Source organism: Phalangium opilio, unplaced genomic scaffold (genome assembly GCF_054372755.1).
Source record: "Phalangium opilio isolate 3A_F unplaced genomic scaffold, DU_Popi_V2 ptg000013l_1, whole genome shotgun sequence".
Classification (NCBI taxonomy): Eukaryota; Metazoa; Arthropoda; class Arachnida; order Opiliones; family Phalangiidae; genus Phalangium; species Phalangium opilio.
In genome coordinates this window covers 8449794-8521882 of record NW_028324148.1, presented here as the reverse complement: position 1 = coordinate 8521882, position 72089 = coordinate 8449794, and the positions used below count along the sequence as shown (strand labels likewise).

Below are 72089 nucleotides of genomic sequence, written 5' to 3'. Positions count from 1 at the left end.
AATTACATTAGAAAGATGAAAAGGGGCTTAAAATATGCGCAAAGGTTCGATCTACAAGTCTACAAACACAAATAATATCTGCAATTGCCAAAAATACGCTATATTATGTAATTTTAAAAAAGTGTTCTGAATTGGACGTCTATTAGATTGGAAAATAGTAAATTTAATGTATCTCCAAATGACAGGAGCGAAGTATGGAACGCCGTTTCGGCCAAAATTATGTACTTGCCAGGTTGTTATATAGTACGAGGCAAGTTGTTATATAGTACGAGGCAAGTTGTTATATAGTACGAGGCAAGTTGTTATATAGTACGAGGCAAGTTGTTATATAGTACGAGGCAAGTTGTTATATAGTACGAGGCAAGTTGTTATATAGTACGAGGCAAGTTGTTATATAGTACGAGGCAAGTTGTTATATAGTACGAGGCAAGTTGTTATATAGTACGAGGCAAGTTGTTATATAGTACGAGGCAAGTTGTTATATACGACGAGGCAAGTGGTTATATACGACGAGGCAAGTTGTTATATACGACGAGGCAAGTTGTTATATACGACGAGGCAAGTTGTTATATACGACGAGGCAAGTTGTTATATAGTACGAGGCAAGTTGTTATATAGTACGAGGCAAGTTGTTATATAGTACGAGGCAAGTTGTTATATAGCACGAGGCAAGTTGTTATATAGCACGAGGCAAGTTGTTATATAGCACGAGGCAAGTTGTTATATACGACGAGGCAAGTTGTTATATACGACGAGGCAAGTTGTTATATAGTACGAGGCAAGTTGTTATATAGTACGAGGCAAGTTGTTATATAGTACGAGGCAAGTTGTTATATAGCACGAGGCAAGTTGTTATATAGTACGAGGCAAGTTGTTATATAGCACGAGGCAAGTTGTTATATAGTACGAGGCAAGTTGTTATATAGTACGAGGCAAGTTGTTATATAGTACGAGGCAAGTTGTTATATAGTACGAGGCAAGTTGTTATATAGTACGAGGCAAGTTGTTATATAGTACGAGGCAAGTTGTTATATAGTACGAGGCAAGTTGTTATATACGTGGACTTAGATTTATTTTTTCGAATAATTGGGAGAGGTGAAGACAGTAATGGCATCACTATATATATGAAAATAGCTACGGTAAGGAAAGAAATGTCATTTCCCTCGTGAGCTTGGAGGGGGCGAAAAAGCAGGTTTTAGGGGACGAGAAGCAGCAGAATATATTGGTGAAATTTCAGGGGTATTGTAGCAATGTAACTCATTTCAGCCATGGAAATAACACAGGTTTACAGGTCCAAAACCACTTTATTAATTACTTAGACTAGTTTTTTTATTCAAAAACTGAGGGTCACGAGTCCTAGGGACTTGTTTATTAATTCTAATTTTTGATAAATATTGAAAGGGGACCAGTTTATTAATTCAAGGTTTTCGTCAAATTTCGACTCCTTTCTCATTGCAAGGAGTCTTAATCTTATTTCCTAATTATCTCTACTCCTAGTCGTAGTGTCAGCCTCAGGTTAGTAGTAATCAGTACAGCGTTGCCAGACGTACGATAATTATAGTACAATGCGATAATTTTAAGAGTTTTTTCGAAGCTTACGATAATTATGACGCTGTACTAGTACGCTAAATTCGATAATTCGGCTTCGGCGTACGATAATTGTACCATAATTTAGTGGGAAATCTAACTAATCTGGGCACAAAAGGCTCGCTAGAGGAAGAAAAATGTGAAATAGGATGAAATTATTCATGTTTTAAGTCCGAAGGCAGGATGAGAGAAACAGTTTGGAGACGTTATTTGTCCATCTCGGTACATGAGAGCTTCCGGCCCGTTTAATTTTGCTTAGCGGAAGTCGCCCTGTACCAGGAAAAAAGGGGCAACAAGTTGAGGCATTCCTTCCACTCCTTGGGGTTTATAGTCTCTATGGTAAAACTAAGTTCAACAGAAAACCACTCAATGGAAGGGGGCGGTACAATACCCCTGAAATTTCACCAATATATACTGCTGCTTCTCGTCCCCTAAAACCGGCTTCGCTCGTTTTTCGCCCCCTCCAAGCTCACGAGGGAAATGACATTTCTTTCCTTACCGTAGCTATTTTCATATATATAGTGATGCCATTACTGTCTTCACCTCTCCCAATTATTCGAAAAAATAAATCTAAGTCCACGTATATAACAACTTGCCTCGTACTATATAACAACTTGCCTCGTACTATATAACAACTTGCCTCGTACTATATAACAACTTGCCTCGTACTATATAACAACTTGCCTCGTACTATATAACAACTTGCCTCGTACTATATAACAACTTGCCTCGTACTATATAACAACTTGCCTCGTACTATATAACAACTTGCCTCGTACTATATAACAACTTGCCTCGTACTATATAACAACTTGCCTCGTACTATATAACAACTTGCCTCGTACTATATAACAACTTGCCTCGTACTATATAACAACTTGCCTCGTACTATATAACAACTTGCCTCGTACTATATAACAACTTGCCTCGTACTATATAACAACTTGCCTCGTACTATATAACAACTTGCCTCGTACTATATAACAACTTGCCTCGTACTATATAACAACTTGCCTCGTACTATATAACAACTTGCCTCGTACTATATAACAACTTGCCTCGTACTATATAACAACTTGCCTCGTACTATATAACAACTTGCCTCGTACTATATAACAACTTGCCTCGTACTATATAACAACTTGCCTCGTACTATATAACAACTTGCCTCGTACTATATAACAACTTGCCTCGTACTATATAACAACTTGCCTCGTCGTATATAACAACTTGCCTCGTCGTATATAACAACTTGCCTCGTACTATATAACAACTTGCCTCGTACTATATAACAACTTGCCTCGTCCGTATACTATATAACAACTTGCCTCGTACTATATAACAACTTGCCTCGTACTATATAACAACTTGCCTCGTACTATATAACAACTTGCCTCGTACTATATAACAACCTGGCAAGTACATAATTTTGGCCGAAACGGCGTTCCATAGCGAAGGTAGTGCAGTGATGATCTTTTACGTTATTTCATCGAAAGTCACAAAGGGGAGTGGCAGTGGTTCCAAAAATTAATGCTTTTAAAAAAGAATTAAAAATATTAAAGTCTTGAAAACCTTCAATATATGCATATATACATTTCAAACCGTGAATTTGGGTTCAATCTGACTTTAAAACACGAAATATGCAAAGAAATTTCAATTTTACCTGTAATTACTTGGTAATTGCGTATTACTATAATTTTTTATCCTTGTGGTACTAATAGATTTCGGTTTGTCCACCATAGACAAATTAATAGTAAAAAATACTAAGATTTGTGGTCTTACTCATCGCTAGAGGGCTCTGCACTTGTACGTCACAAAAGTGAGAAGGCCTTCTTATTTGATAAAAAAGGGAAAAAATAAACCTACGGTATTTTTATGCATTCACTGTAATAGCGGTAAATATAAAACGATGGTTTTCGTAATAACAGCCGATTTGATTAATAATACTCCTTTTTGATTAAAAACATTTCTCCGATGAGAACGAACGATGAAATAGCAAGACCCATTAGCCACAAGAGAAAGGATCCACTGACAACTTTAATTGTCAAAGGTGACGTTTCCTCCGGAGGCCTTCTCCATCTTGACATCTCGAAAATAATTTTCTTCGGAATTGAGTCATAGTGGATAAAATTGTGCTCCATAATATTTAGGACCCTGCGGATTTACAAATGTAGAATATATTATGCGCTATTTATATGTCCTTTAATCCAAAAATATCAATGAAGATTAGCATTTCAAAAGAAGAAAATGTTTTTAGACCCCTTTACTATGAGCGCAGAGGAAACACATCGTTCAATGCAACACTCACGTGAAATTTTAAATGGCCGTAACACTCTTAAATCAAAAGGTGTGGTTTAAATCCTCTTGTCTTAACTGAGACGGGTTCAAAAACAACACCATTAATGTTGTTAAACAACGCCTCTAAAATTGTTTAACGGTCCATTTTTAACACTCTGCATCTTTAAAATATTACCCACCGATATATTATTGCACTTTAATATGCATTTTCTTAATAATTTTAACAAGGATGATAGGGGGTGGATGCGAATTCTGAGAGAAATACGCGCAGTAACCGCGGAAACGATTGGGTCTGGTGGGAGCCTGAGAATGGTGGAGGAATACTCGGGACGAAAGCCAGGTGGGCTACTTCAAAACTATACACTATTTAGCGCCATCGTGTTGGCTTAATTTTACTTAAATATGCCAAAGTTATTTTTAACTGTTTTTGCTCACATATGAAATTTGCAATTGAAACACTAAATTTTATCAAGAAGCAATTTATATAAGAAGACCTAAAATAACGCGCGAGTGATAGTCGACAATCCCCTCTTCATGGGTGGGGGAGGGTGGAAACGGAGGCGGGACTTAAACTTTTATCTTATTCTGTGTTTTCAACCGGGTGACTCCCATAATCCCCTGGACATAATCCCCCAAAAATTTCCCCCCGTCCAAATGGGCATAAGACAAAATCCCCCCATTTGCAGACAAAATCCCCCCAAAACTGGAGACAAAATCTCTCCCAAATTGGAGACAAAATCCCCCGCTTACGGAACGAAATCCCCACCTTGGAGACGAACCCTTCAGCGGTCATTCCTATTTTAGAGGTCGTTTTCCACAGTGGAAATTTTTTTAGTAGGATAGTAGTAAAAATAGTAGTATTCCCCCTACGAGGAAAAGCGAAACCAATGATGGAGAAAATAGTATGAATTGCCGACTAACCATAAATTTTCGCCTTTTCCAAAATATTGCTGACTAACCATAAATTTCCGCCTTTTCCAAAATATCGCTGACTAACCATAAATTTCCGCCTTTTCCAAAATATCGCTGACTAACTATAAATTTCCGCCTTTTCCAAAATATCGCTGACTAACCATAAATTTCCGTCTTTTCCAAAATATCGCTGACTAATTATAAATTTCCGCCTTTTCCAAAATATCGCTGACTAACCCTAAATTTCAGCCTTTTCCAAAATATCGCTGACTAACCATAAATTTCCCCCTTTTCCAAAATACTGCTGATAACCATAAATTTCCGCCTTTTCCAAAATATTGCCGACTAACCATAAATTTTCGCCTTTTCCAAAATATTGCTGACTAACCATAAATTTCCGCCTTTTCCAAAATATCGCTGACTAACCATAAATTTCCGCCTTTTCCAAAATATCGCTGACTAACCATAAATTTCCTTCTTTTCCAAAATATCGCTGACTAACCATAAATTTCCGCCTTTTCCAAAATACTGCTGATAACCATAAATTTCCGCCTTTTCCAAAATATTGCTGACTAACCATAAATTTCTGCCTTTTCCAAAATATCACTGACTAACCATAAATTTCCGCCTTTTCCAAAATACTGCTGATAACCATAAATTTCCGCCTTTTCCAAAATATTGCCGACTAACCATAAATTGCCGCCTTTTCCAAAATATTTTTGACTAACCACAAATTTCCGCCTTTTCCAAAATATCGCTGACTAACCATAAATTTCCCCCTTTTCCAAAATATTGCTGACTAACCATAAATTTCCGCCTTTTCCAAAATATCGCTGACTAACCATAAATTTCCGCCTTTTCCAAAATATTGCTGACTAACCATAAAATGCCGCCTTTTTCAAAATATTGGAATTTTGGAAATAAGTTAAAACAAAATCAGTAGTTTACTTCTTTTGGTTTAGGAACATTGTTTGCAATACCTTTCACTCTTGTGAATTATACTTTTGCATTATTATTAAAGATAATCTTTGGATTTGGGCTTCCGTTTACCTTTACTTCTAATTGCCTATTATCTGGGGGATTTTCAATAAAATGATCCTTTCGGTAGGATTTTGTTGAACAGTTTTCCTTTTGGGGGATTTTGTCCTGGACGTTTTCTCTGGGGGGATTTTGTACAAACACGTCTAAAATCGGGGGGAAAAAGTCTTGGCAAATCCAAAATAGGGGGATTTTGTCCGGGGGGATTATGTACGAGAAACGTTTTCAACCATCTATCTATTTTACATTTTTGTTAAGCCTTGGTTTGGTTTTGGAACTCACGAAATCATAAGTTGATTCGATTTAGAAAAAAATTATAGGACGGCCGATTTTCACGTAGAGACACGTATTCAAAATCTATCAAGTTAGGTTCAAAACCTTTAACTAACTTGTTAATGGCAATTAAAAACAACCGTCGTACCGTTTCAGCACCGCGGGCAGCCTCCATTTTCTGTTTTCTTTGCTAGAGGTTTGTTTTTTCTCTAGTCGGAATACGTCATTCGCGTCTGTATGACCTATCCCCACGGGATCCAATAGGAAAGCGCAGAGCAATGACGGGCGTGGGGCTTACTTCTCCACTAACACCGGCGTAAGAGTAGAAGCGTAAAAAATCGCGACTTAGGTCTTCTTAAATAAATCTCTTCTTGATTTTATATAGAGTTAATATTTAATAATTATTGTTTCGAAATTGTTGCTAAAATAACAGTGCACTTAGATGACGCTGCGATTGGGAAACGCAAGCTTGATTTTACGGACAACTTTTTAAAAACGTTTAATTTCATGATAGAATGTTTTCGGAAAATGGAATTGTTCTTGAAAAAGCGTAGATATGAATTTTTTGGAATAAATTTAGAGGGAATAAATAGATTCAACAGTAAAATCAGTTGATTGAATTTACGTGATGAAGGATTAAAGTAATAAATATAAAGAAAAATTGCAATATCTGCACTTCAGTCAATTGATAAACCTCACTTATATCGTTTGTTTTATTTTGTCCATGCGAAGACTTTTTTGTTAAAATTACGGTATATAACGGTTTTTGTCTTGTGCCCATTTTTATTCCCTATAAAAGGTTTTTTAGTTTAATGTCATTGTCACATGCGAAGCCCCGATTCTTGCCGACATATTGATTGAGATCTAACTCAATTTAACATAAAAGACATGTCAAAGATTGTCTTTCTATTAAACATGCTCAATTTTTTCCAGCAATTGCAAACTTGAATTATATACGAAATTTATTTGAGCCAAAAATATGAATATGATCCTAATTTAAAACAAGGGTGGAACAGATAACATGGAAAGTTTTCTTATTTGCCATTGACACAGTTCGTAAAAGCCTCCACTTATCGAATCTATATCAATATCATATTTATGATAGAAGAAAAGCGAGTAGTTATTACCACGTTCAACGACAAAGTATTTTAGGATGAGACAATTAAGCCTACTCTTGTTATCTTGAATTTTCCCTATACTGTTTTCACCGTTTTCTCTTCCTTGTGTCCCATTCGACCGAACGCGTTTCCCATTCAACCGAACGCGTTTCCCATTCAACCGAACGCGTTTCCCCTTCAACCGAAAACAGCCCAAATGTGCGGTTTTGGGAAAATACATATCAAAATTTAAAATGCAAACGTTTTCACTTTTTTTAGGGAATTTTTTTTTACAATACAGTTTTCATTGTACAGTGTGGAAAAGATCAGAGTGCCCACATTTTTCGGACAATTTATAACAAAAAAACCTCGAGATCAATGAGGAAATTAATTGTAGTACATTTTCCAGACTCATGGAAATTTAATTAAAGAATTCTCTGGCATCCACTAAACAAATCGTTCATGTAGTTTCAAATTATCACAAAAATGAGAATTTGTAAGAAATCAATACAATAATGTTAATGAAAAATTTGATTTTGTATGATATCATAAATTTTGCAAGATTAATCCTGTGCAAAATCGACAGAAATGTACGATGGCTAATGCCACACTCGTCTCGTACCGCTCTACTGCTGGTGTGAGGGTCTGCTTCGAACCTTGCCACAATGTCCATCTCTCCGAGTCCGGCTTTGTTTCCAACTATCCGGTCAACCCTACGTTGACGTTTTTTGAACCGTAAAGCTACCTTCTGCTCGTAGGTTAGCTTCTAGCTTACCAAAAGTCCTTCGAGCAGGTGGCCTTCGGTTCGGAAAGCGTTCGGTGTACAAAATAACTGCCAGGCGAGAATTTCCTCGGCATTCACCCATAACGTAAATCGTATCGAACTTTTCGCGATTAGTAAAACGCGCCATCATAACAAAGTACCACGCTAATTAATTTCGTAGGTGGGGCACACTTCCGAAGTAAACTACCGTGAGATAACCTCGTACTTACGGCCTAGAGACCACAAACCTAAAAAATAGCCCTTAATGCACATTGACCCTTGTTAACAGCCGCAATAGTTCTGCCTTCCATGGCAGTAGGTGTTTTTTGTTGTCGTTAGAAGGACATTAATTTCCTGTTTGTTGCAGGATTAATCTTGCAACATTTATGATAAAAAGCAAATTTTTCATTATCAGTATTGATTTATTAAAATTTCGCATTTTTGTGATTATTTGAAACTACATGAACGATTTGTTTAGTGGATGCCAGAGAATTCTTTAACCGATTCCATCCTTTTAGAAATCACCTACACCAAGCTTTAACAGGGGATGACAATCTAAGGACTTTTGTATGCAAATGCGGTTCCTCGATGAACAAATTCCAGGTTTCCTTAGCAAGGTTATGTTCTCTGACGAAGCTACATTCCATCAAGATGGAACAGTCAACCGACATAACCTTCACTATTGGTCGCAGCAAAATCCTCACTGGCTTCGGGAGCATTATTATCAGGTGCGTTTGAAAACCAATGTGTGGGTTGGCTTCATTGGCGACAGAATCATTGGGCCATACTGTTTTGACGAGAACATCACCGGGCAACGTTAATTGAAGTTTTTGCGTCAAGAATTTACTGATGCCATTAATAATTTACCCTTGGCAGTAGTGAGGGATATGTGGATTCAACAGGATGGCGCCACCGCACTTCGCCGTACCCGTAAGAGAGTGGCTGAATAACGAGTTCCCTAACCGATGGATTGGTAGGGGTGGACCTACGTCCTGGCCTCCAAGGTCTCCTGACCTAACTCCGTTAGATTTCTTCCTCAAGGGAAAGGTATACGCAACTGAACCAGATTCACCCGACGACCTTAAAGCCAGAATAAGAATCGCCATTGCCAACATCACCCCAGGAATGCTTCGCCACGCCCGCGAATCAATGGCCAGTAGACTTGAAGAATGTCTACATCAAGATGGTAGACACATCGAATATTTGCGCTAAAGGACATTAATTTCCTGTTTGTCACAGGATTAATCTTGCAAAATTTATGATATCATACAAAATCTAATTTTTCATTAACATTATTGTAATGATTTCTTAAAAATTCTCATTTTTGTGATAATTTGAAACTACATGAACGATTTGTTTAGTGGATGCCAGAGAATTCTTTAATTAAATTTCCATGAGTCTGGAAAATGTACTACAATTAATTTCCTCATTGATCTCGAGTGTTTTTTTATAAAATGTCCGAAAAATTTGGGCACTCTGATCTTTTCCACACTGTATATATACAGGGTGTTTCTGGAAAGTCTGGCACAAATTAACAGGCATGTTCCTTGGGTCAAAAGGAGTCCGAAAGGTCCTATGACGTTTTGGGGTAAAGCGCTCCGTTGCGACGTTATGGGCTCTCAAAAGTAGGCCGAAAAACTAGGAGATTTTGCAGAATTATAGCACTAGTATTGTGGTTTTGACCCAATTGTTTTCGATTATTGAGCATAAGGCAATGATCGCAATAAGTTCAAACCTAGTGGAAGACCGTGAAAGTGTTAAACGGCCAAAAGCGTTAATCGCTTTGTTTTCATTAATGATTGTAATTAAAGGTAAGGAAAGTAGCTCAGATATCGGTTACTTGTTTGTTCAGATGCACTGGTAACTGACCAGTCTTTTATTCTTTTTTTCAATTAGACACATTACTTTTACAATAATTCGAATGAACCCCTTAACCTTTACAATACTTCGAATGAACCCCTTAAATTTTACAATAAATCGAATCGAACCCATTAATTTTACAATAATTTGAATCGAACCCATTAATTTTACAATAAATCGAATTGAACCCATTACATTTACAATATTTCGAATTGAACCCATTACATTTACAATAATTCGAATGAACCCCGTTACATTTACAATAATTCGAATGAACCCCATTAAATTAACAATAATTTGAATGAACCCCATTACCAAATGGGGAGGCGTACTTGACCTTTCTGCGAGACAATTTACCGAAGCTTTTAGAGGACGTACCGTTACGACTGCGACAAATAATGTAAAGTAATGGGGTTCGATTCGAATTATTGTAAAAGTAATGGGGTTCATTCGAATTATTGTTAATTTAATGGGGTTCATTCGAATTATTGTAAATGTAATGGGTTCAATTCGAATTATTGTAAATGTAATGGGTTCGATTCAAATTATTGTAAAATTAATGGGTTCGATTCGATTTATTGTAAAATTTAAGGGGTTCATTCGAAGTATTGTAAAGGTTAAGGGGTTCATTCGAAGTATTGTAAAGGTTAAGGGGTTAATTCGAATTATTGTAAAAGTAATGTGTCTAATTGAAATAAAGAATAAAAGACTGGTCAGTTACCAGTACATCTGAACAAACAAGTAACCGATATCTGAGCTACTTTCCTTACCTTTAATTACAATCATTAATGAAAACAAAGGGATTAACGCTTTTGACCGTTTAACACGTTCACGGTCTTCCACTAGGTTTGAACTTATTTCAATCATTGCCTTATGCTCAATAATCGAAAACAATTGGGTCAAAACCACAATACTAGTGCTATAATTCTGCAAAATCTCCTTGTTTTTCGGCCTACTTTTGAGAGCCCATAACGTCGCAACGGAGCGCTTTACCCCAAAACGTCATAGGACCTTTCGGACTCCTTTTGACCCAAGGAACATGCCTGTTAATTTGTGCCAGACTTTCCAGAAACACCCTGTATATATTGATGTTTGAAATGCAAAATTTAATTTTAAGAGTGATTGATAATGGAGAGAATTGCATTGTTTTGGAAAAGGTGGCAGCTAACTATTAGGAGAATGTTTAGCAAAAGGTGGCAGCTAACTATTAGGAGAATGTTTAGCAAAAGGTGGCAGCTAACTATTAGGAGAATGTTTAGCAAAAGGTGGCAGCTAACTATTAGGAGAATATTTTGGAAAAGGTGGCAGCTAATTAGTAGGAGAATGTTTTGGAAAAGGTGGCAGCTAATTAATAGGAGAATATTTAGGAAAAGGTGGCAACTAATTAAAAGGAGAATATTTTGGAAAAGGTGGCAACGAATTATTGGAACCATTGTTTTGGAAAAGGTGGCAGCTAACTATTAGGAGAATATTTTGGAAATGGTAGCAGCTAATTAGTAGGAGAATGTTTAGGAAAAGGTGGCAGCGAACTATTAGGAGAATATTTTGAAAAAGGTGCCAGCTAACTATTAGGAGAATATTTTGAAAAAGGTGCCAGCTAACTATTAGGAGAACATTTTGGAAAGGTGGCAGCTAATTATTGGGAGAATATTTTGGAAAAGGTGGCAGCTAATTAGTAGGAGAATGTTTGTGAAAAGGTGGCAGCTAATTATTGGGAGAATATTTAGGAAAAGGTGGCAACTAATTAATAGGAGAATATTTTGGAAAAGGTGGCAACGAATTATTGGAACCATTGTTTTGGAAAAGGTGGCAGCTAACTATTAGGAGAATATTTTGGAAAAGGTGGCAGCTAACTATTAGGAGAATATTTTGGAAAAGGTAGCAGCTAATTAGTAGGAGAATGTTTAGGAAAAGGTGGCAGCGAACTATTAGGAGAATATTTTGAAAAAGGTGGCAGCTAATTATTAGGAGAATATTTTGGAAAGGTGGCAGCTAATTATTAGGAGCTCCGAGTAGCCAAGAACCGCACAAGAATTTCCATATGAAGTTTTTAGATACTGTACTGAAAGCTGAAATCAAATTTGTGATGTCAAGCAATGTTAAATCAAGAAAACAATTACGTTATTATTGAAATGTGTTGCATTACATTTTAAGAAAACAATCGAAATCACTTCCATAAGCAACAGAATTATATCCGAAATACGAGATATTCTTTCCATTTTGAACACAATCTTGTCCTTGGTCTTCCACAGTAAAATACAGAAAAGTAAAATTGCAGAGAGCAGAAGAAGGCTTGCCTGTTTTAATTAAATTTCATTTAATATAAATCTTGTGTGAAGAAACATGACACGACAGGGAAAAACAAGTTAGAAATTTAAAATAATACCACTCCAGTTCGAGAGAACTACCTACAAATTTATTTATTTATAGATATATACAATTATTTTAACTGCAACAAAAAGTTAGTGAACTATTCAAGCATTATGGTTGTCGTGCAAACACTATCCTCTCATTATAACTCAACATATTTCTTAGTTTCCCAGCATGACTATTAAATCTGCTCTTTATCTCTAAGCGATTTAAAAGAGGATGTCCTTGAAAAAGTTTATGATTAGACATTTAACAACCGTCATCTTGTTAGCGTTATGACACTTGGTTCTATTAAAGGACAAATTTTTTTCTCTTAAATTTGCTTACACTATGAGTTTAGTTAGCTAAGACGGTTAGGTAATAAGGTATGAAACATTAAAATGGAAAAAATGTTCAACCATGAAAAACATTCTCAGTACGATTTCAGAACATAAACATTGTCGTAATATGTGAAATGCATTTTTTTCCAGAGTGAAAACTGTTGGTGAAGCCGTAATTTTGGGACTTGAAGAAAATGCAACTGATGAAAAAATTCCTAGCCTTTCCAATTGTAATTAATAAGTATCTTCCATGCTTGATGCAAAATGTTCTTCAAGATAGTTTTTTATTCGGAAAGAAATTGAAACAAAATTCCTAGGTTATAGAATTTTGGGCTATTGGATTTTTTAACTTTGGTAATTCGACATTATATTATAACCTATAAATCATGAGAAATATTTTGCAAGAGTATAAAGTAATGCAAAGTTTCCTCAGTACACTAGGCGGCCCAACAAATATTGCATGAAGGTTGGGGTTTACAACAAATATTTTAATAGTAGGTAAATATTAAAGCTGAGATCACACTCTTTCCAAAAAAGGCCTAATTCCAGATTTTACACCTTTATTAACCAAGCTTTTTTCCGAAGGTAATGGTCACCTTAAAAACAAAAATATAACACCCTTTTTGCTATTCACATGAAAATATTAGGTTTTGTTATGTGTTTATGCGTGTTTTTAGTAAAATACAAACAGAAGACTTGAGTGAGTAGCTCCATGCAGTGCTAAAACTAATACCGGGAACGCATACCTTAACACTTAACAGTAGTACAGAAAATCTGAGTGATTAGATTCACGATGACCAACCATATTTGGTAAATAATTTCTGGATGCCGTACCCCAATGAGTGAATAGGGTTTAATAATGGTGCATTCAAACACCATATATGCTACTTTTCGATTCCAAAACGACACCATTTATGGTGCACTTTAACACCATTTTTGTGATCAATTGACGCCATTTACAAATATTATTTTCAAGTATTAAGGACATATTAGGCATTCATACATCATCAGTAATGCATACATTTTTTCTACTTGGAATCTTTAGCAGGGCATTTTCTGGGTCTTCTGCGGTCTGTAGAAATCGTCACCCCTGACGTCATCCATATTGTATTAGAACTTAGAAACCACGTGATATTCATATAGCTATCGACCTGCACCGCCATTTCCGCGACTTTTGAACGCGAAGCACCATATACCCTAAAACATTATGGTACCTAAATAGTGTTGCAGTGGTGTTAATTTTTCTGCACTATTTGTACACCTTGATACGTGTTTTGTGGTATGAAAATGGTGCGACATTTTATTAACACCATTAGCTAAGATGAATGGTGTAAAATAGGGTTCAAAAAACATCGTTCGATAAAAGGTGCTGAAATCATACCAAGATGGATTAAAATAACACCTTCGATTTTACCATTAAATGGTGTTAAAATAATATGAAAATGGGGCTTATTTTTAAAAACATTTACACTATTGCAAACCCCTATATACCCCATTTCAAGTCAATATTTACCCCATTTGAAACCCCAATTTACACAATTGCAGACCCCTATTTCAAATCCTTAATTACCTCTTTTCAAGGCTATATTTATTCCCATTTCAAGCCCCTATTTACATTATTTTAAACCTGTAATTACACCATTTTTCACACCCTTATTTTAACCCATTTCAAGACTCAATTCACCCAATTGCTAGTCTCTATTCACCCCATTTCAAGTCACTATTTACCCCGTTTCAAGTCACTTTTTACCCCATCTCACACCCTCTTCATCTCATATCAACCCTCCCTACCCCCATTTCAGTACCATATGCCTGATTTACAGGAATATTTTTAGTCATGTTCAGTAGGACTTCACTCCCTTCTCAATTGTGTATGTACACGTTGTTGGCTTTACTATTATATCAACACGACTAAAATTTAATTGTGTTAAAATTTTCTAAAAGAGCACGTTTTAGTTTTTAAAGCATCACTTAAAAACCATTCTGAGGTCTGTATGCACAATTTTAAAAAATATATTCAATACATCATCACTTAATAACCTAAGTCTAACCAAACGAACCGAATCCAACCCAACCCAACCTAACTAACCTAACCTGAACTGACCTAATACAATTTAGTCAAAATAATCAACTTTAACCTAATCAAATTATCCATATCTGACCTAGTTCTATTTGAGTTCATATAACCCAGCTTGGTTAATAATAATAAACAACTACTATGGTTTTTGCATATCTGTTTTTCCGCTCTTTAGAGAACTGCTGTAACGGTAGGCCACGTTTACGAGAACCGCTGTATCGGTAATTGCTGTAACGAGTAAACTGCCATTTCGGGAAACCGCCATTTAGGGAACTGCTGTTATGAGGACTGCTATTATGAAATCAGCTCATACGGGAACCGCTCATATGAGAGCTTCCCCGATCTAAGTTTCTCCGATTGTTGCAATATTTCTTTAGCATTGCAATGTCAATTTTTTGGGGTTGAAGATGTTCCACTTTTTGTGACATTTACAGGGCTTGTAGTAACAGGAAATTTGGTAATACTGTTTGTAAAGTCTCGGGTACAACTCTGTTCGGTACAACAGTTTCAAATTGGGAGGTATCCGGTGCCCGGTAAGATGCCCTTGGGTAGATATTTTGACTAGCTAGTGGCTGACCATTATTTGGACACGAGCCTCCTTGGTTTGAGACTTCTACAGGGCTTGTAGGAACAGGAAATTTGGTAATACTGTTTGTAATATCTATTGTAGTCTCAGATACAACTCTGTCCGCTACAGCATTTGCTTTCGAAGTTTTCTTGGGTATTAAATTCATTAGTTCGGCTTTAAAGCATAGCGCGGCTCCAGTGGATTCCCTACAAAGGGACTTTTCTCCTGAACTCCGGGTTTGGCTTGGCAAAGGCTAGTGGGCCGGATATATACATGCACGTATAAATCCCTCCCACAAATGCCTCTAGCTTTGCCAAGCCAAAACTGGAGTTTGTACGGAAAGTCAACTTGTAGGGGATCCACTGGAGCCGCGTTATGCTATAACAATTCTTCGGAAATCCTTTACGTCAAACGAACTAAACAGATCGTAGCGTATTTAGGGTTAAACTTAGATGAATATGGGACGTTATATTTAAATTTCTACGGCTTTTCCTGGGGTAGACTATGATATGAAATATCATTGTTCCGTGTTGATTTGAATGTATTAGTGGTAATACGATATATGTACATTTTCCAAATTTCTGTGAACCGTGAACTTCCTCTAATTTGCGAACGGCGAACACGATCACGATCGCGACCAGAGAGATATACAGATGTCCAGAGTTATAGCTCTCTGTAATGTAATCGTCACTCGAAGGGGTAAAAATTAGAACAAATTTTCCTGTCCTCATTCTTTTAAACGTGTTCAACAAAATTACTTTCTTACAAAACCGCAGATTTTAGAATAATTCATTCCCACACCAATGATATTTGTTTCGAAAACTTATCGGCTATCTCTATAACTTAAGATTCTTATAAATTTTCTATGTTTCAGAAGGGCAAATCAGTTCAATTATTTAAAAACTGTTCTTTTCCTAGAATAAGCTGATCAGATCAAATACATAGCAACGTTAAAATTTTCTTACTTTCCAGTCGATCATTAGGAACTGTAGACTTGTGGTTTCTTTTACGACTGGATTAGAAATAGTGATGGCTTCCTCATAATCAAAGAAAATTGGCACGTGACTTGCTCGACTTTTCAAAAACATTTGATTAATGGGATAAAGTTTTTGCTCAAGGTGTAAAATCTATATTCAGTTAAAAGTAAAACTATAATAGATCTTGAAATTTTAATTTAATAGTTGATTGCACTTACGTTGTCCGAGAGATTAGCATACTCGTTGTCCGAGGGATTAGCATAATCGTTGTCCGAGAGATTAGCATACTCGTTGTCCGAGGGATTAGCATAATCGTTGTCCGAGAGATTAAAATACTCATTTACTGTTAATTCTCTGCATGCCTTAGTCGTATTAAGAATTGACGTATTTTCAATTTCAGACTTTTCCTAAGAAAATGTTCTTAATCTTAGTATACTGACACTTATATGGTAGAAGTTCTCAGCCATTTTGAAAAGAAATAACTAAAAGTGCGACTTTTAAGAGGAAATTTGTGGGAAATTAAGCCTCTCGATGAACAAATCATATTACTTAAAGTACTTACAACGAATTTATAGACTTGAGCACCCAACTTGCATCCGCATAAACAAGTCAAGTTCCTAATTGAAAATATTTTCTTCTAAGAGATTAATTTATAAATAGCTTTTCACATTTTACTGTCCATGATATTACCTTGCTACTAAATAGTTGATGATATATTCTCTCTCTTCAAGGTAATACTTCATCTTCAGAGAAAACGTTTTAAACAGAATTTTAATTAATAAAGCGACAGATATTCATAAAATTCGATTACACGTAAATTAATACATAAATTATTGTATAAAAAATTTGGAGTATTATTAGAACTCAAAGTTGTATAAATTTCCATTATTTCCAAATCATAGTTCGTTTCTGAGTGATGGGGCTATTGCATAGTCAAAATTTTCCTAATCAAATCTTTTTGAACATCGTAATCGAGTACAATTAAAATATTTCAAGCCTTGTATTGCACCAAAATTATCATTAAAAATCCAATTTTCAAGGGAAACTTTCCAAGCATATATATTGCATTAAAGGTGGACGTACACCTTTTTTTTAACCAAATCATTCCAATCCCATACTCATAAACAAGTTAAATTCCTTTTTGAAATAACTAGTTTTATTCAATTGATTAAATTATAGAATGTTTTTAATTCAAAAAAATGTCTGTCTGGTAAATAGTCGATTATATAATTTTTCTCCGAAGTGTAATTCCTAATCTTCAAAAATTTATGATTTTATTATTTATAATTTTATAGAAATGGTTAAGATCATCTTGATAAAGTTTGTACTTGTTTTGTAGTATACGAAAAAAATACATACGCATATTTAATATAACTACTACAATCTGTTTTGCTTTGTTTTTTGGTGCTAAATGACAATTTCTTCTTAAAGAAGTCACCCGATACATTAACTTAAATGGTTTGATCCCTTTTACCCGATCCGGTTTCAGGTTAGGTCGTTACACAGTATATTCGAAAATAGTATTTTGGGTTCTACAGTATATTTTTGAAAACTTATATTTTAATCACTTACCTTTAAAATGGTTTTGTAAAGTCATCGATAAAATTTTCTATTCTTTACGAAATTTTTAATATTTTTGCTATATAATTTCCGAAAATCTTCACAAATCTTTGGGGCAACGCCTTAAATTTGTTATGGCTTTAAACCTTCGGTATAGTTTTCAAGATCTTTTTGCCACTGTAATCCCGTTCGCGAAAATGACAGCGAGCTGGAAGTGTGTCCTAGATTTCGATGGAAATATTGACTTCCAACTTCATTAAATGTTTCCTTATGAATTTTTAAAACAAAGGCATGCAAGCAATGGCTAATGAAAAGGTGTACTTAAGGAAAACCTTTTTTTTAAATCTTCGAAAAAAACCGAAACAAACATTATAATAACCACCAGTCTTCAAAGCATTGAACTGAATATACAAATTTACATAGAGCTCGGCATTATCTATCCATTATCCACGTTATTTTATCTTTATCCAAATTCGAAAATTATCCACAGAACTTACATGTTAAATCGTACTGTAATCCACAACTTTGTTTAGAAATAATCGGTTATCCACCAATTTGTGGATAATGGATAGATAATGCCGAGCTCTACACTTACAAAAGTTGGGAACGGCATTATGCTTCACACGCACTTGGTTTTGCAAACCTTTACTTTTTTTTGAAAATCATTCACTTTCTGATTCTTCACTTCTATTAGATAAATTTTTTTGGCAATTTTAGCTGTATATAACAGTCGTAGTTTAATTATATGCTGTCGTTTTTCTTGGAAAAACATAAATAATTCCAATTTAAAAATTATTTATATTACGGTTAACTTTTTTTAAGTTTCTCAACGGATGTCTAGTCTTCTTTAATATTGTTGCCCGTTTCGGAACTAGCAAGACGTCATAAGATTGCTAGAGATTTTCTCCTAACTTAAATACCAGTATTTTTGTGCTAGCAGGTAAATGAATTTGTTATATTACTTGGCCATTTCATATCCCTTTAAAATTGTCACGCATGTTTAGCTTGGAAAGAATATAAATAAATCCTTTCTCTTACTAAACAAAATCAAATGTCTTTTTTTGGAATATTCAGTAGCATGAGCTAAGCGTTCTAGCTTTAGTTTAGACGTAACGAGAATTTCCATTTCTATTTGCAGTGAAGGGAATAGAACTAAATTGAATTGGCTTTAAAATCTCTGGCAATATTTTACTATTAAAATTTGCCTCACGGTTTGTTTTCATACCTTTAATAAAAGCTCTCTTTTTATATACAGAATCATTTCGCAAAATATAAGTATCATTTTTCGAATAAACTCTGAAAAAAAAAAATAATAACAATAATACGAACCTTTATTCATGAGTATGCGCCCGTAAGCTATATTTCTGTTCGTTTCTATTTTGCGGGTATGTTTTTTTTAGATACTAGCTTCACTAATTGCCCCAAACAAACACCAAAATTGTACCGTTTCTTGTTTACCATGAAAATTTCAAACCCATGTAACCGGAAACCAAACACCTCAGTGTCGTTAATTCATTTGAGGCTGAAGGTGTTGGGAAACAGGTCCTCTTATTATTCTGTTTCCGATCGGATTTATTTGTTTAGAATATACAACCTATATGTTTGCAAACGTTATATGGAAACACTAACCTAACCAAACGTTATCTCATCTTACCTAACGTTTTCCAAAAAAAATGGGCTAATACCAAACTAGCCCCGCAAAAAATATTCGCGAGACCAAAATGTTAAAATACCAAATCGGAGAAACCTTACCAGAAAGTTAAACACATAGTTTCCTTTCAACTTTGGAAATGTATAAGTGATACTTAAAATATTAAAAAGGTCATGTTATATCCCGTTTCACTCTTTTGGAAGTCTTTCTCCAACTAGAATAAAGTTCGTATTCATCAAGAATTAATTTAGTTGACTAATATTCCATTTTAAGGTTTGGGTAACTGTATCCATAATATCATTGCCATTTTTTCTAAAATTCTGAATTAAAGTATGTACAGTCGTGATCATAAGTTTCTGGCCGTTTTTATGTGGTTGCCATTTTCTTTCTAATGGGGCTAGAGAGTCGAGTGTAGACTTTTTAGATAAGAATATTGACGCAAAATCTGATGCAATTAAAATGGTCATCGTAGCATCATTAAAGTGGAAATTATAACAGAAATGGCAAACCCCCCAAATATGACGTCACGAATAAACAGTCCAATCGACTTGAGTGTGGGCTCATTGGACGTGTGCTGTCATGCAGAAGCCAAAAATGTTTACGACGCGTAAATCGATTGAGAACTTCAAAAGTTATTAAATAAAGAGACACCCAATAAATGTTGGAAATTAAGCCTAACAATAATTCTAAGGGAGCGGTAGCTCCCTTAGATAAGGCCTGATGACGGCTTTAATGTATAAGGAAGGTTTTTGGATTGGTTTTAGCTTTTTTCGTATTAAGTTTATTGTTTCGAAATTTTTCTACTGAACTAAAATCCGGGCCCTTAATATGTGGTAAAAATTTCAAGATGATCCACCTAAAAGTTTATTTTATAAAGCATAAAGTTGCTAAGGGTAGTTTTCATTTCCATAAAATTAATCACAGATTTTGGCGAAAAACTAGAGAATCTCCATAGAAATAACATGGGAAATTTTCTAAACTTACCCATTTTGTAACTACCCTTACAAAAATAACTATACGTTTGATAGATTTGAAAACGGTCTTAAATGAAAGCCCCATTTTTATAGTGGGCGCCAATTTTTGTTTCATTAAGAAAAACAAAGTTTAAGTATTGTTTTTAATAGTTTTAAGTACCTGCTCCGAATTACGTGGTTTACCTTTAAACTGTGGAACTTAAGACTTTTTTGCTTGGGATAAGTAATAAAGAAAGTCGTTCTAGGACTTACGTCGTTTTACTGCGGATAATCAAATTGGTAGGGCAATTAGCTAGCTTAATTGTCATTATAACTATTGCGCGTCCAACTAATTTAGTTGCGAAGTACAGATTAAACTTAATTAAACAAAATAAGCAATTAAAGATAATTACCAATTATAGGTAATTAAATTTTTACACGAGTCTAAACTATAACATATGTTTGTGTACAAGTCTGCGGAATCTGTTTAAGCGCAGACCTAAAGAATATTTTTGTGCAAAGGAGTATAAAATCTCTATGTGCAGAGGCCTATGCAATCATTTCGTGCAGAGGCCTATGTAATATTGTTTTACACAGGCCTCTGGAATAATGTTTTACACAGGCCTATGGAATATTGTTTTACACAGGCCTATGGAATATTGTTTTACACAGGTCTACGGAATGTTTTTGTGCAAATCTGCATGGAATCCTTTTGAGTATAGGAGTATGGAATCTTCTGTGCACAGGTCTATGGAATTTTTTGTTCATGGGTCTATGGTATATTTATGTGCACAAGTTTGAAGAATCTTTATGTGCACACAAGTCTGAAGAATCTTTATGTGCACACAAGTCTGAAGAATCTTTATGTGCACACAAGTCTGAAGAATCTTTATGTGCACACAAGTCTGAAGAATCTTTATGTGCACACAAGTCTGAAGAATCATTATGTGCACACAAGTCTGAATAATCTTTATGTGCACACAAGTCTGAAGAATCATTATGTGCACACACAAGTCTGAAGAATCATTATGTGCACACACAAGTCTGAAGAATCTTTGTGTCCAAGTGAAAAATCTTTATTTGCACAGGTCTACGACTTCTGTTTGTGCACAGGTCTACGACTTCTGTTTGTTCACAGGTCTACGACCTCTGTTTGTGGACAGGTCTACGACTTCTGTTTGTTCACAGGTCTACGACCTCTGTTTGTGCACAGGTCTATGGAACCTGATTTGCTCATTTCTATGACATCTCTTTTTGCGCAAGTCAATAACATTTGTTTATGCTCAAGTCTAAAACATCTGTTTGTACACAAGCCTGAAACATCTGTTTGTGCACAAGTCTAAAACATCTGTTTGTACACAAGACTAAAACATCTGTTTGTGCACAAGTCTATTCCATCTGTTTGTGCACAAGTCTAAAGCATCTGTTTGTGCACAAGTCTAAATCATCTGTTTGTGAACAAGTCTATAACACCTGTTTGTGATCAATTCTATAACACCTGTGTGTGAACAAGTCTATAACATCTCTTTGTGCACAAGTCTATAACATCTTTTTATTCACAAGTCTATGACATCTGTTTGTGCACACGCGAGTGACTTCTGTCTGAGCAAGGGTCTACGGAATATTTTTGAGCACGGGTCTACGTATTATTTTTGTGCAAATGGGTATGGAATCTTTTTGAGCATAAGGGTTTGAAATCTGTTTGAGCATAGGGGCAATGAAAATGTTTGTGCATAACTCTATGGAATCTGATGTGCACATGTCTATGACATCTCTTTTTGCGCGAGTCTGCGACATTTCTTTGTGCACAAGCCTGTGATTCTATTTGTGCACAAGCCTGTGATTCTATTTGTGCACAAGTGTACGAAATATTTTTATGCATTGGTGTACGGAATATTTTTATGCACAACTATACGGAATATTTTTATGCACAGATGTACGAACTGTTTTTGTTCACAGGTGTACGGAATATTTTTGTGCATAGGTGTATGGAATATTATGGTGAAAATGGATTTGGAATATTTTTGTGCACAGGTGTACGGAATATTTTTGTGAAAATGGATACCGAATATTTTTGTGCACAGGTGTACATGATATTTTTGTGCACAGGTGAACGTGATATTTTTGTGCAAATGGGTAAGGAACATTTTTGAGCATAGGGATATGGAATGTTTTTGTGCAGAGGTCCAAGGATTATTTTTGTGTACAGGTATATGGAATGTTTTTGTGCAGAAGTCCGTGGAATATTTTTGTGTACAGGTATATGACTCATGTTTGTGCACAAATCTATAGAATGTTTTGTACACCGGTCTAGGACATATGATTGTGCACAAGTCTATGGCATCAGTTTGTGCAAAAGTCTAAGGTATGTGTTTTTGCACAAATATTTCACATCTATTTTTGCACAAGTCTATGGTATCTGTGTGTACAGGTCTACAAAATATGTTTGTGCACAAGTGTGAAAAATCTTTACGTGCACAAGTCTACATAATCTCTTGAGCAAATGTCGATGACCTCTTTTTTTGAGGAAGTCTATGAAATCAGTTTTTTTACAAGCATATGACATCTGTTTGTGCACAAGTCTATAACATCGGATTGTGCAAAACCGTGTGACTTCTGTTTGTGTACAAGTCTGTGGAATCTATTTGTGCACGAGTCTAATATTTGTGCGCAAATCTATGGAATCTGTTTATGCGCTAGTCTACGGCATCTGTTTGTGCACGGGTCTACGGAAAAGGTTTGTGCAAATGGGTGTGGAATATTTTTGAGCATATAGGGGTATGGAATGTTTCTGAACAGGTCCATGGCATGTTTTTGTGCACAGGTCCATGGAATATTTTTGTACACAGGTCTATGTCACTTGTTTACACAAAAGCTAATAGAATATTTTGTGCATAGGTCAATGGAATCTGTTTGTGCACAGCACAATTTTATGAAATATTTTGTGCGCAGGTCTAGGGAATATTTCTGTGCAAATGGTTATGGAATAGTTTTGTGCTATGGGTATGAAATCTTTATGTACACAGGTCTATGGAATCTTTAGCGCGCAGGTCTAAGGAATCTTTATGTGCACAAGCATATATAATGTTTTGTGCACAGTTCCATGAAATATTTTGTGCACATCTCTATGAAATCTTTTGTGCACAGGTCTATGGAAACTTGATGTGCACAAGTCTATAGAATGTTTTTTTGTGCACATGTCTATGACTTCTGTTTGTGCACAAAACTATGGAATCTGGTTTGAACATGTCTATGACATCTGTTGTGCACAAGCCTGTGACTTCCACTTGTGTACAAGTCTACGCAATTTGTTTGTGCACATGGCTACGGAATCTGTGCACAGATCTCCGGAATCTGTTTGTACACAGGCCTACGGCATCTGTTTGTGCACAGGTTTACGGAATCTGTTTCTTTACAGGTCTACGGCATCTGTTTGTGCACAGGCCTACGGCATTTTTTTTTGAGCACAGGTCTAGGGAATCTTTTGTGCACAGTTTTATGGAATCTCTTTGGGCACAGTTTTATGGAATCTCTTTGGGCACAGTTTTATGGAATCTCTTTGGGCACAGGTCTATGGAATATTTTTGTGCACAGGTCTATGGAATCGTTTTGTGCAAATGGGTATGGAATCGTTTCGTGCAAATGGGTATGAAATTGTTTTGTGCAAATGGGTATGGAATCTTTATGGAAACAAGTCTAAGACTTCTGTTTGTGCACTAGTCCGTGGAATCTGATGTGCACATATCCTTGACATCTCTTATTGCGCAAGTCTATGATGTATTTTTTGTGCAAGTCTATGACATCTGTTTGTGCACAACCCTGTGACTTCCGTTTGTGTCCAAGTATCCGGAATCTGTTTGTGCACATGTCTACGGTATCTGTTTGTGCACAGGTCTACGGAATATTTTTGTGCACAGGTCTACGGAATATTTTTGTGCACAAGCCTACTGAATCGGTTTGTGCAGAGGTCTAAGGAATCTGTCTTTGCAAAGGCCACTGCATTTGTTTGTGCACAGGTCTAAAGAACATTTTTCTGCAAATGGATACGGGATATTTTTGTGCAAATGGATACGGGATATTTTTGTGCAAATGGATATGCAGTATTTTTGTGCACTGGTGTACGAGATATTCTTGAGCATATTTTCGAGCATAGGGGTATGGAATGTTTTTGTGCAGAGGTCCATGGAATCTTTTTCTGTACAGGTATATAACATCTCTTTTTGCACAAGTTTATGACATCTGTTTGTGCGCAAGTCTATGACATCAGTTTGTGCTCAATTCTAAGGGATCTGTTTGTGCACAATTCTAAGGGATTTGTTTGTGCACAATTCTAAGGGATCTGTTTGTGCACAAGTCTACGGGATCTGTTGGTACACAATTCTAAGGGATTTGTTTGTGCACAATTCTAAGGGATCTGTTTGTGCACAAGTCTACGGGATCTGTTTGTACACAATTATATGACATGTGTTTTCACAAGCCTAAGTTATCTACGAAATATGTTTGTGCACTCAGGGTGACCACAAATAACCTTGTAATAGTTATAGGAAAATAGGAAATTTACAATTGATTTACAGGAAATTATAGGAGACTAGCTGTTACCCGCGGCATCGCTTGAGTGTAGTAAGGACTTCCATCAAGTATGGGTACATTTTACTGAATTTTACAAAATATAGGTTGCAAATGCTTTGAAAGTAATAAGACAAGATTTACAAAGGAGCTTTGGTTTAATTATAACCATAAGTTCGTAAGATATGTTACATAAATTTGTCACTGGAAACTGAGAGCTTGTCTCGAAGTGATGTAAATGAAACGTCTTAGATTCTCGTAAAGCGACGCCTGATGAGGCCCTGTCAAAGGCTTAGTACAGACTAAATAGGAAGATGGAGTAGAAAATCACGTGTAGTCAATTCTCGCGTCGTTCTCGAACTAGCTCTCATTAAGTCTCTAGCATTTCGAAACATAGGAAGTGTCATACTTATGGAACGTAATCTTAGAAACATATGCTATAACTTTAAAACATCACTGACTTCCCTGACAAATATTTTTAGAGGCTTCCATAGCTTTGGTGATATTTAACAAAACCAAAAGTGAGAGCGCACAAAATATCTACAATTTCAAAAAATAGGAAAATATAGGAAAATTATCGAAATTATAGGAACTAATAGGAAGACATCCGAAAATAGGAAAAATTATAAAATTTAGGAAATGTGGTCACCCAGCTCAGGTCTCTGGAATATGTTTGTGCACAGGTGTATAGATTGTTTTTGTACACAGGTCTACGTAATGATTTTTTAGCCTAAGTCTTCGGAATCTATTTGTATTATTGCATCCACTGTGCTTTGCACGTGAAAACGACGGGAAGGCAATTTGAGTTGGACTGGGCGTTGAAGCAATCAAGATTAATACTTCTATAATAGATGGTTAGGGCCTTGTTAGTTCAAACGTGGTAACTAATATACGCGCAACACCACAAGACTTTAATGGAGCGCCTGCTTTTCAGTATACGTTTTAAAATACTAGTTTCCAAACAGTTTTAATTCATATTAAGACTGAAGTGACAGATATTAATCAAAACTGTCTTTGTACACAAAGACGCGAAAAAGTAAGAGATAAGTGTAGAAAATTAATTGTTTGAAGTAACAGATATTCAAATTTTCATTTTTGAAGACGTGATTATAAAACATCAATTATTTGAAAAAATTTCTTATCTTAGTTTTTTTCACAAAAATTTCAGAGAAACTACCTTGATACTATGTTTATTTTCGAGAAACATTTGCTTCGAGGAAGTTCAAATACTCAGATATCTGAAAAATAGAGCTAGAAGTATTTATTTTTATATTTCAAAATTGAAAATATTGCGAACCGAAAATTACATTCGCCCTTTGACTGTGATGTAGTTTAATTAGAGTCAAAAGGATCTGTAGCTTTGAGAGATATACAACACGTCAATTTTTGAAACCTCGAAAACGTTAAAATAAACGAACACGTTTTGTTAAGTTTTCATGCTTGTTTTATTTTGTCTGCTATCAACAATTTTCTGCCCATTTTATTCCCCTTATAGGCCCGAATACTCAAACTAACTCTAAATTTTAAAAATAAAATAAAATGCATACGTTTTCTATTTTTAAAATGATGCACATGTTTAAGGATAAAATATTTTACTTAAGGAATTGTGGTGAAAAAAACTAAGATAAGAAATTTTTTCAAATAATTGATGTTTTATAATCACGTCTTCAAAAATGAAAATTTGAATATCTGTTACTTCAAACAATTAATTTTCTACACTTATCTCTTACTTTTTCGCGTCTTTGTGTACAAAGACAGTTTTGATTAATTAATATTAGGAATCATAGCAACCTAACCTGTATACAAACACCTATGTTATGAAGACAAGAAAAAACATTCCTAGAATCTGGAACTTCATTAACTTGACGCTTACCAGCTTGTAACATTTCAAAATTTCATAAGGATTTCGGCGAGGGGTCGGACGTTTGTCAAAATCCCGTACAGTTCGTTTAAAATCTATTAAAATCTCTCTCGAAAATCTCGAAATTCCGAAATCTTACCCTTAAAATGTCAAAATCCCGAAATCTCACGTCAAAATCTGAAAATCCCAAAATCCCTACCTCAAAATCTGAACATCCTGAAATCTTCACCTAAAATCCCGAAATCCCACATTAAAATCTAAAAATCCCACATTAAAATCTAGAAATCCCGAAATCTTAACGTAAAATCCCGAAATATCACCCCATAATATCAAAATCTGAAAATCTCCTCGAAATCTGAAAATCTCCTTCAAAATCTGAAAATCTCCTCAAAATCTGAAAATCTCCCTCAAAATCTGAAAATCTCCTTCAAAATCTAAAAATCTTGTTCCAAATCCCGAAATCTCCTTCAAAATCTGAAAATCTCATTGAAAATCCCGAAATCTTAAAATCTTGGAGTAGATTTCAAGATTTCTAAAATCTCAGTCAGAATCTCAAAATCTGGGGAAAATCTCAAAATCTTGGTCAAAATCTTGAAATCTCAAAATCCCTTACACTAAAATGCCGAACGTCCGACCCCTCGGATTTCGGAAACGTTGTTGTCTTCATTCAACGAGAAAAACACATGTTTCCATTACAAGCGGCTCAATTCACTTTCGTGACGTTACTAATACCTTACCCATACCTACCTCAGTCGGTGAGAATTCAACCAATCCTTTTAGGGGTAAGAGGTTCCATTTAGCAGACGCAACTTAACCAATGGCGGCGCAGTAGCCCTCGTTTTTAAGAATAATTAAATGCTAATTATTTTGTAATAAGAGATCATTAATTTTTTTTCAATATTTTTCCTTTTATATTAAGAAAAAGGCCATTCTTTTAAGGTATAATGTTATGTTATCTCACTTTTTCCTTTAAGATTTTTTCTTGCCCTTTCCAAGGCAAAAAATATATATATATGGCAAAAAAAGAATGGAGAGAACATCGATTATATTGTTTCTGTCTGTATCAATATTTACTCTATCTCAGATTGTTACAACCCCAAGTACCTAGTATCGTTGAAAAGGGAAGAATTGACACTATGACATGTTCAAAGGGTTTCTCCGTATCTCTTCTAGACCCAGAGTTATAATACCCCAAAGTGGAATGTAATTAACCTCATCCTACAGTGAAATTTAAATATACGCATTTGAAAATATTATAAAAGTAATCAATTCAACTTACCAGGGCACCATAACTCTTTTAGAGATTTTTTTAATAGGAAAAATAGGGTTCCTTTCGCAAAATAATAGGATTTAATAGGACCAGATTTATCAAATTATAGGATTATATAGGACTCAGCGTTTATAATTTTATTTTAGGGAGAATGTAAGATTCCTTAAAGTGTGTTAAATCGCATATGGATCTAATCAAATACTGAAGGGCTGGCACAGACACGTATTCAGATTTACTTGAATAAGTGACTGAAAATTACCAAATCAAGCTATTTAAAGGGTCATTTTGGAAGAGATATTTTTCAGAGATTAATAATTAAAAATATTTTTAAGGTTTGCTGTGCTACATTTGAGCTTAGCGAATTTCATTTGTGTTATTTTTAAACGCAACTCAGAACGCAAAGTAATTGTTATCAATTCATATAAATACCAAAAAATAAATGGTTTAAGTTGAATTACTTTAAAATTTATTGTAACAAATTGATGAGCGAGCGAAGCGAGGTTCGCGAGTTTTTGATTTGACAAAATGAGATCTTGATAATTCTGCGTTTAAAACGTCATACAGCTGGGATTATAAATTTACTTCAAAATACCTAAAATATAGGACTTTATAGGACGAATTGTGAAATTATAGGACAAAATAGGACACTTTCTAAAATATAGGGCCCTGGCTTGCGTATAAAATACACTAAAGCAAATACCATTTTGGCATATTTTTTGCAGCATAATTCCAATTCCAATGTGACATAACTGTAGCCGATTTTTGTTTGAAACCATTTTTAAACAAACATACCCACAATATACCATTTCGATGTAAGAAATAGGGAAAGACACGGGGTTAAAACTTTGCCTTCTATCTTGCTTTTGCCAACAGCGCTGTTGTCTTTTTGTGTCCTGAGAGTTGGCAGAGACGGCAATGTATCAACCCCCTCTTATGTCCCGATACTGAGGGTTGCCTACCACCTTTTTTACATCGAAAAGGTCATTCACTGAAGGAGCTAAAAACATGCCTCCCCTCTCTCAGCTTAAGCGTCATTGCAGCGTTATCACGCCCTCTGCCAGTCAAGTTGGTCAAGAACTGAACCTCTAGCTTTTCACTTCGCAATCTATTGACACCTACGGCCTGGCAACACTGAGGGAACGGCAAAAGCCCCTTATAGTGGAAACTATATGTAAACAAGATAAAGCTGTTTCCTCTTTCTTAGAATTGAGAAACAATATTTCAATATGCCACCCACTTAAAAAACGTATCCTACAACAAGGCTATGACACCAGGGATCATTTCACTGGATAAAGCCATACTTATTTCAAACCAAGTCGAAATTTCGGAAGTCAATATCTAAAGGAAAGGTCTCAGGAAGCGGAGGCGATTGATAATAACAAAAACCCGCTAGTTTTCAACAGCCAGAGTCAATTATATGAGACTTTTCTCTTTCCCATTATCAAAATTGAACTTTTAATTATCTTCTAAATTTTATTATTTCAAAAATCTGAGCGATTAGGTTTAATCTGAAGAAGGCAAGAAGGTTATTATATCTACATAACATCCATCAATTATTATCTTTATTCTATATCGTACAAAATAACGCTTGCTAAAAGGTGAGATGAACGCGTTGAAAGCGAGAAGCCTTGAGTTTTGTTTTTGAAGCAAAACACTCGCGTTTAGCAAGGTCTCAGTGCATGCAGAGGATTGTACTGCCTCTACACGTTTTTCATTCGAAAGCGTTGAAAACATCAACTGGTTCGAAAACGAAGAATTTTGGAAAATTACTGCTGAAATTAAATAATCTTGATAAGATGATTTCTAATATGAACCATAAAATTTTGAGGTCTCATTTTGTAGGAATTATCCGTTATCTACAGTAGACACCTGACAAGGTCCCACTATGGATTAACGCAAATATCGGGTCGCCAAAGGCTCACCAGGGCAAGACACCAAATTGTAAAATCTTTGACTTCCCTCGAGGCCTAGGCCTTTTGTTTTTGGCTTTGGTTTGCAGACTTGACATATTTTTCTTCTTAGTAATTTGAGATTAAGACCTCTCGTATCTTACGTCAAATTGAAATGAATTCTTCTAATCATTTAAGGATTCGATTATCTTCACTAGGATAAATTGTTAAATAAATTTAATCAATAAGTACCACATATATAGCCTGTAATCAGCTATCGAAAGATTCTTATATAGTCTTTCCAGCGGACAAAATGTAGTTCATGAAAGAAAGATTATATCGCCTGAAGTCTGTTATTTTGTTATTCAGCTCGAATGTAAACGAATTCGTTCTAACAACCACTTGTGTTTTGCGAGTGAGACTCGATCAAGGACTGAATGTACAGTTTTATGCGCTTGATTGCAAAACTTTGAAAGGATTAGTTCGTCACCGGATAACATCACAGTGACTGGCCTGTTAAATAAATTTCTCCAACTATTTTACAAAGAATGTAGTTTTAATCATCTTAAAATGGGTTTCACCATTTTGGATGACTTTTGTGAATCTCCATTTTGGGTGTGTAAGAGATAAATTACTTTATTAATTGCGTTTAATAATGAAGTATGTAACTATTTTCAACAGGACGCCAATTTGACATGGTTCACGGATGATCCGGACTTGACTCCGTGTTTTCAAAAGACCATCCTGGTCTGGGTGCCATGCGCGATACTCTGGGTGTTCCTCCCATTAGAAATCGCGGTGATCGTCAAGTCGGAGCGGCGAAGCGTCCGTCGCTCTTCTATTTGCATTATGAAAAGTGTAAGTCCTAGTTTAGCAAGGATCTATCAAATGCAATGTCCAGAATGAGCGCGTTCTTGGCACTGTTAATTTCGAATCTCGGGAATATAATCTGTCGAATGTCCGAAAAGTCTCTAAAGCGTAACAATTAGTTTTGTTTTGTGTTTTCAGCTCTCGGTTTTGTTACTGGCCGCAATTAGCGTCTTAAAATTTGGTAAACAAATATATTTTGGCGATTTTCAAGTCGTTGACAATTTGGCGGTGGTTCTTGAATTTGGAACTTACGTAAGACATTTATAAAAACTCCATATCTTACGATTTGAGGAAATAAAGTGGGCTCCCGTGTTGCAGATCTTGGCGTTATTCCTGGCAATTTACGGCAGCGGTGGTGGCACTGTGTTGTCAGGAATCCTGACACTGTTTTGGTTCCTCTTAACACTAATGCAAACTATCAAACTGAGATCCACCATCATGAAATACTATTTACAGGTAAGCGATGGTTTTGTTTCCCATTTATAATAATATTACGGTAAAATAAAAACGCGAAATATTTCAGAACGACAAAGATGACTATTTTGGGTTGGTAATTCAGTCGGTAATTTACCCTTTAGTAGTAGTTACCCTCGTATTACACGCACTGAGTGACACCTCTCCGCAATACAGAAAACATACGTACGCAACCGAAGTCCAAATGGTAATACTCCAAATTTTTACTCAGTGTGGTTACGTAATAAGCAAACGTAATACTGCGCTCGTATTTGTTCGTTTGTTTGTTTGTTGTCTGTTACGGGTACGCGAAAAACAAGTATGTCAAGAAACGAATGAAAGAGAGTGTGGATAATAGAGCTCGGCATTATCTATCCATTATCCTCGTTATTTTATCTTTATCCATACCCGAAAATTATCCACAAAACTTACATGTTAAATCGTATTATAATCCACAACTTTGTTTATAAATAATCGGTTATCCACCAATTTGTGGAAAATGGTTAGAAAATGCCGAGCTCCAGTTCACTTTATTTAGGTGAATATTAACTTTGACTACAATATGGTTTCACTAATTATCTCGTTCATTAGGTTGAGCTGATGATGCTGAAGGACAACAGAATGAAAATTATGAGTGAAATCTTGAACGGAATCCGCGTTTTGAAGTTGTACGCATGGGAGAGATCATTACTGAGAATCGTTCTTGAAATCAGAAAGAAAGAAATTGCGCTCATGAAGAAACAAACCCTCTTGCAAGGAATAAACACTTGTATATGTTGTTTCATACCGGTTTTGGTACGAACGTAAAACATTTACAAGAAGTTGATTATTATTATCGATCATGGGGGCACATAGAGTAGTAGAGATTTCAGGATGCGTTTGTTCGCCAAGCGGTAGGATGGCGCTATATCTAGCCATGTGAAATAACAGTCTCACCAGATTTTTTAGACCACGAAGAGACGTAATTCGAACCGTATCAAGCCGAAACTATTTTTATCCTTCCGAGTGACGTACGCCAAGGATAGGTTCTGTTATCGACAGTCTGTCTGTCAATCAGTCTGTCTGTTGTTACACCCCAGGGGACCGCGTTTGCAGATTGCAAATCAGAGCCAACTTGTTCTCAATATCCGGACATGATTCACAGTTCACGGAAATCTGGAATAGAGCTCAGCACTATCTCATCATTATTCACGTTAATTTATCTTTATCCATACTTAAAAAATTATCCACATAACTTACATGTTAAATCGTATTATAATCCACAACTTTGTTTATAAATAATCGGTTATCCACCAATTTGTGGATAATGGATAGATAATGCCCAGCTCTAATCTGGAAAATTGTATTCCACTGAAGTCTAATGAAACGCACTGGCCACTATTGCATTATCTGTCTTCACCACCACCTTATGGTCTTTGTCTATCCCACATAGACACTTGTCTGTCCTTACTGGCTTCTAAACACCACCTTCTTGTGGTCTTCGTCCATCCCACTTGGACACCAGTCTGTCCTTACTGGGTTCTAAACACCCACCATCTTCTGGTCTTTGTCCAGACCACTTGAACACTAGTCTGTATTTACTGGTTTATAAACACCACCTTCTTGTGGTCTTCGTCCATCCCACTTGGGCACCAGTCTATCCTTACTGACTAGAGATGTGAGTCGGTAATATACCGTCCGTAAATTACCGGTAATTTACCAAATACCACGTAAATTTCCGATTTATATCTTATCGTAATTTTAGGATGGTAATTTACCGGTAAATTACAAAATTACCGCGGTAATAAGCCTGTTAAAACATAAAATACCATAAATTGCGGTAATTTTTGTAATTTCAAAATTTTAATCTGTAATTTACCGGAAATGTTTCGGTAATTTACAGGGTAAATTACCATTTTTAAAAATTACGGTATTTTCACATCTCTATTACTGACTTCTAAACAATGCCATCTTCCGTTCTTCGTTCATACCACACTAGTCTGTGCTTTGAAACTAACGTGAACCTAATAAAACTTAAACTAACCCGAGACTAAAAAAGGACAAAACCTGAACCTAACGAAACCTAGCCTATACCAAACCAAACGTCTCCTGTATTACCCTTACCAGAAGCGATATTTTTTCCGCGAAATGGGATATTTGTTGATTTCAACCTAAAGCTCGGCATTATCTATCAATTATCCATGTTATTTTATCTTTATCCATACTTATAAAATTATCCACAAAACTTACATGTTAAATCGTATTATAATCCACAAATTTGTTTATAAATAGTCGGTTATCCACCAATTTGTGGATAATTGATCGAAAATGCCGAGCTCTATTTCAAGCAAGGTTTTTGGCCCGGCTGAAGTATATTTGTTTTCTCTAGTTTTTTTAACTCCTTGTGGTTATAACCTTGTAACTAGTACGTTTTGGACACGAAACCTATTGTTATAATTCTACAAAAATGCTTAAGTTTTGTTTTTGTTTCATTTTTTTAAGAAAAATCCTAACTTTACAAAAAGTCAAAAATCTTCATTAATAAACGTTTCCTTCTAAACGCTAACTTGTTCAATAAAAATCAATTTAAAAGAAATATTTAGAAAAAGTACACAAAGATATTTATTTTTCGTTAGGCCTAAACCATAACATTTTGAAGTACATATATAATGCAACTATGATATAGATTTAATATAGGTTCTAAAAATAGCAACATCTATTTTTAATTTATTTCAAAGTTAATCCAAAACATCTAAAAAGCACCGTATAAATCATATTTTTCTACAAATCGGTTAAAAGATGATCCCTGGCTCCTGTCATCTAGTTTTTAGAGGTGTACTATGTCATAATTTCAAGTTTTCTAGATAGAATCTATAAATCTAACATTGTCATTACATCCAAGCTGCTATTTGTCCACTAGAGCTCGGCATTTTCGATCAATTATCCACAAATTGGTGGATAACCGATTATTTATGAACAAATTTGTGGATTATAATACGATTTAACATGTAAGTTCTGTGGATAATTTTCGGGTATGGATAAAGATAAAGTGGAGCTCTAACTATTTATCCTTACTATAGGTTCGAACAATGTAACATTTCGTATATTAACCTGACTATAAAAATAAATTAAAAGGCTAAACCTAATAAATTCAAAATTGCAAAAAGAAGAAAGAGTAAATTTGTTGCAATTTCGGAGCTTGAGCGAACGAGGATTATGTTAAAACTCAATCTTAATGTTTAAAGTTTAAAAATCTAGACCTAGTTTCTTCTTGATGGATAAAAGAAAGCCATTACAACCTTGTCACTAGTACTTTTTGGTTACGAAACCTTTAGTTTAAAATTCTATCAAAATGATTCAGTTGTTTTTATTTAAATTAAATCCATAACTTTTTTTAAAAAAAATATCATTAGTAAGTGTTTTCCATCAAAACATTGACTCTATTAATCAATTTGTAACAAAAAACTTTTTAAAAATTGCTCAGTACACAAAGATATTTATTTTTCGTTAAACCATAACATTTACAAGTACATATATAATTCAACTATGACATACATTTAAACTAGGTCCTAAAAATAGCAATGGTTATCGAAAATATTTAAGAAGCACCCTATAAATAATAATTTTCTTTAAATGTTCCCTAAATCCTGTCATCTAGTTTTTAGAAGTGTACTATATCATATTTTCAGGTGTTATAGGGCCGTCGGCAGTGTCAAATTTTAGGATGGGTCGCGGTGCCAAGTTTTAAGGCATTATTTTTGACTCACAAATCTGGGTCACGATGATGCATGCCACTTTACCAGAGGTGGGCATTTCACGGAAAAAGGGAGGGGGGAATTGTACAGCCAAGCTTGGTGAAACCCAGAAAATTTCTATGAAATGCTCTGCTCTGCTTTTTACTATAATTGGTTTTCCCCTTTTTACAAAATATTAGTCCTAACATTAAGTTGCCACCTTTTCCAAAATATTGGCCCTAATATTCCATTGCCACCTTTGCCAAAATACTGGCCCTAGTAATAGGTTGCCACCATAGACAATAGAACATGTATTAAGAATCGAAGACAAACTATTTCGAGGCGGGTCTCGTGCCTTTTTGTGAAGGAAATTTAAATCCCCTTCGCGTTAGTGACAAGATGAGTGGTATGTAGCGATTACATCGACGAGAGAATGAGTTATTAAATTAGAATAATGAACCAATTCGTGAACGTTTCATCTTGCAAATGTATTAATTCTCTGCATCCTACAAACACGTTTCCTTCCATTAATTATTTACGGAAAATATTAAAAATTATTTATATACAGGGTGTTTCTGAAAAGTCCATCACAAATTAAGGGGCGTGTTTATGGGACCAAACTGAGCGGAAAGTACCAAAGAACATGGGGTGTACAACATTTTGTTACGGAGATATGGCCTTCCAAACATTCGCCCCTAAAACAAGGAAATATCCAAAAATGAGGAGTAACACTCAAGACCGACTAACCAGCTTGTTTAAAATTACTAGACAATTTCAATAGCCTTTAATCGAACAATTGATTTCTACCTTTACTAATCAGAAGCGTATAAATGAGTAGAAGTATGCCTACGGTGGTAATGTAAAATTAATCCCAAGTGACATGATGTTTCAAGATCTTCCCAGCACCAAGTAAAATGGTTCTGATTGAAGGGACTTTTATTAGCACAGCGTAAACAACGTTATTTTCAGGACATGACACATGAAACACTTACTGAACGAAACAAATTAAAGTTTGTTCTTTTGTTTGGGACCACCTTTGTGGGCCATTAACGCCGAAACGTGGCTCTGCATTGTAATTGTTCTCTGGGCGAGTTTACTCTGTTGGAAACAAACAACACGCCCCTTAATTGGAGATGGGTTTTTCAAATACATTCGAGATGTCCTTTTAGGTTTTCTCAAGGTCATACCTAACGTACAAGAGTGTTGTCCGTGATGATGAAGATTTGCGTAGCTTTTTACGGTTTGAGATAACAGGAACAAGCCAGGGATCTTCCAACATGTCCAAGTATCATTCGAAAGACTGCCTCGTTTTTGTAATGCCGCCCGTGGACATTTGGACTAATTCCTGAAAATAACGTTGTTTACGCTGTGCTAATAAAAGTCCCTTCAATCAGAACCATTTTACTTGGTGCTGGGAAGATCTTGAAACATCATGTCACTTGGGATTAATTTTACATTACCACCGTAGGCATACTTCTACTCATTTATACGCTTCTGATTAGTAAAGGTAGAAATCAATTGTTCGATTAAAGGCTATTGAAATTGTCTAGTAATTTTAAACAAGCTGGTTAGTCGGTCTTGAGTGTTACTCCTCATTTTTGGATATTTCCTTGTTTTAGGGGCGAATGTTTGGAAGGCCATATCTCCGTAACAAAATGTTGTACACCCCATGTTCTTTGGTACTTTCCGCTCAGTTTGGTCCCATAAACACGCCCCTTAATTTGTGATGGACTTTTCAGAAACACCCTGTATAAAATGTCGCCGACGGGGTTCGTACCCGGGTTGACCCGACCCTGCCAGCTTGTTTATAATTTTGAATATCCCACGTTTCCAACAACGCGCCTTAACCAATGTCTTGCACATCGAAGTTCCGCACCACTGTATGAGGTATCTATCTCTTTTTTTACCTACCCTTTTTCTGAACGAGTCTGCTCTCTTATACATCCTCTTTGGTAAAATTTTAGTTTACCTCGCCGCTTGTAGCTGGCACCTCAATCGACTCACCCTATCACACATACGAAGGAGTTCTGCCATAGACCCGTGCTTAGAGTCAAAAATTCATCTGCTCCTCTTGTATGTCTATGGTTGCCACCTTTTCTAGAATATCGGTTCTAACAATTAGTTTCCACCTTTTCCAAAATATTGGCCTTAATACTCAGTTGTCACCTTTTCCAAAAAATATTTTCCCTAATAATTAGTTGCCACCTTTTCCAAAAAAAATGGCCCTAATAATTAGTTGCCACCTTTTTCGAAATATATGCCCTAATGATTATTGAGCTTTGTTAATTTCCCTTGACCGTTCAATGTGAGCCTCCAAGTGCTGGAGCTAGTTTTTCTCTTCGGTTTAATGGGAATTAATTTCCGTTCATTTTGAAACATTTTTATTTCGGTCGAATGTTGATTTCTACCCTATGCGATTCTGTCCAATGGAAGGCGAGCACTACGCCCACACCTGGCAAGGGTTCTCTATTTCGGAATATGGGAAAAAATGTACTTAGAAGCCTCATTTGATGAAACTCTAGACCTCCAGTATTGCGACTTTTTTTTAATTGTAGGTTGTTTATAGGCATATCAAAATGCCACGAACTCACGTAGCCTGGTAGGGCTGGGGATAGGTACGTAGGGCCAACGAAACTGCCGGTAGAGCCACAAACATTTTTTGATGAATTTTGGAAATATTTTTGGTAGGGTCAAACACATTACAGGTGTGGGCCCGGCCCTCCCACAGACAAAGGGCCTAAGGTTTTCTTGATAAAGTCTATAAAACAGTCAGTCCATCAATTATTGTAAGGACTTTAATTTCGAACAGTGTAACATTTCCTTATTTTAACCTGTCTATAAAATAAATTATCCTTAATTATATTGCAATTATTTAGTTCTGTATAAAATAGTTTTGATAAATTCGAAAATATTATTTAATAATGTGCCGTGTTTTTTATTTAACTCTATCAAATTAATGTAGCATTCTTGGGATCGCAGCATATTTAATAAATACAACTAAAGTTAATTAAATAGTACCAGAAGGGAATAAGCGAGAAGGGAGACATTAGAGCCTGCTATGGTAACGGGAGTCCGACCAACCTCAAGAAAACCGCGAAAACTTTGCGCAAGTACACAGCTTTTAACCAATTTACAGCAAATATAGTTCTTTTCTCCGCGGTGTCAGGCGGCCTATTTTTCTGCTAGATTTTCATTCTCCAAAGGCTTAGGGCTGTCCATGTTTCGTTCTTGTGTAATTATAACCTCAAGTATGTATTTTATTGAAACTAATTTTTATTTTTAATATTAATTCAGAATAATTAGTTTTCATCTATTTATTACCTTCAAATTATCTGATTTTGGTATGTTCTCAATTCCCGTGTGTCTAAATTAATTGCACAGCTTGATTTCGTTTATCAACATTAAATTTGGCCATTTTTATCTCCTTCAATGTAAAGTTGTAAACAAAACTACTTTTTATACGTCAAGCGAGACGTCACCTTCTTATCTGACGTCACAGCTAAGACAGAAGTTTGATAGCCAATCAGTGAAGCGTAGTTGATTTGAGGTTGGTAAGACTGTTGTTACGAGTGTAAAGCATTATGGAGATATAAAGTGTGTCCCTTCTCTCTTATTCCCCTCTGATAGTACATATATTTTTCATCCTTTTCGTTTGGAGTGTTTATCATCAGTCTAATGATTCTTAATAGTTCATTCACTGTATTTAACTCATTGGTTCTTGAAAACTAACGTCAACGTGACGCAAATGACGAAAATTATGTATTTTCCGACTCACGAGAGGCGAAATAACCCGGCCTCCTTTTACGTCCCTCCTTGTATTTTGGAAAGGGGGACCGGGACCATGACACGCGAATACTTAGGCATCTTATCTTTCTCCCTAATAAACTAGATATCACTTCTTGATATAACCATGAATTTATTTATTAACATGAATATACATGTGTATCATTAGCCTTTCTATCATGCTATTCAGGGATGGTAGGGACCTTTCTATTACATACGCGTTTAACGTCATCGCGGTAGCCAATCAAAATCGAGGCACCTGGAAATTCGAACAGCAGACGACCAGTTTAACAAAATTGTATGAGGGATACAATTTTCGGTTAGGTTTACCAAACTGCGTCAACTGAATATTAAAAATGATCGCCGATACGTGAATAAATATCTCAACACAATGTCCGAAAGTGATATTGATATTTTAATGGAAATTATATTAAGTGCCTGCAATGTTTTTCCTGTTCTGAAAGGTTGGTAAAGTGCTAAGCCTTGGCCATTAAGAAAATGAAACACACGGTTGAAAATAAACTACTAACATTTGAAATCGTGAGAATTGATGATGCTGGTTTTTTTCCTGCCGTTGGAAGTAAAATTAATGCGGTAGTTGATCAATTTACAAGCATAATTAACCTTTCACATGACAAGAGCTTTAGCTTTAAAAATAAACCGCCGGAAATTCTCTGACGTCACGCAAACTAAGCCCCTCCCATCCCTGAATATATAGTTTAACTAGTCAATGCAGATATATATTCATGTTAATAAATAAATTCATGATATAACCTAAATTCGTATTATTACTCATAAAATTGTTCACACTCGGCCATTTCTAGAGAAAAATAGGTTGAAATTATGATGAGGATGAATAATTACAAAGTTAGGGCTGGGTTTAATATAAGTAAATATATTCTAAAATGGGTTCATTGCTATTAAATAAAAATTACGGAAGGATGTCAGGTCACATCATTAGGGCCGCTACATACATACATAGTGATCTTAGACTAATAGGTTCAGACAGGGATAGATTTATTTTTTTAAGAAGGAATGGACTACTTCAGTCCGACTCATAGCCGAGTATTTAGCCCCTTCCTTCAACACGTAACCAAAAAATTAAATTATCTTATTGGCTCACTAAAACTAGATATTGGTGACGTTGCTGACAAGGAGGGCCAAAAATACGTAAATCCTGTTTACCTCTGTCGCTATGTCTACGACCCCTCTTTCGTTGTACAGATAAGCGTCTTCACAGGCGTTCAAAATGGAGCCGTCTAAAAGCGAGGGTCCGGAAATTATTCGGGAATTGTTTTTAATAGCAATCAAGAAGGTAGTTAGTGAATTTGGTGCCGGTGTTTCGGATTTGGAGTACATCTGTAAGGGTGAAAAGTGTTCGCTAATTCTTTCTTAAGCCATTCATGTCTACTATCCTCATGATTTTGTAAACGAATTTGATGAAGTTAACCAAGGCTTAGTGAATGGCCAGGAGTTTTGTGAGCTTAGTGTTTGGTTAAAACCTGTTCGTGTTGTAATATCTATGAAGACTTTTACTCAATTCTAACTCACTTTTAATTTTCTTGGGTCTTCCGCGTTTTTGTTTTCAGTTGCAAGCCCTATGTCTTGTGTAACTTCCATTTTTAAACAATGTTCTTTAAAAAATTACAGTCCGAGCCCATTCCAACTTGGCAGATGAAGGGGCAGACGACGTTTATTTGACCCGGATATAGATACAACGCCATAACGAAAATAAGACCCGCCTCTTCTTTCATATCCGTCTGTCACGCGCACCCGAATAACCCTGTTACCCATTCCGTCTTAAAAAAATAAATCTATCCCTGATTCAGATATATTAATTCGAATATAAATTATTTCATTTCCAATGTTTGAAACCAAGTTTCCATTCCGAAAGCAACCGCCTCGTTTTTCTTTCGTAAATGGATACTCTGAATCTTTTACAACTGGTATTAGATAGCAAAAGTTTTTGGTTGTTGAAGTGCTTTAAATTATGTGGGATACAAAAAAATTTCGATTTAAAACGTTTAAAACTAAACAAATATTCGCCAACCGAGAAACACTGAACGATTTGTTTTGTAAACCTATTTGGGATAATTGACAATTTTACATAGTTTGGATTTACTCCCATTTAACCCAAACCGTTTCTCCCAATTCCCATATCTCCCAATCCCATTTGACCCAACACTATGTCTTTTCCCCCAATTTCTTTTGTCCCAATTCAGCATAAAACATATGTTAATAAGTTCAAAGAGAATTTTTTTGTTTTATTAACAATGATATGTTTTACATATTCAGTAGGAGAATGTTTAGGAAAAGGTGGCAGCTAACTATTAGGAGAATATTTTGGAAAAGGTGGCAGCTAATTAATAGGAGAATATTTAGAAAAAGGTGGCAGCTAATTAATAGGAGAATATTTAGAAAAAGGTGGCAACTAATTAATAGGAGAATATTTTGGAAAAGGTGGCAACTAATTAATAGGAGAATATTTTGGAAAAGGTGGCAACTAATTAATAGGAGAATATTTTGGGAAAGGTGGCAACTAATGATTAGGAGAATATTTTGGAAAAGGTGGCAACTAATTAATAGGAGAATATTTTGGAAAAGGTGGCGAAGAATTATTGGAACCATTGTTTTGGAAAAGGTGGCAGCTAACTATTAGGAGAATATTTTGGAAAAGGTAGCAGCTAATTAGTAGGAGAATGTTTTGGAAAAGGTGGCAGCTAATTAATAGGATAATAACCTAACCTAACCTAACCTAACGTTTTGAAAGCAACCATTTGCAGCATAAAATATTAGACGAAACCATTCGATTGGGAGAAATGAGAATTGAATAGTTTGGGATAAAAATTCCGATTGGGAAATATAAGATTGGGAGAACTGGGAATCGGAAAGTTTGGGATAAAAATGTATTTTGGAAAACACAGAATTGGGAGAAATGGGACCATACCGAAAAATTACGCTGAAACTATTTATATATATTCCCTCAAACTTTTGAAAACATCTAAATCGAAATATTAATTACTAATTATATTAGATTGGAAAATAGTAAATTTAATGTATCTCCAAATGAGAGGAGCAAAGGTAGTGTAGTGATGATTTTTTAAGTTATTTCCCCGAAAGACACACCAGTGGCGTCGCTAGGCCTTTTTTGGGGGGGCTATAGCCCCCCCAAATTCCAAACTTAGCCCCCCCCAAAATTATCCGTAAACCCTACCAAAAAATTGCTGTTACCAACCTAAAATTCTGGGGCAATATGTAAAAAAATTTCAATATCAAACAGAAAAATTTTGAAGAAAAAACAGATGGAGACAAGTAAAATGTTTCACGTTCTTACGATGGGAGTCCCAATAGTGTGGACTAAAAGCTAACTAAAACTAAAAATCAGCCTAAGACGAGCGAAAATCCTTCATAATCGGTTCCGTAGTCTTTATCTATAAAAGGTTGTATATCTTTAAAATACGAATAATTTTACGTTGACATAAATTTACGGATAGTTTTAAAGGTCTACACATTTTCCAATGAACCCATTATGCAATTTTTAGCTACATCGTAGTATACGATAGGCTCTTAGTTTGATCCGAGCCGTTGTAGCTGTAGTAGTGGGAAGCCTTCACATGAGCAGTTCCCTTATGAGCGGTCCTCATAACAACAGTTCTCTAAATAGCGGTTCCCGAAATGGCAGTTTACCCATTACAGAAATTACCGATACAGCGGTTCTCGTAAACGTGGCGTACCGTTACAGCAGTTCTCTAAAGAGCGGAAAAACAGATATGCGAAAAACTATAGTTGTTTATAATGGTGTAAGCTGGCCCAGCTGGGTTATATGAACTCAAAAAGAACTAGGTCAGATATGGATAATTTGGTTAGGTTAAAGTTGATTATTTCAACTAAATAGTATTAGGTCAGGTTAGGTTAGGTTTTGTTTCGTTTGGTTAGACTTAGGTTTGTAATATTTTGGAAATGGCGTAACAGTGTTACGCCTTTTCCAAAATATTACTGTTTACAATTATCTACTTCCGAAATAAAATAACCTTTATCGAATGCCTTTTCCAAAAAATGACAAACACTGCTATTTCCCAAAATAGCAGCCGTTATTTCTAAAACAGCAGTTTTGAAAAACTCCGCTGTTTTTTTTTGGAATCGCGGTTGCTATTCCGAGAACTGCTCTACCGGGAACTGCTCATATAAGGTACACCCGTAGTAGTAGTGGCCGGGGTTGTCGCTTTCACTATCGTCAGATTTTAGCTTAAAATGGAACTCGATAGTACCTCAACCCACCAATAGTGGTAGCTGAGCTAGGCCTGTGCGAGTCCAGTTATTTACGGTTCGAGTCGAGTCTCGAGTCCTAAAAAAAGCTCTTATAGAATCTCGAGTCGAGTCTTTTAATTGGTTTCGAGTCCTCGAGTCCTTAAGTCAGCTTAAGAACTAGGCTTCAAGTCCAGTGTCGAGTCCTGATAAATTATGTCAAGTCCCGCTCGAGTCCTATTAAATTAATTCTATTAATAATAACTTTATTATAATTTACTTAGTTTAATTTTACATAGTTAATCATACAAGAATTATAATAAATTAATTTCTAATAAGGATAAATTTTACTCACAAAGTATAAATTTCACGACGAAAATGACGCGGAGTAACAATAATTTTAACTTTTGGTTCGGTTTGCTTAACTCCTTTAGCTGAAGTCAAATTTTTGTCCAATCACCGGTCCATTCTAAACTTTAAATCGATTAAACCCCACTAGATGCAGCACTCCACTTAAAATTCCGGGTCACCGAGTAAATATTTTTGGACTTGATAAGGCGTCCAGTCTCGGTTCGAGTCCTCCTCGAGTCCAATAGTGAAGATTTTTAAGGACTCGAAATAATTTTCTAGTCCTAAAATTTTGATTTTCGAGTCTCGAGTCGAGTACTCGACTAGAGACTCGATCGAGTACTCGCCTTCGTTCGAGTACTCGCACAGGCCTAGCTGAGCTCAGTTAGAGATTTTATTTTAATTAAAAAATTTTCACACCGCACCCGGGAATTGAACCCGGCTGGCTGGCGCAGCAGTTAGATACGCTACCACTGTGGGGTCGGACACTTCTGATTTTTTTAGGGTCTTTGAATTTTTTTCGTTTTATTCATGTGCTAATTAAATAGATAACGATGTGGCTACTATTAAGTCCCAACCCCTGGGCCATCTTGTTTATATTAAGTTCTTATAATAACTTTAAAATAGTTAGACCAGATTTAGCCCCCCCAAATTTCAAACCCTAGCGACGCTACTGAGACACACAGAAGAGTGGCAGTCTTTCCAAAAATTAATGCTTTTAAAAAAGAGTTAAAAATAGTAAAGTCTTGAAAACCTTCAATATATGTATACAGTGTGGAAGAGATCAGAGCAACACCTACCTTTGTGGAAAACCCCCAAAACCCCTGACGGACTACTTCACTGCAGTACATTTTCGAGCTCGTATACAGGGTGTGACATGTGTCATTGTATGCAAATGAGAACGTGCAACAAGTATCATAGTGAATATCGTTTAATGATATGCACTTTGAAACGTTAAAGACCTACGATTAAGCTTAGGAACTAAGGCATCACACAAAAATTAAATGGCTGTTTGGTAAACCCATCAGCGTAAATGTTCGATGTGCCTACCGTCGTGGTGTAGGCACTCTTCAAGACGATTTCCATGCCTTGTATTACGTTTTCTAGCATTTGAAGAGTGATTCGTTCAATTGCGCTTCGAATTCTGGCCGTCAAGTCGTCTACATTTAAAGGTTCTGTTGCAAACACCTTGCCCTTAACATATCCAGGTCAGGGGATCTTGCTGGCCACGGAATTGGTCCACCTCTACCGATCCAACGGTTTGGAAAGTGCTCAGTTAGCCATTGGCGAACATTGACCGCCCAATGTGGTGGCGCACCATCCTGCTGGAACCACAGGTCCCGCATCACTGCTAATGGTAATGCGTCTATCGCATCACTAAACTCGTGGCGCAGGAAGTGCAAATACCTGTCACCAGTAATGTTGTCCTCGAAGAAGAAAGGTCCGTTGATTCTGTTCCCCAGAATGCCACACCAAACATTTATCTTCCATCGAATTTGATGGTAATGTTGCCGTAACCAGTATGGATTTCGTTGGGTCCAGTAATGTAAGTTATGTCGGTTTACCGTACCATCCCTGTGAAATGTCACCTCATCAGAAAAAAGAACCTTTCTTAAGAACAATGGATCGGCTTCAATTAGCTCGCGCATGGTAAGACAGAAGTCTTGACGTCTTAGGTAGTCATCGTCCGTTAAGGCTTGATGGAGGTGGATATGATAGGGCCGGTAGTGATGCCGATGTAAAATGGCAAGATCGGTTGAATAGCTTAGACCAACTTCTTCTCCGACCGCTCTACTACTAGTATGAGGATTGCCTTCAAAACGTGCTAGAATGTCGACTTCCCTATCATGATTACGGTCTCTTCTACGTTGACGGTCTTGCACGACGAAACTCCCGAAAACTCGTAGGTTGTCTCTAATGTTCGTGAAGGTTCTTCGAACCGGCCTTCGTCGGTTTGGGAAGCGTTCGGCATAAAGCAATGCCGCTTGTTGAACGTTACCGCGACACTCACCCAAAATAAAAGTCATGTCCAATTTTTCTCGGTTGCAGTAGGCTGCCATTCGTCTACGACACAGGACTTACAACGTTTATACGAACTAAGCTGCTAGTAACGACGCGTACGTTTGATTGAATAATGTGCTGAATTCTCAGTGCCGCGGAAAATTCTGACCTTCGTAACCTCGTATGGATTCCTTATCTAAGTAGGCCAAAGCCACGAGTTTAGTGATGCGATAGACGCATTACCATTAGCAATGATGCGGGACCTGTGATTCCAGCAGATGGTGCGCCACCACATTGGGCGGTCAATGTTCGCCAATGGCTAACTGAGCACTTTCCAAACCGTTGGATCTGTAGAGGTGGACCAATTCCGTGGTCAGCAAGATCCCCTGACCTAACCCCACTTGATTTCTTCTTATGGGGATATGTTAAGGGGAAGATGTTTGCAACAGAACCTTTAAATGTAGACGACTTGACGGCCAGAATTCGAAGCGCAATTGAACGAATCACTCCTCAAATGCTAGAAAACGTAATACAAGGCATGGAAATCGTCTTGAAGAGTGCCTACACCACAACGGTAGGCACATCGAACATTTACGCTGATGGGTTTACCAAACAGCCCTTTAATTTGAAGTGTGATGCCTTAGTTCCTAAGCTTAATCATAGGTCTGTAACGTTTCAAAGTGCATATCATTAAACGATATTCACTATGATACTTGTTGCACGTTCTCATTTGCATACAATGACACATGTCACACCCTGTATACGAGCTCGAAAATGTACTGCAGTGAAGTAGTCCGTCAGGGGTTTTGGGGGTTTTCCACAAAGGTAGGTGTTGCTCTGATCTCTTCCACACTGTATACATATATTGAAGGTTTTCAAGACTTTACTATTTTTAACTCTTTTTTAAAAGCATTAATTTTTGGAAAGATTGCCACTCTTCTGTGTGTCTTTCGGGGAAATAACTTAAAAAATCATCACTACACTACCTTTGCTCCTCTCATTTGGAGATACATTAAATTTACTATTTTCCAATCTAATATAATTAGTAATTAATATTTCGATTTAGATGTTTTCAAAAGTTTGAGGGAATATATATAAATAGTTTCAGCGTAATTTTTCGGTATGGTCCCATTTCTCCCAATTCTGTGTTTTCCAAAATACATTTTTATCCCAAACTTTCCGATTCCCAGTTCTCCCAATCTTATATTTCCCAATCGGAATTTTTATCCCAAACTATTCAATTCTCATTTCTCCCAATCGAATGGTTTCGTCTAATATTTTATGCTGCAAATGGTTGCTTTCAAAACGTTAGGTTAGGTTAGGTTATTATCCTATTAATTAGCTGCCACCTTTTCCAAAACATTCTCCTACTAATTCTCTTCCACACTGTATATATACATTTCAAACCGTGAACTTTGGTTCAATCTGACTTTAAAACACGAAATATGCGAAGAAATTTCAATTTTACCTGTAATTACTTGGTAATTGCGTATTACTATAATTTTTTATCCTTGTGGTACTAAAAGTTTTTGGTTTGTCCACCATAGACAAATCAATAGTGAAAATTAGCGAGATTTGTGGTCTTACTCATCGCTAGAGGGCACTGCACTTGTACGTCACAAAAGTGAGAAGGCTTTCTTATTTGATAAAAAAAGGTAAATAAACCTACGGTATTTTTATGCATTCACTGTAATAGCGGTAAATATAAAACTATGGTTTTCGTAATAACAGCCGATTTGATTAATAATACTCCTTTTTGATTAAAAACATTTCTCCGATGAGAACGAACGATGAAATAGCAAGACCCATCAGCCACAAGAGAAAGGATCCACTGACAACTTTAATTGTCAAAGGTGTTGTTTCCTCCGGTGGTCGCCTCCATCTTGACATCTCGAAAATAATTTTCTTCGGAATTGAGTCATAGTGGATAAAATTGTGCTCCATAATATTTAGGACCCTGAGGATTTACAAATGAAGAATATATTATGCGCTATTTATATGTCCTTTAATCCAAAAATATCAATGAAGATTAGTATTTCAAAAAAAGAAAATGTTTTTAGACCCCTTTACTATGAGCGCAGAGGAAACACATCGTTCAATGCAACACTCACGTGACTGTCATTAAACAATGATGTGAAATTTTAAATCACTCTTAAATCAAAAGGTGTGGTTTAGATCCTCTTGTCTTAACTGAGACGGGTTCAAAAACAACACTATTAATGTTGTTAAACAACGCCTCTAAAATTGTTTAACGGTCCATTTTTAACACTCTGCATCTTAAAAATTTTACCCACCGATATATTATTGCACTTCAATATGCATTTTCTTATTAATTTTAACAAGGATGATGAGGGGGGTGGATACAAATTCTGAGAGAAATACGCACAGTAACCGCGGAAATGATTGGGTCTGGTGGGAGCCTGAAAATGGTGGAGGAATACTCGGGACGAAAGCCAGGTGGGCCGTGGGCTACTTCAAAACGATACACTATTTAGGGCCATCCTGTTGGTTTAATTTTACTTAAACATGGCAAAGTTATTTTAAACTGTTTCACTCACAAATGAAATTTGCAATTGAAACACTGAATTTTATCAAGAAGGAATTTATATAACAAGACCAAAAATAACGCGCGAGTGATAGTCGACAATACCCCTTTCATGGGTGGGGGAGGGTGGAAACGGAGGCGGGACTTAATATTTTATCTTACTCTGTGTTTTCCACCAGTTTCGTTAAGCCTTGGTTTGGTTTTGCACTGACGAAATTATAAGTATAGTGTACACTTGATTTGATTTAGAAACAATTATAGGACGACCGATTTTCACGTAGAGACACATATTCAAAATCTATCAAGTTAGGTTCAAAACGTTTAACTAACTTGTTACTGGCAATTAAAAACAACCGTCGCACTGTTTCAGCACCGCGGGCAGCCTCCATTTTCTGTTTTCTTTGCTAGAGGTTTGTTTTTTCTCTAGTCGGAATACGTCATTTGCGTCTGTATGACCTATCCCCACGGGATCCAATAGGAAAGCGCAGAGCAATGACAGGCGTGGGGCTTACTTCTCCACTAACACCTGCGTAAAAGAGTAGAAGCGTAAGAAATCGCGACTTAGGTCTTTATATAAATCTCTTCTTGATTTTATATAGAGTTAATATTTAATAATTATTGTTTCGAAATTGTTGCTAAAATAACAGTGCACTTAGATGACGCTGCAATAGGGAAACGCTAGCTTGATTTTACGTTTCATTTCATGATAAAATGTTTTCGGAAAATGCAATTGTTCTTGAAAAAGCGTAGATATGAATTTTTTGGAATAAATTTAGAGGGAATAGATCGATTAACAGTAAAATCAGTTGATTGAATTAAATAGTGATTTAGGATTAAATTAATAAAAATAAAGAAAAATTGCAATATCTGAACTTCAGTCAATTGATAAACCTCACACATATCGTTTGTTTTTTTTGGCCATGGTCCAAACCGAGACTTTTTTGTATAATTTCTTATGTCGCGGTTCTTATATTGTGCCCATTTTTATTCCCTATAAAAGGTTTTTTAGTTCCATGTCATTGTCACATGAAAAGCCCAGATTCTTGCCGATATATTGTTTGAGATCTAACTCAATGTAACATAAAAGATATTATGTCAAACATTGTCTTTCTATTAAACATGCTGAATTCTTTCAGCAATTGCAAACTGTATTATATACGAATTTTATTTGAGCCAATAATATGTATATGATCCTAATTTAAAACAAGGATGGAACAGATAACATGGAAAATTTTCTTATTTGCCATTGACACAGTTCGTAAGTGAGTAGTTTAAAGTATTTTAGGATGAGACAGTTAGGCCTACTCTTGTTAAGAGATTCTTTCTATAATTCAGATTTAAAATCTTGAATTTTCCCTATACTCTTTTTCACCGTTTTCTCTTAGAGATGTAGTGGAACCCAGAATAAATTGAAGTAAAGTTTAACCAAAAATATGTGCGTTTTTACTTCAAGATCTGCTTAGGGAAATATTTGATTGTAGCCAAAGTTTTTTGATCTACATTTTACAATGGTGTTGTTAAACCACCTATTACCTGACACAAAAAATGTCTCTTTCTTTCATCGAAGTAAGTTGATCTGCGAGAGAATCACTTACGATCTGATTGCTAATTCCTTGCTACGGAAGGACTTTGTGATGTAGATGAACCCAGATATAAAATAACTAAACTAAACAAAAGTAATATAGATTTTTTCATTTAACTCTACAAGGAGAATATCCAATTGTAGTTTTCTTGACCTAAATTTTACAATAGTGTTGTTAAACCTAATACAAACAATGGGTCTTTCTTTCACGGAGAAACACTTACGATCTTATTACTAATTCCTTGATATCTTGTCTGACACGGAAGGACCTGATGTAAAGGAAAAAGTATTCATTCCGGTAACTGTGAGCCCCAATGTAAAAGTACAGCTGCTGTTTCTCCTTGCACTTGTGTTCATACTGCATCAAATCGTAAATTTCACTCTTGGTAGTTAAGCTGAACCACGCTTTATTCTCGATGGCCGGATCGTATTGGCAGTGTGACTTTTCAATGCGGTCTTCTACCATTATCCTAGACCTGCAGATTATCATTTGTGGATCGAAATGTTTGTACGCGTAATTGGGCTAGAATTTTAAACATAAACAAACATTTTAGCATATTTTTGTTTTTTTTTTCTTTTTTAAATCTCACTGGCAAATCCAAGTTGCAAAAAAATGTTGTCTCTGAGAAGTAATCTTGAAAACCTAGATGTATCCGTTTAATGGTCATGTTTAGAACATCGTTTAAGCTATCAACAACCAAATATTCTTTGACAGTGAAATTGGTTTTCATGTATCCTGACATTTCGTAGGTCAAAAGAAGAGCTCCGAGTAGCCAAGAACCGCACAAGAATTTCCATATGAAGTTTTTAGATACTGTACTGAATGCTGAAATTAAATTTTGTGATGTCAATCAATGTTAAATCAAGAAAACAATTACGTTATTATTGAAACGCGTTGCATTACATTTTAGGAAAAAAATCGAAATCACTTCCATAAGCAACAGAATAATATCCGAAATATGAGATATTCTTTCCATTTTGAACACAATCTTGTCCTTGGTCTTCCACAGTAAAATACAGAAAAGTAAAATTGCAGAGAGCAGAAGAAGGCTTGCCTGTTTTAATTAAATTTCATTTAATATAAATTTGTGTGAAGAAACATGACGCGACAGGGAAAAACAAGTTAGAACTTTAAAATAATACCGCTCCAATTCGAGAGGACTACCTACAACTTTATTCAACAGGGCCGGTAGGCCCATTGAGTTCAGAACATATATCCTTCTAGAGTTCTATTTGGATATCGGGTTTTCGCGCTCGCGCGACCATCGTTTTTGAAATTATGGGACGGACGGATAACTTTATCATTAGGTGGTGGCGCCATCTATTTCACTTAAAAAACACATATTTGTTACTATGGCGTCTGCTATAATTTCTTAGTATAGATAGGAAATGTTTAGAAACCGCTATGATAATGAAAGTTAATTGCTAGATTCGAGTAAAAACAGAGAAGGAACTGCATTAACCGATAGTATATGTATTTTTGAGTTTTCGTGATAGTCAACTTGACAAAAATGATCCCCGGCAATGTCTTTTTTTACAGTCCATTCAATTCCATTAAGGGCCTGACACCATTGTTTTGGTAATTCCGAATTTTTTGTAGGGAATCTTAATCGTACAGTTCAAAAAGGGTTGAACAATCTAATTATTTATTAATTTTCTATACGTATATACTTATGTCACAAAACATTTTTATTTCTACCCGTGTTGACAAACTTTTCAACTGAGCATTTTCTTCCCATTTTAAAATTTAATACATTTTCACATTATGTGTTACTTTAATAACTAATAACATATAATTCCCAAGTAAAAACACGCATTTAATAAGAAATTGATCAATATTCCATTTATTAAATAAATGAGGAAATTCAACAAAAACTCTAGAAATACATATATTAGAACTCAATGGGTAGGCCCTTGTAGATATGACTTGATACCCTTCCGTAATGTTAATGAAAAAGTCACACCTTGTAGGGTTAGCGTCCCATAGAAAAAGCATTATAAATTTTTCGTTTTTTTAACGCAATTGTCATAGGCCATACCGAAAAAGTATAACGAAGTTAGTTTTCGGAATACTTCTAATTAACAAGCATTTATTAAATGGAAAATTACCTGTTTCGATTTTTAATTAATGAAGTCTAAGTATTGTACTTTAACTAATTAACAAAGTACGTCAGCCTAACCTGACCTGACCTAAAACTATTTCGTTGAAATAATCAACTTTAACCTAACCAAATTATCCGTATCTGACCTAGTTCTTTTTGAGTTCATATAACCCAGCTGGGCCAGCTTACACCATAATAAACAACTATAGTTTTTCGCATATCTGTTTTTCTGCTCTTTAGAGAACTGCTGTAACGGTACGCCGCGTTTACGAAAACCGCTGTAACGAGTAAACTGTCATTTCGGAAACTGCTGTTATGAGGACCGCTATTATGAAATCCGCTCATATGAGAGCTTCCCCGATCTAGTGCTCGGCATTTTCGATCAATTATCCACTTTATTTTATTTTTATCCATACCCGAAAATTATCCACGGAACTTACATGTTAAATCGTATTATAATCCACAAATTTGTTTATAAATAATCGGTTATCCACCAATTTGTGGATAATTGATCGAAAATGCCGAGCTCTACCCCGATCTAAGTTTCCCCGATTGTTGCAATATTGCTTTAGCATTGCAATGGCAATTTTTTGGGGTTGAAGATTTGTGACATTTACAGGGCTTGTAGGAACAGGAAATTTGGTAATAGTGTTTGTAATATCTATTGTAGTCTCAGATACAACCCTGTCCGCTACAGCACTTGCTTTCAAAGTTTTCTTGGGTATTAAATTCATTAGTTCGGTTTTAAGATCTCTTTGAAAATCCTTTACGTCAAACGAACTGAACAGATCGTAGCGTATTTAGGGTTAAACTTAGATGAATTTGGGAAGTTATATTTACTCAACCATAAATTTCTCCGGTTTTTTTCCTGGGGTAAACTATGATATGAAATATCATTGTTCCGTGTTGATTTGAAAAGATTAGTGGTAGTACGATATATGTACATTTTCCAAATTTCTGAGAACCGTGAACTTACTCTAATTTGCGAACAGCGAACACGATCACGATCGCGACCAGAGAGACATACAGATGTCCAGAGTTATAGCTCTCTGTAATGTAATCGTCACTCGGAGGTGTAAAAATTAACACAAATTCTCCTGTCGCGGATTTTAAGATAATTCATTCACACACCAATGATATTTGTTACGAAAGTTAAGTTTTAATTAAGTTTAAAACTTATCGGTTATCTCTAAAACTTAAAATTCTTATAAAATTTTTATGTTTCAGAAGGGAAACTCGGTTCAATTATTTAAAAAAATATTCTCTTCCAAATACATAGCAAAAATAAAATTTACTTACTTTCCAGTCGATTATTAGGAACTGTAGACTTGTAGTTTCTTTTATGACTGGATTAGAAATAGTGATGGCTTCCTCATAATCAAAGAAAATTGGCGCGTGACTTGTTCGACTTTTCAAAAAAATATCTTCCAACATTTTACCAATGGGATAAGGTTTTTGCTCGATGTGTAAAATCTATATTCAGTTAAAAGTAAAACTATTATCTTGAAATTTTAATTTAATAGTTGCTTGCACTTACGTTGTCCGAGAGATTAGCATACTCATTTACGGTTAATTTTCTTCTGCATGCTTTAGTCGTATTAAGAATTGACGTATTTTCAAATTCAGACTTTTCCTAAGAAAATGTTCTTAATCTTAGTATACTGACACTTATATGGTAGAAATTCTCAGCCCTTTTGAAAAGAAATAACTAAAAGTGCGACTTTTAAGAGGAAATTTGTGGGAAATGAAGTCTCTCGATGAACAAATCATATTATTTAAAGTACTTACAACGAATTTATAGACGTCAGCACCCACACTGCATCCGCATAAACAAGTCAACTTCCTAATTTAAAATTTTTTCTTCTAAGAGGTTAATTTATAAATAGCTTTTCACATTTTACTGTCCATGATATTACCTTGCTACTAAATAGTTAATGATATATCCTTTCTCTTCAAGGTAAAGCTTCATCTTCTGAGAAAACGTTTTAAACAGAATTTTAATTAATAAAGCGACAGATATTCATAAAATTCGATTACACGTAAATTAATACAAAAATTATTGTATAAAAAATTTGGAGTATTATTAGTACTAAATTCTACTAGGCCTACTCAAAGTTGTATTAATTATTAAATTTCCATTATTACCAAATCATAGTTCGTTTCTGAGTGATGAGGCTATTGCAAAGTCAAAATTTTCCTAATCAAATCTTTTTGAACATCGTAATCGAGTACAGTTATAAAATTTCAAGCCTTGTATTGCACCAAAATTATCATTAAAAATCCAATTTTCAAGGGAAACTTTCCAAGCATATATACTGCACTAAAGGTGGACGTACAGCTATTTTTTAACCAAATCATTCCAATCACATACTCATAATCAAGTTAAATTCCTTTTCGAAATAACTAGTTTTATTCAATTGATTAAATTATAGAATGTTTTAAATTCAAAAAATGTCTGTCTGGTTAATGGTTGATTATATAATTTTTCTCCGAAGTGTAATTCCTAATCTTCAAAAATTTATGAGATTATTATTTATAATTTTATAGAAATGGTTAAGATCATCCTGATAAAGTTTGTACTTGTTTTTAGTATGCGAAAAAAATACATAAGCATAATTAATATAACTACTATGCCTACTGTGTTGCTTTTCCTTTTAGTGCTAAATGATAATTGCTTCTTAAATAAGTCATCCGATACATTGACATAAATGTTTTGATCCCTTTTACCCAGGGTTGTTGATTTTTTCAAAAAAAATAAAATATCATAAAAATTAATTTTTTTTATATAAATCGGATTTAATTGATTTTTATTTATTTATTTGATTTTTACTTAACTAGTTAGTTAATTACCAACATGAAAACTTTTGAGTCAAAATGAACCAAAAGCAAAATAATCTTGACATTTAGCAGCTATTGGATATTTTCTACAGAGTTATTCCTATTGTTACTATTCAAATGCTTGTACTAAAGGACTAGCTTGACCGCTATTTCCTTTCCCAGAATATTTCGAATCTTACTCCAGTTAAAATTGACCACGAGTGGCAAGAAAGCTGGAGTTCTGGGAAAAACTTCCATTTTAAATATGTCAAAACCATGATTGTTTTTAATTATGGGTCTTTTCTAGTTAGGTTTCTTAAACTATTTCTTGGAATCTTAGAAATCATTGTTCAAAAAAAAATAAATATTTGATTTTGAAACTTAGAAAACATTTTTTAAAATTAAAAATAAACACTTGATTTTGAATCTAAGAAAACATTGTTTAAAAATAAAAATAAATACTTGATTTTAAACAAATGATTTTTTTAAAAAATAATCGCTTGATTTAAATCCAACTGATTTAAATCAAACAACCCTGCTTTTACCCGATCCGGTTTCAGGTTAGGTTGTTACACAATATATTCGAAAATAGTATTTTGGGTTCTACAGTATATTTGTGAAAACTTATATTTTAATCACTTAGGGTGGTGGCTTGTAATTCCGAACGCTTCTAATTCCGAACAGTTTTTTTAAATTGATTTTTCTTTTACTTGCGAGGCTTTAGACCGTGAAAAATAGGCTTAAATTATGCCTTGATTCATTGTCTATCCGAAAAACATCATTTCAAATCCATATCTAAAAGTCAGGGAACGATGTGACACGAAATAAAAATGTACCTAATTTGCGAATTTAATTTAATGTCAATTAAAGGGAATGCCGACCCTGATGCCTCCGAAAATAAGGTTTCATTTTCTTCAGATAAATCAGAGGCAAATAAACTCAATTTCAGCCAAAACGTCAAGTTTTCCCCCACAAAATAAGCATTCGTAACGAAATTTTGGCTCAAAATTAAATTAATAAAAGAATATTTATAAAAACCTTTGCGAGCAGCTAATTCCGACCACTCGAAACAACACTCCATTAATCATAAATTATCGACAGTAAAATTAAATTTAACGCTATTAAACGACATGGTTTAACAGATTAGTTATCCTCGATAATACGGCGATACGTTTTCCCGGGCTTTTCAAGCAGACAACTTTAGTTTAACCCGGCTAGCGTAAAGTCCCTGTTTCCTTCCCTCCCCGCCGCGGCGCCGTCACTCGTACTCGTACACTATTCCGCGATAAAAAAAAATAACGGTTCAATCTCGCGCCAAGTTTGAAAATTTGCGTTCGCGCGTTTCAAACTTTTGCATAAACGGGTCGCTAAAGGTTTATACCTACTTGAATATGGAATATGACGATCAAGGTAATGTAAATCGCTGTTGCATTTATTAATAATCTTTTTTATCCTATTAACCTACGAGAGATTTAAAACTTGAAAGCGAAATTTATTATAGAATTAACGTCCCAAAACTTAAGCCTTGGTTAGGGAATTTTATCCCGATTCACCTAATGAAAAAAATATTTCAGTTTTAGATAATCCCAATTTAGCATACAAATGAGATAGGCGCTGAAGTTTATTTCACCATAGTTATACCACATTACAGGTGGTGGTGTTAAAAAACCACGTAAAATATCCGGCTTAATTATGAATGGGGAAAAATCCATTTTGTGCCATAAAAATAATTAAAATACAACCAGAAACAAGGGAAAAATATATGACGCGACAACTAAAGATTATTTATTATAAATGATAAAACTAATAGTTATGTTACCGGTTACTGTCCAGTTACAGCTTACAATATTTTTCCAGTATTACTCGAACTTAAAGCATAGCGTTGGTTCCAGTGGACAACTTGACTTTCCTTACGAACTCCAGTTTTGGCTTGGGAAAGCTAGAGGCATTTGTGGGCGGAATTTGTACGTGCATGTATAAATCCCGCCCACTAGCCTTTGCCAAGCCAAACCCGGAGTTTAGAAGGAAAGTCCCCTTGTAAGGGATCCACTGGAGCCGCGCTAGTGTTAGGTTCGTGCACTCAGGAAATAAATTGATTTCATGAAACATTTTATCAGTTAAACTAGCAGACTATTTTACATTGGAATCGGGGCTAGGGGTCGGGAAGTGCCCCAAAACTAAAATAAGAGCTACACAGAAGTACTTTGCCTTCAAAAAACCCTAAAATAACTCGTGTTTTTAAAAAATCCGGTTTAATCCAATAAAAACCACTGGTCTGGATTTTATTCAAATTATCCGGATTTTTGCCAACCCTGTAAGCAGGTTCGGTAATTAGAAGCGGGGGTTCGGAAATTAGAAGCGGGGGGTCGGAAATTAGAAGCGGGGGTTCGGAAATTAGAAGCGGGGGGTCGGCAATTAGAAGCGGGGGGTCAGAAATTGGAAGCGGGGGGTCGGAATTGAAACCCCCTACGTCGGAATTACAAGACATCAGTTCGGAATTGGACGCCACTACTAGAAATGGGGAAATAGATATTTCTCCACAAGTTACCGGTAATTTTGGCTCAAAATAGGCTCAAAAGTAGCGCAAATGTTCAAGCTATTTGGTACAATATCAAATATTTCTCATAACATTATACGTGTGTCATGTTTCAATCGATTTTAAAAAAGTGTTCGGAATTACAAGCTACCACCCTACCTTTAAAATGGTTTTGAAAAGTCATCGATAAAACTTTCTATTCTTTACGAAACTTTCAATATTTTGGCTCTATAATTTCCGAAAATCTTCACAAATCTTTGGGGCAACGCCTTAAATTTGTTATGCCCTAAACCTTCAGTATAGTTTTAAATATCTTTTTGCCACCGTAATCCCGTTCGCGAAAATGACAGCGAGCTGGAAGTGTGTCCTAGTTTTCGATGGAAATATTGACTTCCAGCTTCATTAAAATGTTTCCTTATGAATTTTTAAAACAAGGGCATGCAAGGAATGGCTAATCAAAAGGTATACTTAATGAAAACTTTTTACCTTTTTAAAATTTTCGAAAAAAACCCGAAACAAACATAAAAATAACTATTTTTAGCCTTCAAAGCATTAAACTGAATATGCAATGGAAAATTCACATTTACAAAAGTTGGGAACGGCATTATGCTTCACACGCGCTTGGTTGTGTAAACCTTTATTTTTTTTTGAAAATCATTCACTTTCTGATTCTTCACCTTTATTGGATAAAATGTTTTTAGCAATTTTATCTGTCTATAAAAGTCATAGTTTAATTATATGCTGTCGTTTAAAATAATATAAATAATTCCAATTTAAAAACAAATTTCTATTACAGTTAACTTGTTATAAGTTTCTCAACGGATGTCTAGTCTACTTTAATATTGTTGCCCGTTTCGGAACTAACAAGACGTCATAAAATTGCAAGAGATTTTCCCGCTAACGTAAATACCAGTATTAATATGTTAGAGGTTAAATGAATTTATTATATTACTTGGCCATTTAATATCCCTTTAAAATTGTCACGCATGTATAGCTTGGAAAGAATATTAACAAATCCTTTGTCTTACTAAACAAAATCAAATGTCTTTTTGGAATATTCAGTAGCATAAGCTAAGCGATCGAGTTTTAGTTTTAGACGTAATGAGCATTTCCATTTCGATTTGCAGTGAAGGGAATAGAACTAAATCGAATTGGATTTACAATCTCAGACAAATTTTTACTTTTAAAATTTTCCTCAAAGTTAATAATAATAATAATGGAATGGAATGGAAGTTTAATGTGCATAAAAATAACTCATGTGAGTTAACGAGAATATACACATACATAGTTAATAACAAAATGTACAAATGAATAAAAATTATACAAAATTAAATAGAATATACAAAATTAAATAGAATTATACGAATTAATAATTAATACAAAATATAGAAGAGTCACGTAATGACATAAATGTAAGGAAAAACTGATTAAAGTAGCACTGTTAAGTACAAAATTTAGGAATTTTTTTTTTTTTTGGTTCCTAGCTTAAAAAACTAGTAATCATCTAGAATATACTGTCGGGTAAGTTTTTGTACATTAATTAAACTACCTGAAAAAAGATCAAAAATATTAGCAAACGAATTGCAAGTTGATTGCATTCTAATTACAGGATCAATTGACAGTTTATGATTGTAAAAAGTGCACTGTTTACGAAAATGTATGGGGACCGAAAAATTAAGACCATTTACTAGAGTAGAAAGTGGGATGATATTGTGAACTAATTTGTGAATAAAAGTTATATGATTTAGTCTTATGCAGTCGTTAATTTTAAGGAGATCAAGGATAGTTAACAACAGTTCATAATTATATTGAGCCTTGGGTAAAAAGTGTGTATGGCTAAATTCTATAAATTTTCGCTGTACTCCTTCTATTTTGTTCAAGAGGTATTGGCTGCAGCCACCCCATGCAACCCAACCAAACAACAATCGAGATCGAACCAAACTTAGATACAATATGCGAAAATGACGAAGCGACTTTAACTGTCTACTAATTTTAAGGGAAATCGCCAAGGAACGACGGCAAAGGCTAACTGTCCTAGTGACATGACTGGAAAAATGCAATTGAGTGTCAAATATTGTACCCAAATCTTTGGTCTCATTTTTTGTGTGTATGGGTTTTGAATCAATAATGTATGAGGTCATCAACTTTCGACTTACACGCCTAGTATAGCTTACATGTATCGATTTTGTGGGGTTAATCGGAATATTATTATTAAGACACCAAGTGGAGACTGTGTTTATGTCCTCTTGCAAAAGCAAGTGATCAAGGTCAGAATTAATACTCCTGAATAATTTGTTATCGTCTGCAAATTGCAGTAATTGAGAATGTTTTATTTTAAACTGAAGGTCATAAATATAGATATTGAAAAGCAATGGCCCTAAAGAAGAACCTTGCGGAACTCCACAACAAAGATTGTACTCCACCGTGGTGAGCGAACCATTGCATTTGAGGACATAAATACGCTCCTTCAAATAATCAGAAATCCATTTAAGCAATACGCCATCAACTCCCATAGCGCAAAGCTTGTCTCTCAAAAGATTATGAGAGACACGGTCAAACGCTTTTGCTAAGTCCAAGTAGATGACGTCTACTTGCCCACGACTCTCCACAACTGGCGCTACATAGTTCATAAAAACAGCATGGTTGGTGTCAACTGATTTACCAGGGGAGAAACCGTGTTGACAATCATTAGGGAATAAGTTGAACCAAGTTTGTAAATGCTTGTGCATGACCATATCAAAAACTTTAGCGAATACACAAAGTAACGAAATGGGTCTATAATTCCTTGGATCACATGAGACTCCCGATTTAAATACCGGAGAGACAACGGCTTTTTTCCATAGGGTAGGGAAGGTGCAAGTAGTAATGGATAAGTTATAAATATGTTCTAACAATGGTAAAAGAATGGCCTCGCAGCCCTTTAAAATAAAGGCTGGGATGCTATCAACTCCTGTCGAGAACTTGTTAGGAAGCCGAACAATAGCCTTATGGATGTCTGAGGGCGAAATAACCTGAGAGAGATAGGGTGTAGTGACACTCATAGGAGAGTCAAAAAGAAAGCCTTCAGCAGGGTTGGTATTGTCAACAGAAACACGAGAAAAATGATCAGCAAAGCTGCCAGCCAGACGCTCAGGATCAGAAACCATAACGTTATCAAGTTTTAAAGTTATAGCTCTGGAATCAGTTCGAAGGTTACCCTTGACCAAGTTCCAAAACTTTTTGGGGTGCGTAGAAGCATCTTGGCAAACCCTGGCAACATGAGTAGTCTTATCGCGTACAATTAACCGTTTAACAACCGCTCGAAGGCGTTTAAATTCAATGAGATCGGCTAAAGCTCCGGTACGCTTCTTTTTCCGAAAGAAATACTTTTTTTGTTTAATAGCAGCGCGAAGGGCCTGAGAATACCACAAGGGAAATCCGGGAGAACCACGACGACCCTTACGCGGAATAGCCAAATCCATCGCAGCCCTAACGTGATCCGTAAGAATAGCCACGCAATGATTAACATCACGCGATTCGAGGAGTATAGCCCAATCAACATCCCTAAGTGTGGAGTAAAGGAGGTCATAATCTCCTTTTTGGTAAACGTAAGTAGAGTCAGGTGGTGGAGGTGGTGCGCAAGTTTCGTCCGGTAAGGTAAGCAAAAATGGGGGATGATATGCATCGATGGAAACTAGAGGATCCTCTAGGCCATTAATACACAAATTATTAAGATTTGTTAGACATAAATCCAATAGATTACCAGTATTATGGGGAGCAATAATCTGCTTGAGATTAAAATTAAAACAGAGTTCAAATATAGGGGTAGCCTTGGAACGAGTGGGAGCACTACAGCCTCGTGTGCTGTAGTTCTTCCAGTCGACCCCAGGAAGATTAAAATCACCCAGGAGAATAATGTCAGCAGCAGCGCCATCCAAACCCCGTATTAAGCTATCAGAATATAGCCCATAATCGACGTCCGTGAGGGTAGGGCGAAAGTAAGTAGTGCCCAGGACTAAAGATTGAGAGGACGAAGAGCGAATTTCAATAAAAACACTCTCCGAAGTACCCTCAAGGTCGCGACGCCTACAGCAGTGGATGGACTTCCGCACGGCAATTAAGGAGCCACCACCGCGGACACCATCAAATTGGGGATCTAAGCGATCAGCACGAAAAACATTGTATGAATCGGGAAAATAATCAAGTGTAAAATGAGAGTCATTAAACCAAGTTTCAGTTAAACAGATAATATCATAGTCTAATGTAGCAGTGTTTCTAAAAAATTCAATAGCTTTAGTCCGTAAACCACGAACATTCTGGTATGCTAGTAGTAGTTCTTTCATTGTGAGGGAATGACGGGTGGAACACCAAGTTCACTACTATGCTTGTGAATGTCACGGGGAACACCATTAAATTCAGTTATGATACAGTTAACTGGCCAATTAGATGGATCAGCTAACGCATCAAAATCACTGTCATTGTCACAAGACACATAGAAAGAAGAATGGTCAGCGGTGGGGTTCTTAGTTTTAAGGCGAATGCAGATTGGTGAAATAATGCCAACGTCATCAGTAAGTATTTCTTGCAAGTCCTTGGAGAGTAGGGTAGGTTCCAATCGACTCACGAAAATCGCCTTGCGTATAGTACCCTTGGGACCCGACTTCCGAGTTACGACTTTCAACTTAGAGTTGACGGCGGACCCCATTTTAGCCGGTTTTGCAACCCTGTGCTGAATGGTAGGAGTAGCCGACGCGTTTGCGGGGCCAAGTCGTGGTAAGAACTGGTTAGCGTGAGTAAGTGCAGAAATGTGATTTGCAACTGTGTGAGAGAAAAGCGGGGAACTATGGGAATCTGGTCGATTTGCAGTCGTGACATCAGTAGTGATAAAATCAGCTCTGCGGCGATTGTGTAATTCCTCAGTTAGTTCTAGCTTTTCCTTCTCTAAGATGTCAACGCGTTGTGCGAGAGAAGTAGTGAGTGTGGTGAGAGAGGTGATTTGGGATTGCAAGGTAGCCACAAGAGTTTCAGTTGAATCAACTTTTCTCAAAATGTGATCCAAAATCGAATTAGGATCGCGAGTAAGGCTATCAGTGGTTAAAAGTTCCTGCAAAGCCTCGTGGACAGCGGTCATAGGCACAGAGTCATTTTTTCCTGTTTTCTGTATAGTTGAAGTCGCGCCTCCAACACTTTTCCTGGGAGTAGGGCTACGAGAAGGCCTACTATTTCTGGCTGCCCGTTTGCAGTCATGGCATGTAAAAGAATCAGAATTCGTACAATTCTTATGTACACGCTTCTTACAGCCGCCAGCGCACCAAATCACTTGTTGCTTACCAAAAAAAGGGGCATCGCAACTACAACAATGGTCCTTGGAATGTGCCATTGCAATAACCGAGAAATAACAAGCAAGATCAGCGTAAACTAGATCTGACTTAGCAGGGTCTCAAACACAGTTATAGAAATAAAGGCCGTCATGAGTCCGGCGGAACCAACGAGCTTAACCGATTGGTATGGCAAACCGCTACCGTGAGATAGGATCGAAAGACAGCGGAAACACAAAAATAGTTTAATTAACTTAATATTAAGTTTAATTACCGGTAATGGAGGACATTAGAAGTCGAAAGGTCCAAAAAACCGGAGACAGAACGATGTTAGAACTGAAAAACGAGAGCATAAACCGGAGCGCGAGCTAAGCGGCGAACTGAGACTCAACGCGTCGTCCTTAAACGAAGTTGATTTCCTCTTTAGATTTGAATACTGTTTCTTGATATGTTATCTCACATTATTCACGATTGTTTATCAAAATTAACCGATTAAACAACAACCCGCCGACTTCGAAACGTAACGTAATAATAATAATAATAATAATAAAAGCTTTATTCTTAGGATATTCTTATCAGCTGCACAGCTGGTTTACATAAGAGTCCTGTAGTTAAATTAAATTAAAAATGAAATAGGTTAGTTTAGATGTTGTTTTACATTTCCATCGGTTAAGATTAAATAAATTATAATCAGTAGTTTAAAGTGGTTTATACATATAAATATTATTTTCATGTCAACTAAGATTAAGTTATGTCATAAAGATTTATACATCATTTGGCAAATATAGTTTCTTAAGGTCATTTTTAAATGTTTTAAATGAGTTTTGATTTCTCAATGACGGATCTAGTTCATTCCATAGTCTCACACCTTTTATTCTTAGACTATTGTCACTATATTTATTTAACCATTTTTGTACATTAAGGTTTACTAGATTTCCTCTAGTATTGTGCGAATGGTTTTTATTTAGGACGGAGGCAAATATTTCTATTATGTAATTTGGGCATATATTATGGTAAATTTTGTACATGACTAGAAGCGTATGATATTCAGCTCTCTGTTTTAAAGTTACCCAGGTCAAGTCATTTCTTGCATCTGTGGCTGAGGATCGGCCTACGTAGAATGGATCTGGCACAGTTATTTTGCAAGATTTGTAGTTTCTTTAAGTGAGACAGCGAGGCATTATTATAGAAAATATCGGCGTAGTCGAATACCGGTTGCACTAATGCATTGTACAATAGACACAGTGTTTTAACATTAAGATTATTTATAAACTGTTTATATAACCATATTTTCCGCTTTGCTTTGTTAAATGTGTAATCAATATGTGGGATCCAGGTAAAAGATTCGTCCAGATGCATTCCCAAGTATTTGAATACTGTGACTCTTGATATCCCTACCCCCTTTAACTCAGATACGGTTTTGCTTCAAGTTTTTTGGATTTGTCCGGCGAGAAGATCATAAACGCGGATTTTTTAGTATTGACTGACAGACCCTTAGATCGTAGGGTGTCTATTAGGGAGATAGTATCAGCCGACAGATTGTCCAGTAGTGTAATGAGGTCCTCATTTGCAACGATTAAGGCATCGTCGTCTGCATACTCGAGTAATTCAGAATAGCGCAACGATTTATAGTTATCACATGTGTATATATTAAAAAGAAGAGGACCAAGTACACTTCCGTGTGGTACCCCAGAGTTTAAAACAAGGGGTTTAGAGTACTTTCCATCGATGTAGACCTTTTGAGTGCGATTCTTGAGGTAGCTGCTGTACCATTGGACCGCCATGTCACCAATCCCCGATCTTTGGAGGTTGTGTAGTAGGATGTCATGATTCACGCTATCGAATGCTTTTGACATGTCGAGGAAGGCGACTGCTACAAACTTGCCATTTTCTAGTTTGGATATTATGCGCTCGTGAAGATTCATTATGCATGTTTGGGTCGAGTGGCCTGGTAAGAATCCTGATTGCATATGATAAAATAATTTATTGCCAAGACCGAACTCTAGTAACTGGTCATGTACACATCTCTCCTGTGGTTTTGATAGCGCTTGTAATACCGAGATTCCTCTGTAGTTCCCTGGATCGCTGCGGTCACCGCTTTTAAAAATAGGTACGACCTTGGCCTCCTTCCATCTGGTGGGAAAATGTCCAGTTTCAAATGATAGATTGATAATTCGTGCGACAACAGGTGCAATAACTATCGCCATGCCCTTTATTAATGACGTGGAGATGCCATCAGTTCCTGCCGCCAAGCTGTTGGGTAGTTTCCGCAGATATGCAAATACAGTTTGAGCATTAACTTCCTTGAAATCGAGTTTTTTATATTTATATGTGATGCTATCTGGTTCGTGGTGTGACCCGTGTAATGTGTGTGATTGTTTATTGATAAAATAGTCATTGAAGAGGTTGGCAACCTCTTCTGGTTCAGTAATTAGGTCATTTTTAGTCTTTAATATGGGGTTCGTGTTGTCCTTGGATTTTACGAATGGTTTTATAGCTTTCCAAATATCTGAAGGGTGTTTTGTACTTTTCCTGAAGTATTCATTTTTCGCTATATTAACGAGGCTTGTAACTTTATTGCGTAGAAATCGATAATTGTTTGGCAGCCCAGGATTTCTTTTAATTTTCTTTTTTAGGACGTCGCGTAAATGCATGGCCCGCTTGATATCGTTGGAGAGCCAAGGTGTAGTTTTAATTTCTTTCCGCTTCATAACCATTGGAGCGTATCGGTCCAAGTGCCCTAGTAGCACTGCCGACGTAGGGCCTACATGGTCGGCTTTGTGTGTTACCGACGAGTTGGTAAAAAGTCACTAATAAGTCGGGAGAGTAATGGTTCGAAAGTCGAAATGTCCGCCTGGACGGACGACGGCCCGCCGGTTTTCCTACTGTTTTGAGGCGACTATAAAACGACTGTTGGCCGACTATATGTCGGCGTCATTATGCCTACCTAAAGCCGCGCTCAATCCGACGATTTCGCGGCTTTTTAGTATAGGAACGGTAAATCGTCGGTAAAGGGCTGGTAGAGTAAGGGTTTGAGAGTCGAAATGTCCGCCTGGAGGGAAGACGGCCCGCCGGTTTTCCGACTGTTATGAGGCGACTATAAAACGACTGTTGGCCGACTATATGTCGGCGTCATTATGCCTACCTAAAGCCGCGCTCAATCCGACGATTTCGCGGCTTTTTAGTATAGGAACGGTAAATCGTCGGTAAAGGACTGGTAGAGTAAGGGTTTGAGAGTCGAAATGTCCGCCTGGAGGGAAGACGGCCCGCCGGTTTTCCGACTGTTATGAGGCGACTATAAAACCACTGTTGGCCGACTATATGTCGGCGTCATTATGCCTACCTAAGGCCGCGCTCAATCCGACGATTTCGCGGCTTTTAATATAGGAACGGTAAATCCTCGGTAAAGGGCAGGTAGAGTAAGGGTTTGAGAATCGAAATGTCCGCCCGGTTGGACGATGGCCCACTGGTTTACCGACTGTTACGACACGAATGAAATACGACCCTCATCCAACACGTTTGAGAGTCGACTTAACCGCCTGTCAGCAAGAGGTCCGACGCTTTTGCGACGATCAAACCTTAAGTCGAGGCCCGACGGTTTTGCGACGGTCAAGACTTAACTCGAGGCATCATTCGCTTATAGTAAAGGATGCTGATACCTAGTATTGAAATTTCTTTAATACATTTTCAATGAAAATCACTTTAGAATTTGTACTTTGAATATTTCAAGTAACATACAGGTTGAGCATCAATTATAACAATTTCAAATAGTAAACAATGTATTCGATATTACACGACTAGTTTAATGGAAATATTAGCTGCGTAGCTAATTGGTTTCAACAAAAAGTATAATTTTTCAGGGCGAGTATAATATTTACATCAATTAAAGCATTTATTAATATTCATTGTTAATATCTTCGATGTGGCCAGTTACTATCTCTTAAATTACAAAAATCTTAATTAAAAATATTATTATACACTTCCAGATTTTTTTAAGGAGAAAGAAAAACATACAATTCTAAAGGGTATTATTTGGTAATATCCTATTGGATAGAATCCCGTTGGATCGAATTCAAATTTCTAAAATTGTAGCCAAATTTAAAACAATTTATAGCCCAAAGAGCGATTTTCTACTGAATGGGAATATTTAAATGGAAGAGCTTTCGACTGAATGGGATGGGTTTACACATATAAAATCATAGCGTTTTCCTTGAGTTGCCGGGCTCCAGTAGCGCAATGGATAAAGTGATTTGGATGATCGAAGAAGTTAAGCAGCATCGAGCGCCGTCAGTACTTGGGAGGGAGATCTGTTAATGGTAAGGTTAGAATACGTTAGGTATGGTTAGGTTAGGGTTAGACAATTTCCAAAAATGGAAGTTATTTTCTGAAATTTATTGAAGAATGTTATTGGTAAACACATATTATTTGCTGCAGTATCAAGAAGTTTAATAAGAAAATCAATTTTATTTTTAGGTTAGGTTAGGTTAGGTTAGGTTAGGTTAGGTTAGGTTAGGTTTGGTTAGGTTAGGTTTGGTTAGGTTAGGTTAGGTTAGTTTAGGTTAGGTTAGGTTTGGTTAGGTCAGGTTAGGTTAGGTTTGGTCAGGTTAGGTTAAATTAGTTTAGGTTAGGTTAGGTTAGGTTAGGTTAGTTTAGGTTAGGTTAGGTTAGGTTTGGTTAGGTCAGGTTAGGTTAGGTTTGGTCAGGTTAGGTTAAATTAGTTTAGGTTAGGTTAGGTTAGGTTAGGTTTGGTTAGGTTTGGTTAGGTTAGGTTAGGTTTGGTTAGGTTAGTTTAGGTTAGTTTAGGTTAGGTTAGGTTAGGTCAGGTTAGGTTAGGTTTGGTTTGGTTTGGTTTGGTTTGGTTTGGTTAGGTTAGGTTTGGTTAGGTTAGGTTTGGTTTGGTTTGGTTAGGTTTGGTTTGGTTTGGTTAGGTTAGGTTAGGTTAGTAATATTTTATAATTCATTTAACAATGTTACGCCTTTTCCAAAATATTGATGTTTAGCTTCATTGACTTCTCAAATAATATGCCTTTTCCAAAACATTACTTCTATGTTAGGTTAGGTTTGGTTAAATTAGGTTAGTAATAATTTATAAATCATTTAACAATGTTACGCCTTTTCCAAAATATTGAAATTTAGCTTCATTGACTTTTCCAAAACATTACTGTTATATTAGGTTACGTTTGGTTTAGTATTTTCTGCAATAACAAGAAGTTTAATAGGAAAATCAATAGAAAAATAGGATTGAAAGGAAAATTCATGATTGGAAAACCGCCCAAATTGCGGTATTCGGTCTAATGGGATTCGGTCGAACGAGACATTCGATCCAATGGGATTCGACCCAATGGTAGACAATCGTATTATTTCACACATTTTTCTCTTAAAATGTTTGAAACCGCATAAAAATTCTGTTACTAAAACACATTGAGATCTATTTTGGAATTCAGTATTATTTTCAAAACCAAAAATCTCTAAAATACTTAATATATAAGGTTTTTGAACTCCAAGCGCCCCAAAACACTTGCTTCTTTCATATTCAAACAAAGAAACTGAAGGTATACATAAACGTTTAAGTTTTGGTTTCACTTTATAGGGGTGTGGTTCCCAGCAGATGAGAAGCTAGGTAAAAAGCAAAGGCTTAGCATAAAAATGGCTCTAAGAGGTAGATAAATTGATAATTCAATAACAAAATTCAAACCTTACGTGACAAACGAAGACGTTTCTAGTTTATATAATGTGAGAAAGAACCTTAGCGATGAAATTAAAAGTTAGCAAGCCTAGAACTAATCATTTTCAACCACAAAAATCTCGTTTAAACATTCTAACGACTCAGCAGCGTCAGAGATACTGGAAAGGCTGACTTGCTTTCGCACTAGCAGCGCCCTCTTCGATGATGACGTGCATGGCGTTACCTTAGTTACGCCAGTAGAACAGAGGCGTGTCACCTGACCCGAGATATTACAGGAGGGAGAATGCAAACTAGAAAATCAGATGTGTTTTCTTGCTTTGCAGTTTTTTGTAACGTTATGTTTCTAGTGTTGCCAAAAATATAGTATTATCAACTTCTGATTGTGGGTCGAAATATAGTATAAGTTAAATATTTAACAAAAATATTTTGGTGGCATATGCGGAATAGTAAAAGTCAAAAAAACCGTCCCACAGGCCTACCAACAACTTCGTTTTTCATTTTACTCTTTTTAAACGTGACAATACCGACTAGCGGGAAGGAGTTGGTAATCAATTGGCAAAAATAGGTTACATGTTTAGGACGGTAGGCAAGCATACTTCAAACCACCACAGTTCCAACTGTCGGATAAATGTCGGTTACTAAACGGCCTAAGAATGACTTTCCTTTTAATTTTACTCTTCTTAAACGTCACAATACCGACTATCGCGAGGGAGTTGGTAATCAATTGGCAAAAAATGTGTTGGAATTTTCTAGACGGTAGGCAAGCCTACTTTAAACCATCTCAGTTCCAACTGTCGGATAAATGTCGGTTACTTAACGGCCTAAGCATAACTCTGCTTTTAATTTTACTCTTCTTAAACGTCACAATACCGACTAGCGCGAAAGAGTCGGTAATCAATTGGCAAAAAATAAGTTGGAATTTTCTACACGGTAGGCAAGCCTACTTTAAACCATCTCAGTTCCAACTGTCAGATAGATGTCGGCATTGCCAACTAAAAGAAGTAGTCGGCTTCATAAGTCGGAAAAGTGTCGGAATAAGCACGGTACAGCCGACTGGACCGTTAACCGACTATTCGACCTTTAACCGACTGTTATGCGGAAGGCTTGTGCTACTGGGGTGTGATCTTATTAATGACACTAGTTTTTCTACTCCTTCATCAACATGACTAAACGTTAGGCTATACATTAAGTTAATAAGGGATTTGGTGAAGTCAGCATAGTTCATGTTTCTATAGTCTCTGTTCCCTTTTATTGTTTTTAGGATCTTGGGGCAATGTCTCTTCCTAATACAGTATATTAGGTCGTGATCCGAAGCACCACAGGTTATTACGCCACTCTCTGTTATTCTGGTTGGGTAAGATGTATAAATAAGGTCAAGAAGGGAGGTTGAAGTCAATGTTATCCTTGTCGGCGTGTCAATGAGTTGTTTAAAGGAGTAGAGGCATTGTTTCAGAATTTTTGTTTTGGAACAATTCGGGCTTTTAATTAGATCACAATTAAAGTCTCCAAGTAGTATTACTTCATGGTTCGGGTTTTGATGTACATGAGAAAGGAGTGATTTTATCTCGGTTGCGAAGGAATCTGCGGGTATATGGGTAGGAGGGTGGTAGCAGATACCGATTTGCAAGGGGTGGGTGTTTGTCTGGTATAGTGTGCACCAGATATATTCGATGATAGTATTGTAACCACGCTTGCGAGATTACTAATCTCGCCCCATTTGCACGTGGCCATAAAAGCCTTGGCTAATACTAAGAATAAACTACTCTCGTTCCTTAGGTTCAATCATACTTTATTAACTAACTAAATTAAATAATAATTAAATGCCACTTGCATTATACAATTAAAGAACTAAACATAATTACTGATAATAAGGATGAAGTCCAATCCTAGGGCAAAGCCCTTCACTCGAGCGAATACTACATCTTAGTAGTAAAGGAGAACTGACTTTATGTCATAAGCAGACGATGCTTATATAGTACGGGGAAAGGTCAGAGGTAACTCGGTGTGTTAATCCTCTATGTAACCTTACACCCCTGGAGTAGAAACCCAGGAGGTCCCTTGATTATTTCGGGAGGTTACATCCCCCCCAGACGACAAGAGTTGGACTTCATCGACAGAAAACTTAATTACATAAATCTTCTAATTTTAACATAACAAATTAATAAGTAACTTTAAACAATGTAACAGATAGTTAAAAGATTCCAGTTAACTAGCATACTAGGTTAATCATTTAAAGTTATAAATAAATTGACGAAAGCAGGAACTGTAGCATCGGTTGGCTCGTCCTAGCTTTCTCATCCTCGCATGTTAGAATACGTCCAGTCAGATCTGAAGCAGCCGTATCAGACGATATTGTTGAGGAAGTCTCCGCAGTAGGGTGGTCGGCCGTCCCACCGTTCGTTGAAGAACTTGACTCAGGATCGTCCTCTGTAGGCGTTGACTGCTGACTGTAGTTTCTTCTCTTAAGTTAATGTCCCGTTGAGATAAGCCAAGTAATTAAACTTGCTTCTGAAGAAGTTCAGTATGAGTTGAACATTGTGATCGTAGTGAATTGTTGTAAAGGAAGGTTTTGAGCGACCCTCAGACTCAATAGTGCATGTCACGGCTAGTCCAATCCGCAGTGCGGAACCGCAACGTTACTACCCTAACTTTACTCTAACAACTAATTACTACAAACTCCGATCACACTAAGGCTTAGCATAGCCAAAGCAAAGTTACAATAACCTAGGACCCGTCGGTCCTGGCAAGCTCGCCATTTATGTAACCACGCTTGCGAGATTACTAATCTCGCCCCATTTGCACGTGGCCATAAAAGCCTTGGCTAATACTAAGAATAAACTACTCTCGTTCCTTAGGTTCAATCATACTTTATTAACTAACTAAATTAAATAATAATTAAATGCCACTTGCATTATACAATTAAAGAACTAAACATAATTACTGATAATAAGGATGAAGTCCAATCCTAGGGCAAAGCCCTTCACTCGAGCGAATACTACATCTTAGTAGTAAAGGAGAACTGACTTTATGTCATAAGCAGACGATGCTTATATAGTACGGGGAAAGGTCAGAGGTAACTCGGTGTGTTAATCCTCTATGTAACCTTACACCCCTGGAGTAGAAACCCAGGAGGTCCCTTGATTATTTCGGGAGGTTACAGTATTAGAATCTAGATTATGAGCAGTGTTCTGAACTAATGTAAGATGAGAACGGTAATATAGACAAACACCACCACCTCGCTTGTTTAACCTATCCAGTCGAAAAAAGTTGAAGTTGTCAATGTTTATGATCACGTCAGGAATAGATTCGCTTAACCAAGTTTCGGTTATTCCTAGGATATCAAATTTATATTTAGAAATAATATTTCTTATGTCTTCAATATGTGGAACAAGGCTGCGAATATTAATTTGACCAATCTTGAGACCCTTGTGTGCCATTTGTGGTCATTCATTTAGACTCGTTAGGTCCTGTGTTTCCTTATTTATGCAGGTTTTCCTCGGTTCTCTGTATCTGCTGACTTTGATAGGGCTGGGCCAGTTTTCCAGGTTCTTAATTACACTATCGTAGATGTGATTACATTCCAATATGAAGGACTTATGCCAGTTATTACTGTGTCTTTGTTCTGAAATTTCTATCTGTGGGATTCCTAGTTCAAGAAGATGGGCACTTATATCTTCATTTTGCACGTCCTTGTCACAATTAGACAAATAATATTTAAATGTAGGTGAATATGTAATTTCACTTGCTTCTTCTGCATCGTCCGTGCCAATCACTTTGTTTGATTCATGATGAATTGTTGACAGGCATATGCAGGTAACACTTTTTGGCCAGTTTTCTGGGTCGAGGAAAATTTGTTTGGGCGCAACAGATCGTGCTATAAAGCATTTGTAACGGGCCGTGGGACTCGTTGATTTCGCCGTAGCCCTAATGTCAAGAATTGTCATCCCTTTCTTCGAGGCATAGGCTTGGATTTGGTTCGCAGTGGTAGTGAAGGAACAATTCCCAATAAAGAAATCATTTGTTTTTGTTTTAGGCTTAATTTTACAGTTAGCTGCTTTTTCTTTTGGCATTATGCCCGTGTTGCCTTTATTTTTGGCCAAATTATTGACTCTTTTGTTAGGAGCTGTGGCTGGGGGCCTCGTTGGTCGAGAAAGTCGGCTCAGTAGAGTAGTAGGGGCAGCTGAATTGAATGGTACGTGTTGTAGTAATGGGAGGACCTGT

At 36.1% G+C, this 72089-nt stretch overlaps 3 protein-coding genes across 3 annotated transcripts; 2 read left to right on the top strand and 1 right to left on the bottom strand.

The window, feature by feature from the left end:
- Window positions 1-11927: 11927 nt before the first annotated feature.
- On the bottom strand, window positions 11928-17321 carry LOC149708808 (uncharacterized). Its single transcript, XM_089863870.1, has 5 exons — window positions 16831-17321; window positions 16703-16757; window positions 16359-16547; window positions 16129-16290; window positions 11928-12125 (listed from the first exon to the last, which is right to left on the bottom strand). The coding sequence occupies exons 1-5, from the start codon at window positions 16881-16883 to the stop codon at window positions 11928-11930; spliced, it is 657 nt and encodes a 218-aa protein (XP_089719996.1). The 5' UTR covers window positions 16884-17321.
- An 11990-nt stretch (window positions 17322-29311) lies between these two features.
- LOC149708807 (ATP-binding cassette sub-family C member 2-like) lies at window positions 29312-31027 on the top strand. Its single transcript, XM_089863869.1, has 3 exons — window positions 29312-30505; window positions 30572-30748; window positions 30899-31027. The coding sequence occupies exons 1-3, from the start codon at window positions 30461-30463 to the stop codon at window positions 31025-31027; spliced, it is 351 nt and encodes a 116-aa protein (XP_089719995.1). The 5' UTR covers window positions 29312-30460.
- A 57-nt stretch (window positions 31028-31084) lies between these two features.
- On the top strand, window positions 31085-32053 carry LOC149708806 (ATP-binding cassette sub-family C member 3-like). The gene is made up of 3 exons (XM_089862807.1): window positions 31085-31216; window positions 31284-31421; window positions 31805-32053. Exons 1-3 carry the CDS (start codon window positions 31169-31171, stop codon window positions 32018-32020), a joined length of 402 nt encoding a protein of 133 aa, XP_089718933.1. The 5' UTR covers window positions 31085-31168; the 3' UTR covers window positions 32021-32053.
- Window positions 32054-72089: the final 40036 nt, after the last annotated feature.

Bases quoted from the DNA above. Each gene is read 5' to 3' on its own strand.
- LOC149708808 (XM_089863870.1), bottom strand. From the start codon at position 16,883: ATGAAGTATTACCTTGAAGAGAGAGAATATATCATCAACTATTTAGTA. The intron at 16,291-16,358 runs GTAAGTGCAATC...AACTGAATATAG, and splicing joins ATGCTAATCTCTCGGACAAC to ATTTTACACCTTGAGCAAAA. The intron at 12,126-16,128 runs GTAAGAAAATTT...TAATTAAAACAG, and splicing joins TCCTAATGATCGACTGGAAA to GCAAGCCTTCTTCTGCTCTC.
- LOC149708807 (XM_089863869.1), top strand. From the start codon at position 30,461: ATGGGTTTCACCATTTTGGATGACTTTTGTGAATCTCCATTTTGG. The intron at 30,506-30,571 runs GTGTGTAAGAGA...TATTTTCAACAG, and splicing joins TTTGTGAATCTCCATTTTGG to GACGCCAATTTGACATGGTT. The intron at 30,749-30,898 runs GTAAGTCCTAGT...TTGTGTTTTCAG, and splicing joins CTATTTGCATTATGAAAAGT to CTCTCGGTTTTGTTACTGGC.
- LOC149708806 (XM_089862807.1), top strand. From the start codon at position 31,169: ATGCAAACTATCAAACTGAGATCCACCATCATGAAATACTATTTACAG. The intron at 31,217-31,283 runs GTAAGCGATGGT...GAAATATTTCAG, and splicing joins TCATGAAATACTATTTACAG to AACGACAAAGATGACTATTT. The intron at 31,422-31,804 runs GTAATACTCCAA...CTCGTTCATTAG, and splicing joins ACGCAACCGAAGTCCAAATG to GTTGAGCTGATGATGCTGAA.